We start from the raw sequence: 72,089 nt of genomic DNA, 5'->3' as shown, positions 1-72,089 counted from the left end.
CTTTTTTACTGTTGTGGTTCTGTTTTACCTTCCAGTTGTTGTTTCATATATATTTTTATTTTTATATTTTTTCTAAAATAGCTGTTAGTTTGCTACTCTAATTTTATCTTTTACTTTGTTATTGTCCTCCATTTTTTTTTTTTTTTTTTTTTGCCACCCTGCATGGCTTGCGAGATCTTGGTTCGCAAGCCAGGTGTTGGGCCGAAGCTCCTGCAGTGGAAGCTCTGAGTCTAAACCACTGGACTAACAGAGAACCTCAAACCCCAGGGAATATTCATCGGAGTGAGGTCTACCAGAGGTCCTCATCTTGGCACCAAGAACCAGCTCTACCCAACAGCCTATAACCTCCTGTGTTGGAAGCCTCAGGCCAAACAACCAGTAAGACAGGAACACAATACCACTCATTAAAAAAAAAAAAGAAGAGACAGCAAAAAATTATGTCACAGATGAAGGAGCAAGGTAAAATCCTACAAGACCAAATAAATGAAGAGGAAATAGGCAATCTACCTGAAAAAGAGTTCAGAGTAATGTTAGTAAAGATGATCCAGAATCTCAGAAATAAAATGGAGGCAGGGATTGAGAAAATACAAGAAATGTTTAACAAAGATCTAGAAGAACTAAAGAACAAACAAACAGAGATGAACAACACAATAACTGAAATAAAAAAAAAAGAAAAATACACTAGAAGGAATCAATAAAAGAATAATTGAGGCAGAAGAACGAATAAGTGAGCTAGAAGACGAAATGGTGGAAATAACTGCCAAGGAGCAGAATAAGGAAAAAAGAATGAAAAGAACTGAAGAAAATCTCAGAGACTGCTGGGAAAACACTAAACACACGATCATTCGAATTATAGGGGTCCCAGAAGAAGAGAAAAAGAAAGGGTCCGAGAAAATATTTGAAGAGATTATAGTGGAAAACTTCCCTAACATGGGAAAGGAAATAGTCACCCAAGCCCAGGAAACACAGAGAGTCCCATACAGGATAAACCCTAGGAGAAACATCCACGACACATATTAATCAAACTAACAAAAATTAAATTCAAAGAAAAAATATTAAAATCAGCAAGGGAAAAACAAAAAATAACATACAAAGGAATTCCCATAAGGTTATCAGCTGATTTTTCAGCAGAAACTCTGCAGGCCAGAAGGGAGTGGCAGTATATACCTAACGTGATGAAAGAGAAAAACCTACAACCAAGATTACTCTACCCAGCAAGGATCTCATTCAGATTTGACAGAGAAATCAAAACTTTTCAGACAAGCAAAAGCTAAGAGAATTCAGCACCACCAAAGCAGCTTTACAACAAATGCTAAAGAAACTTCTCTAGGCGGGAAACACAAGAGAAGAAAAAGACCCACAAAAACAACCCCAAATCAATTAAGAAAATGGTAATAGGAACATACATATGGATAATAACCTTAAATGTAAATGGATTAAATGCCCCAAGCAAAAGACACAGGCTCGCTGAATGGATACAAAAACAAGACCCATATATATGCTGTCTACAGAGACCCACTTCAGACCTAGGGACACATACAGACTGAAAGTGAGGGGATGGAAAAAGATATTCCATGCAAATGGAAATCAAAAGAAAGCTGGAGTAGCAATACTCGTATCAGATAAAATAGACTTTAAAATAAAGACTGTTACAAGAGATAAGGAAGGACACTACATAATGATCAAGGGATCAATCCAAGAAGAAGATATAACAATTGTCAATATTTACCCACCCAACACAGGAGCACCTCAATACATAAGGCAAATGTTAACAACCGTGAAAGGGGAAATCGACAGTAACACAATAATAGTAAGGGACTTGAACACCCCAATGGACAGATCATCCAAACAGAAAATAAATAAGGAAACACAAGCTTTAAATGACACCATAGGCCTGATAGATTTAATTGATATTTATAGAACATTCCACCAGAAAGTGGCAGAATACACTTTCTTCTCAAGTGTACACGGAACATTATCCAGCATAGATCACATCTTGTGTCACAAATCAAGCCTCAGAAAATTTAAGAAAATTGAAATCATATCAAGCACCTTTTCTGACCACAATGCTATGAGACTGGAAATCAATTAGAGGAAAAAAAAAAACTATAAAAAACACAAATACATGGATGCTAAACAGTGCACTACTAAATAACGAAGAGATCACCGAAAAAAACCTGCAGACACTTCAAAAAGCAAAACCTGAATGAGTCATATTCTCAGAGAAGTGTACAATAAATCCAGAAATAATTTTTAACTCAAAAATTCAAAATACTTAGAAATATTAAAATACCATCAGATAGCAAAGATAGTTCAATCATTAGAAATTTACTCAAATATTTTCCATACCAGTAAGTCAAAGAAGAAAAACCATATAGTTGAGGATGACTCCGACACTTTCTTCCTGTAGCCAACATGCAACTCTCTGGCCCAGAAGAGGTCAGCCATGAGGTCTTGTGAAGTTACTTCACACAGTGGGAGTCAACTTCCCTATCCCAGACCTGCTTCTTGATTTTCTATCCTTGAAATTATTAGTAAAGCTTAACATTGGGCAAGATCTCTGATTCATTTGAGTCTGATTTGATGATCTGATCCTTTGTGGTATATCAGATTGTAGATTAGGGTTTGATGCAAGGATGGATGTCTATTTGTGTTAAGTGGTGAAAGCTTTGAAGCAAATTACAGATGACAAATCTTATCAATGAAATTGGAGGAATTCAGAATTTGTAGGAAATAGACTTAGGCCTAGGGGAAATGGCAAGTAGATTGTCAGGAAGTGGCAGGCAGAAAGTAACAATTAGCCACCAGAAACAGTTTAAACTTTTTCAATGGATCAGTGGCAATAAGCCTCAGTGAAAATGTTTTTGCAAATCAACCAATCAGTAGGAGCTGCTCCCCTCTGAAAGTCACCTAGTCAGGAACAAGCTCCAATAAATCTCCTCTGAATGCCAAGCAATTGTTACTGAACCAGGCTCGTTTGCCCAACACACAGCAAACCAAATGCTGAGACACGGAGGTTTGGAGCTGAGAAAAAGTTCATTCACAAGGCAGCCAAGCAAGGAGATGGGAAAACAAGTCTCAGATCCACCTCCCCAAAGGCGAGGTGTTTGAGATATTTATGGGATAAAGAAGCAGAGTAGTGTTGGGCATGGGGAAAGGGGTTTAGAGGTAGGAAAAAGGTGAGGTAATCAGTGTTCTGTGCAGACATAACTGGGTTACATGCTTCTTCACTGATAAATGTTCAAAAATGGAGGCACTTAGCATGATCTGAGGGTGGAGTTTTGGGCCGTCTGACATCAAAAGGTCTCTCACAGGACACCAGTACATGCTCAGTTTTGGGGTGGTCCCAACCAGTCTAGGCTGGATTGAACTGGGCAGGAGCCAACTCCAGCTTCCTGGAAAACAACTTAACTCCCCCCGCCATTACTATAGTGACCCATAAGTTAGAGGTGTTATCTACAGAAGTGGTTAAGAAGTCTGGTGATCTATTACCTAGGCTATGTGAAGCTTAGAGGGTATGCAGTTAAAAAAAGAAAAAAACAACTAAAGTAGGCTTAATTAGTAAAGGCTGGTTACAAGCAGAGGGGTCTTTAACAAGCCATTCCTTTACCTGCTGTTCTGTAAGACACACTCAAGGACTTCTGTTAAGGCACCAGCTTCTGTTAACCCTATGGGGTACAGTTTCACAACAAACAATCTCACTCAAGTAATCATGCTTTTACAGATTATGTCAGATCATTTACACTTCTGAAAGTCCATCAATCCCTGAACTCCAAGCTTCCTAAAAATCCCTATATTAAATCAGCAGTCTGCTCTACTCAGAGTGACTGAGTCTAGCCAGCATAGCTCTCACATAATAAGCAAGAAATTCAGCTTTCTCTTTTATTCAGATTTTATTCATGGCCTACTTATCATTTAACATTACTTGAGGTTCCCTCAAGATCATTTTGAAGACCCCTGCTTGTGGCAGCACACCAGGGGACCCTTGGACCAACAGGAATACTCACCGGGGCCCTTGGGCCCAAACTGTTTTGCCATCTGCTGCCACATATGTCAACAATGATCTGAGCTCTAATTTCATTAAACTCTTGTTACTGAATTTTCTCATTTAAGGATCTGTACTCAGATGTGAATAAGCGAATCAGAACTGCATCTTTGTATAAGGTAATGAAACCTTTCACGATAAAGATATATAATTTGATAAATATTTTAGTCATTCACCTGTTCACCTGCCACCTGCTTATTTTTCCACTTCTTTTTTTTTTTTTTTGCATTTGTTTCTCTATATATACAGGGGTCTTATTTCATGTTTTTTGTTTTGTCCCAGTTGTCTTGCTTCTGTTATACTCTGCTTGTATAACCGAGTGTGTGATAGGGAACTGAATGGAGATATAGGCTTGATAGGCCTCCAGTACAATCCAAGCTGACCATGACTTCTAGTGAATGGAGGTCCAGAACCAACTAAATAATTTGTGAGCCCATAGAAAAAATTTTAATTATTAAAAATTTCAAGATAGCAACAGAAGAAAACAGAAGAAAAAGCAAGTGTGGTGTCCTTCTAAGCATGGGGACTTGTTGGACTGCCCAGGTCATACACCTATGAAGCTTGTCCTATTTTTTTTTTTTAACATCTTTATTGGAGTATAATTGCTTTACAAAGGTATGTTAATTTCTGTTTTATAACAAAGTGAATCAGCTATACGTATACATATATCCCCTCCCTCTTAAGTCTCCCTCCCACCCTCCCTATCCCACTCCTCTAGGTGGTCACAAAGCACCGAGCTGATCTCTCTGTGCTATGCGGCTGTGAAGTTGTCTTATGAAGGCCCTTTGGATTGGCAATAAATTTGTGAAAAGATGATTGGTCAATATTTTCATTGGAGTTCCCTCAAAGCTTGTCTTCTTCATTTGTGAAAGAAGATCACTTTGTTTAGTCCATATTCTGGGGTCAATGATAGTCAGGTTGTTGATAGTTTGCCCCTTTCTAGCCTTTGGTTGGTTGAGGAACTTGAGACAATGTTCAAAAGTATACACTTTGGGGACTTCCCTGGTGGTCCAGTGGTTAAGACTCCACGGTTCCACTGCAGGGGGCATGGGTTCGATCCCTGGTCAGGGAACAAAGATCCTGCATGCCACGGGGCACGGCCAAAAGTAAATAAATAAATGGCTAGCACTTAAAAAAAAAGTATACAATTTGGCCAATTACAGTACCTTTCTTGTTTGTAATAGGTTTGTCTGTGTCAGTAGCTCTCAACTGGGGTGATCTTGCCCCACAAGGGACATCTGGCAATGTCTGGAGACTTTTTTTTTAATTTTATTGAAGTATAGTTGATTTACAATGTTGTGTTAATTTCTATTGTACAGCAAAGTTATTAAGTTATACATATATATACATTCTTTTTCATATTCTTTTCCATTATGGTTTATCACAGGATATTGAATAAAGTTCCCTGTGCTATACAGTAGGACCTTGTTGTTTATCCATGCAATATTGGAGACATTTTGATTGTCACAACTGCAGAGAGTGTAGGTCGAGGCCAGAGATGCTTCTAAACATTCTACAATGCACAGGACAGTCCCACACAACAAAGAATTACCTGGAGAATCAACAACAGTGTGTAAAGCTCCAGACAATCCTCATTGGTCTCTCCTGCAGCTTTGATTGAATGAGGACCAAAAAGGGGGACCGGGAATAAAAAAATGTTCCCATGCTCTTAAAAAAGACTTACTGTTCTGTAGCCATGGTGGCATACAGTCAATCAAAGAAAGCCCCTTGCTTCTGGAATTCAGCCAATCAGGAATAGATTTGCTCCAATAAACTCACCTGTGAGTACCAATCAGTCAACAACAATCTTATTGAAGTAACCAAGCTCTATTCAGAGAGACTGTGTCTGACTAGCAAAGCTCTCTCTTATTATAGTAAGCCATCAATTCAGCTTTGTCTTTTTATTCCACATATTGAATAATGCTCCCACCATCCTCTGACAACATCTATGTCCTCATGGTATGTTCCTTATGAGTATTTGGCTGAGGAGGAAAAAAACTCAAGTCTGATTTATGGACAATTCTACATGATATGCTGGCACCAACAAAAGGTGGACTTTTGCAGCAGTACAAGCCCAACTGGGAGTGTTCTGGAACAGTGATGAAGGGAAATCCCCCCAGTGAGCTAAATCTTTGAGTAGTATGTTTATTATCCACTTGATCCAGATTAAGAAATTGCATATGTACAGATCTACACTTATTCATAGACAATGGTTAATTGTTTGGTTTTGTTGTCAGGGACTTGAAATAGAATTGGAAGATTAATCATAAGGAAGTCTGGGAAAGAAGTAAATGAATAGACCTTTAGTAATAGGAACAATGTGAAGGTGTATCCTGCGTGAATGCATACCAAAGGACATACACTATAGAGGAGGTTCCCAATAATCAGGTTGACAAATGACATATTCTGTGTATGCCACTTTTTTCCCCCAGCCAGTTTTGTGCTTGCTCAAAGGACCAATGCGCAAGTGACTATGGTGAAAGAGATGGAGCTTTAAAAATATGTATTTCCTCTCACTGAGGCTGACTTGGTGTGGCAGATTTTATTTTCCTAAAGATGGTCACAACGCTATATCATATCCCACATGCTCTTCTTACAATGTGACCTTGACCCTTTTCCCATCAAATAATGGGTCAATGTCCCCCCTCCTAGAATTTAGGAAGATCTTTATTATGGCTTCGATCAACTAAACACAAAAAAGGTGATACAATTTGATTTCACAAGCTAAATCATAAAACTGACATGCACTTCCAACTTGTCCTTTTAGGACACTCACTTTTGGAGCTCTAGGCCACCATCTAAGAGGGCTGAGGCCATCATGCTGTGAGAAAGCCCAGGCTTTAGGGAGAGACCATGCGTAGGTTTGCCAGCCAACAGCCAGCATCAAGTGCCAGACATGTGAGTGAAGACATTGCCAGATGATTCCATTCCTCAGCCATCAAGACACTCTCAGGCTTTAAGTCTTCCCAGATGAGACCTCAGAAAATGAAGATCAGAGAAAGGTCATATCTGCTATCTGAACAGCAGTGATCTACCTAAATTAGTGGTATATCTATCTAAAGAAGACTATTATCTATCTAAATTCCTGATCCATAGGATCCATGAGTATAATAAAATGGTTGTTTTATACCATCAAGGTTTATTTATTTATTTATTTTGAGGTGGGGGAGATTATGCAGTAATAGATAACTAGAACAAAATTTAAAACCTGGAAGTGGAGATGTCCATACCAAAAACATAAAATATATGGTGCTCACTTTGGGACCAGGCAAAAGCTGGATGGCTCTGAGGAGAGTGTTTGTGGAAGTCTAAAGGGCTTCGAAGAGGCTTTTAATGAGTGCTCAAAGGATAGTAAGGAAAATGTTACTGGAATCTGGAGGAAAGGCAAATCTTTTTATGTAGTTTTGGAAAGTTTGGTAGCATAGGAAATAGGAAATGATGTAAAGAATTTAACTATGGAGATTTCTAGGCAGAATATTAAAAGTACCAGCTGGCTTCTTCTCACTGTCTATGATAAAACATGAAAGGAAAGAAATTAGTTAAATAATAAGCTGTTAAATATAAAGGATATAGGACTCACTGAGTTTGAAAATAAAACTGTCTCTAACCCTAGTAGCTTCCAGGCTAAGGTCAAAGCCAGAGTAGGGTTGTAAGACTTTTGTTAAGACCTCAGAAAAATCCAAGGCCATATCTCATAGAATCTTTCAGATGGAGAAAACGCTTTTAAGAATCTTAAGGGCTTCCAGAGATAAACCCATGCACATATGGTCACCTTGTCTTTGACAAAGGAGGAAAGAATATACAATGGAGAAAAGAAAGTCTCTTCAATAAGTGGTGCTGGGAAAACTGGACAGCTACATGTAAAAGAATGAAATTAGAACACTCCCTAACACCATACACAAAAATAAACTCAAAATGGATTAAAGACCTAAATGTAAGGCCAAACACTATCAAACTCTTAGAGGAAAACATAGGCAGAACACTCTATGACATAAATCACAGCAAGATCGTTTTTGACCCACCTCCTAGAGAAATGAAAATAAAAACAAAAATAAACAAATGGGACCTAATGAAACTTAAAAGCTTTTGCACACAAAAGGAAACCATAAACAAGACGAAAAGACAACCCTCAGAAAGGGAGAAAATATTTTCAAATGAAGCAACTGACAAAGGATTCATCTCCAAAATATACAAGCAGCTCATGCAGCTCAATATCAAATAAACAAACAACCCAATCCAAAAATGGGCAGAAGACCTAAATAGACATTTCTCCAAAGAAGATATACAGATTGTCAACAAACACATGAAAGGATGCTCAACATCACTAATCATTAGAGAAATGCAAATCAAAACTACAATGAGGTATCACCTCACACCAGTCAGAATGGCCATCATCTCAGCATATACCCTGAGAAAACCATAACTCAAAAAGAGTCATGTATCACAATGTTCACTGCAGCTCTATTTACAATAGCCAGGACATGGAAGCAACCTAAATGTCCCTCAACAGATGAATGGATAAAGAAGATGTGGCACATATATACAATGGAATATTACTCAGCCATAAAACAAAACGAAATTGAGTTATTTGTAGTGAGGTGGATGGACCTAGAGTCTGTCATACAGAGTGAAGTAAGTCAGAAAGAGAAAAACAAATACAGTATGCTAACATATATATATGGAATCTAAAAAAAAAAAGGTTCTGAAGAACCTAGGGACAGGACAGGAATAAAGACACAGACATAGAGAATGGACTTGAGGACACAGGGAGTGGGAAGGGTAAGCTGGGACGAAGTGAGAGAGTGGCATGGACATATATACACTACCAAATGTAAAATATATAGCTAGTGGGAAGCAGCCGCATAGCACAGGGAGATCAGCTCGGTACTTTGTGACCACCTAGAGAGGTGGGATAGGGAGGGTGGGAGGGAGACGCAGGAGGGAGGAGATATGGGAATATATGTATATGTATATCTGATTCACTTTGTTATAAAGCAGAAACTAACACACCATTGTAAAGCAGTTATACTCTAATAAAGATGTTAAAATAAATAAATAAATAAATAAATAAGTCAACTACTAAAAAAAAAGAATCTTAAGCGCTTCCAAAAATCTTAAGGGCTTTCCCCATAACAATCTCACAAGAGGCCAAAGTAGAGAAAGTATTATCTCTTAATAATTTGTGTTTATGGCTTTTATTTTAAAAAGTGTATTATAAATCGACACATAAAAAGCCCACAATGTTTTTAAAAGAATTTACCCACTTTGGTTGAAAGGGAAAGAGACGGTGAGAAATAAAAAGAGGTGTTTGGACTCCTATAACCTACTTCTACAGATGATGTCACGGTTGTCCAGTTACACCTGTGAAAGTCCACCAATCCCTGAACTCCTTGCTTCAAAAAAGCCTATATAAGATCAGCAGGTGCAGTCTAAGTTTACTCAGCTATAAACACAGACAACTTCTTGTAGAGAAGGAAGGATGATTCAAAAGGCAGAGGGAATGAAGCCATGACTCCAGGGGCAGAGCCAAGAGTCATGGAAAACAACTTCTATGAAGTAGGACTGAGACTTATTCAAGGAATTCGCAACATGTGCCTGCTGGGTTTCAGAATTGCTATGGTGCAGTGACTGCTGTGTGCTTTCTATTATATTTTCCACCTTTACCTATAAGGGGTTCCCCTATGTCTATTCCACCACTGCATGTTGAACATGTGGGGGATATAAATAATCTCATTTACAGGTCTTCAGAGGGAACCACACCCAAGGAGCCTTATCTACACCTGGACCTGATTAGGTGGCAAGATCCTTTCAAGCTGATGTTGTAGTGAAATTAAACCTGAGGGGATCCTAAGAGAGGGGATGAATAAGTGTTGCACATGGGAGGGATGTGAACTGTGACCAGAAGATGACCAGGGTGTGGACCTAGTGTTTCTCATGGATAAAATCACACACAAGTAAATTTGAAATTCATAATACACATTAAGTTCAATTTGTTCCTTAGTATATCAATTGTATAAGAATAAGCTCACGTTTTCAAACCAGGTATTGCATCAGAATTGACTACTTGAAAGGAGAATTTGTAGTTTGAAAATAAATTGCTTAGCATGGAATTAGGGCAAAGAAAGGATTTATGCAAGGAACATAGTCTGATGAAATGTGATGAAGAGTTCCTGCCCCGTAGCAGAGAAAGACTCTAGAGACCTTGATGCTCATGTAATTCAGATTTTAGAACACTCTAGAAAATGCTGGATGCTTATTGCTACGTGCTTCTGTAAAGTCTGCTTTTTAATATGCTGGCTATACCCTTTTGGTAAGAGTTTTAAAATACATATTAATATCACTGATTAAGCAACAATCAAGTAAAGTAATTTTTCTCCATGGACCTAAGAGACATTTTGTAGTACTCATAATGTGTTAGTTTGATTAGTTTAAATTTTGAAATAGTAAGCCTTATTTTCCTTAAGGCTTTGTACCAAGTATAATCTATATTGACACTTTATATTTTACAAGTTGATATGTAAATAAAACAAATAAGTAAAATGAGGTATATATATAACATATCAATCATCTAAAACTTAAGCCACTCCACTACAAAGCTTTTTAGCACTCCTCATTGCTATCATCTGTAGACTTGCCACCACCCCCTTATTAATGAAGATTATGAAATTTTAGTCACATTTTTTACCTGCCCTAACTTTTAGAATCTTCCTACAACATCAACAGGAACAATTCATATAATGACCTTGTCATAAAATTGCTGGACTCTTAAATTGCAATAAGCTTAACTCTACTCCCAGGCTCTAAAGTGGATCTTGTCTTCAGTAGAACTTCCCCACCTCAGATACATTAAACTTTGACACTGCAGTCTCTGACCACAACATCCATCCTGCCAGATCTCTTCTTCACTTCTGCTTCACCTAGTCTTTGGCCATGGAGAAATGTTGTTCCATTTTCTACCAGCCCAATCCTTTCCTGACCTCTCTTCATTCCTAACCTCACCTAGACACTGCTGTTGATCATTTTGACCTCAGCTCTATTTGTTTATATACCACAATATGACCAAAAAGTTACAACACTGATTTCAAAAACAAAATTAATTTGGTTTTGCTTGCCTGATTACAAAAGAAACACATGTGCATTGGGCAAATATTTAGGAAACAAAGAAAATGATAAAATTAAAATCACCATTAACCACATTAAAAAGAAATATCCAGTATTAACATTTTGATGTATATATCTTACCAGTTATTTCTATTCATATATATATGAATACAGATTTTTTAAAAAATATAGACTGGACTGTATATATTCATTTCTTAAAGCCATGTGGGTTTTTTTTTTTATTCCAATACTACTCTATAAATAATCAAGATTAAAAATTTTTACAAGATAATAGCACTTTTGAAAATATATTACAAAAGCCTTTAATATAGAGATTTAAGTTATAACTATGACATAATTTATGTAGCAGAGATCTTTTACGAATGTTATGACCAAAACTATTACAATCTCACATTAGTTCCTGTGACATAATTTATGTAGCAGAGATCTTTTACGAATGTTATGACCAAAACTATTACAATCTCACATTAGTTCCTGTCACCCTTTAAAATTCTAATTGTGATTATATTTCTCTCTCTATTAAATATTTCTATATGTAGAGGTCATCTCTTATTTTAAACACTATTTGGCAGTAAGAATTTGACATAATTTTAAAACATAAAGGTCTGTTTTCTTTTCAGTATTGCCATTTTCTTCAAATAGAATATATCACCATAAGTCTCTGTATACTAATTTTCAAGGGTACATATTTTCTTTTCATTATCACTACATTCCTATTTTTAAATACATATTATTATTTTAAAAAGAAAAGTCTCCACCCTAATAAAGCCATTTCAAAGCCCTCTCCCTGCACTTCATTTAAGTAGGTACAAAAAACAATAAAACTAATTCAGAAAAAGGAGAGGAAGGAAGAATCCAAAAAACCAGCCTACTTTACAAGAGTTGAAAATATAAATGGTAGATATATTTTTAGACACTGTTCTTTTTGCTTTAAAGTACAGTACAAGAGAACACTAGGCCAGTAGTTTTCAAATATTTTTAGCAGCATTTATTTTGCAAAAGGAAATATTTATGCAAGAACAATACATAAAACACATGAAGTGGGCTGCTTCAGTTCAAGCCCGAGGGAGCAGGTCCAGACACACACCGGTTGGATGCGCCTCACCCTATGGTGGTCCTTGAAGCACAACTACAACCCTCAGGGTTCTGGGGATAAGCTGTGAACAAAAATTTATAATTAAACACCTAGCAGCAACATGGTATCAGCAACAGAGAAGTCTCAGAAACTATTAAAGAATGTGAATATATATCAAGTATAAATGTTCTGCTTTTACTTTGTAATGTTCAAAGATCACTATATGGTAGTTCTAGTTTTAATTTTTTGAGGCACCTCCATACTATTTTCTGTAGTAGCAGCACCATTCTACATTACCACCAACAGTGTACAGGGTTCTAATTTCTGCACATCCTAGCCAACACTTAAAAAAAATTTTCACAATAGCCATCCTAAAAGGTATGAGGTTATAAATTACTGTGGTCTTAATCTAGCAATCCCATTTTGGGTATATATCCAAAAGACTTGAAATCAGGATCTTTCAGAAAAGAAATATGGTCTGAAGACATACATTCTGGGAGATCAGTATCATATAGTTGATGTGGAAGACATGCAAGGAGATAAGACTAACCACAAAAAGACTATAGAGTAAGAAGAGAAAGATAAATTAATCCTAGGAGGACATCACAATTTATAAAGTAAGTAGAGGAAGAAAAGCCTTCCAAGAAGGCTAAGCACTCAGAGGAAACATCTGGAAAGTGAAATACCATGGAAATCAAGGGATTTGATTTGAAGGGTCTGGCTTGAAGACGAGAGTGGCCAAAAAAATCCAGTGAGGCACTGAGTTTTACAGTAGAAGAATTAAGATGTGTCCATTGATTTAACAACAAAGGGGGCACTGAAACTCTTGACAAGAGCAAGCAGTCTCAGTGGTGGGGCAGAAGCCAGACTTCAGTTGATTGAAGAGTGATTTGAAGAGAAGACATAGTAAATATGAATATAAGACACATGTTCAGGGATATAGGAAGGAGAAGGGGTAGGAGATAAAAAGAAATATAGGGTTGAGATAGGTAGGATTCATTGTTGCTTTTAAGATGAACATGACTTGAATATGTTTATATGATGAGAAACAGCCAGAAAAGAGATAAAGTTTGAAGATACACGAGAGGAAAATGATACCTGAAACAAGGTCACTAAGAAGAAAGAAGAGGACAAATCTGAGAGGAATATACTTAAACAGGAAGGTTATTGGGAGGTTGAAAAAATTAAAGGCAAGGATGGGTGCTATTGTGGGCTGAGTTGTATCCCTAAAAAAATATAGGGATACAAGTTCAAGTCCTAAACCCTGATACCTGCGAAAATGACCTTATTTGGAAATAGGGTCTTTACGGATGTAATCAAGTTAAAATGAGTCATATTGGACTAAGGGGGGCCCTAATCCAATGACTGATATCCTTATAAGATAAAAATTTGGACACTAACACACAGGTACAGAAGGGAGAAGGCTGTGTGAATATGGAGATTATTTTAACAAAATATAATATTTTGGTTTGGAACTCAGTTTAGCTAAAGAAATTTTACATTTGTTTGAGGTGGGGTAATATGCAATATTTGGTTTCGAGTCTCAGGTACTGATAGTGATTGGAAAGTTTGTTCTAGTGAATAGTTTAATCTTTCCTGTAAAATCTTATTGATTTCCATTGTAAATTATTTTATCTACTGTCTTTCATTCCCTATGCCTAGATGATCAGATATTCAAAAATAAGCGAGTTCAAATTAATAATGTTTTACTCTAGTCTTTCTTCAATATTTTTTGGTCAATTGCTTCATTCCCTTCAAACGATTTGTAATGCAAATGAAAGAATCTAAGAAGTCACAAGTTAGATTCTGACCTCTTAAATTAACTTCATTTAATAGCTCCAACTACAGGAAAGAGCAGACCTTCTTGCTATTTGGGTGAAAAGAAGCACAATTTGAAATGTCAGTTGCCTCAGGCAGGCACATCACATTGAGTTGTATTTAAACATAGCTTAAAGCTAGCTTCACACTGAATTATAATAGAAAAGTCACTGAAGTCATCTCTTTTAATCTATAGCAGAAAAAGGAAAAGAATTTTAGTATTCCTTAACTTAGGAAAAATGGTTCATATATATATACAATAGTCCACTATATTTACCTTATATAATAATTTTTCTCTGAAAAAATCTAAAAATGTGTACAGTTATCCAATAACTGATACAATTTGGTATAATATCAGCATATACATGAATTAATGTGATAAAAATATAGAGATAAAAAATTAGTTCCATAATTATTTTAGTTGGCAACAGTGAAGATTTCCAGTTAATGGTTATCTAAGGGAGATAAGACAAAAGCATTTTGAAGTCTAGAAGTATAAATTTGTGAAGAAAATAAAGCCATCCCAGACAGAACAGATTTTAAAAGAGGCTCTCTCCTATTTTAGGTAGATCCAGCTAAAGATCCATAAAACATTCCCAGGTTAGGCCAGCAATATCTTCTCACAATAAATTCTTTATAATACATACATTAACTTAAATTACTTGCTAAATATTTCTTAGTCCAAAAAAGGAAATCAAGACTACAAATAGAAACAATTGAGAAAATAACAAAAATACATCAAATTAAAAATTATTACAGCCTAAGTGATACTCAATAAAAAATGTATAACTTTAAATATTTTTAGTAAAATGAACTAAGAGATAATAGAGGACAGAAAAACTAGCAGCTCTTTAAAAATGAAGAAAAACGAGTAATATTAATAAAAGCAGAAGTTATTAGTGAAGGAAAACAATAGGACTTTGTTTATGCTTCAGCCATACTGGTGGTTTTTAGTCTCCTTTTTCTGCCTCAGGGCATTTTCATAAGCTGTTGCCTCAAACTGCAATGATATCTGCCTCTTCTTCTTCACCTAAATAACACTTATTAAATCTTTAGAGATCTCAGTTTAAACATTATTTCTTCAGAGGTTTCCTTGACACCCATATGGGTTAACTCCTTCTTGTATATGCATCCACACACCCTAGCTCTTATCACAATTACATTACTTATTCACTGCTAGATTATAAGCATCACAAAGGCAAGGACCATATCAGATCATTTCACCACTTAATCTCTAGTGCCCAACATAGTGCTCTCCATATAAAGTGGGCTTGAAACATTTGTGTTAAATGAATGCATAAGTAAATAAATGAATGAAAGAAGTCTTGGGAGAAAATACAAACACACAATTTTCCAGAAATCTGAATCCACAAATAAAAAAGAACCACAAATACACAAAATTAAGCATGGGAAAAGGAAAGAACAGATATTAAGGAGACTTTAAAGAGCCATATGGGTGTCAAGGAAACCTCTCTGAAGAAATGTTTAAACTGAGATCTCTATAAAGATTTAGTAAGTGTTATTAAGGTGAAAAGAAGAGGCAGTTTGAGGAAACAGCTTATGAAAATGCCCTGAGGCAGGAAAAGGAAGGTAGGGGTGGGGGGAATCTGTGTGGCTGAAGCAGAAAAAAGTCCTCCTTCGTGCACTAGAAACATTTCCTTTAAAGACAGTCACAAAGGACTTCCCTGTTGGCACAGTGGTTAAGACTCCATGCTTCCAAGGCAGGGGGCTTGGGTTTGATCCCTGGTCAGGGAACTAGATCCCACATGCATGCTGCAACTAAGTAAGCCTGCCTGTTGCAACTAAGACCTGGTGCAACCAAATAAATTTTTAAAAAAGACATTATTTAAATAAATAAGTAAAGTCGGTAACAAGTCAGGAAGCCCACTAGCAACAGTTATTAAACACTGACTAGAAATTTCAGTACAATAAATAAGTCAGGAAACCAAAACATGATGTCCAGCTATTGTACCCGAAGGGTCAAAATTATTTTTATTTTCAGATGATACTGTTATCCAACTAAAAATGTAAGAGAAGAAACGGAAAAAGCTAAAAAATGTAAGAGAAGAAACGGAAAAAGCAAAAAAGATTAAAATTAATAGGAGAGTTTAGTAAGATACCTAGTCACAAAACTACGTACGTTGTTTCATGTTAGTCTCATCCTACTGACAGCAATGCTATTGGCTGGGAATGCTTGGGGCACTGTACTACTTGTGGCAGCTCCCCAACACATTTCCTCCAACAGAGCCAATGCTGTGGCTGGATCTGCCCTTGTGGTTCTTATTATGATTGCAACACATACCTCAGCAACAACTATCAAGGAACTTTGAAAAGACAAGGTTATTACTCACAGCTCTTAGAGAATACATGGCACACACCTGAGGGCCACACAGGGAAGTTGCAGGTTGAGAGAGAGGGAGAAAGCGTGTATCTGGGGTTCTACCTCTATTGGGGTCAAGGATGGGGTCCCTAGGCTTTCGTGGGCTTACTCTTTATTAGATTTAAAACATAAGAGCAGGAATTAGGGTGCAGGAAGGGAAAAGTCGGGTTAGTGTTTTGCTAGCACCTGTGTCATACAGCTGATAATAAGTTGATTCAAGATGGATGCCTTTGAAACAGAGGCCTCAGCAATCGAAAGCTAAATGTCAGGCATTTATATTACAATCAAAAAAGCTTATTGTCAGGCACTTATACTACATATATTTATATAGTATAATACTAATTTTTAAGAAGATATATATCTGATTACATTCAAACATTCATGAGTATCTATCTCTGGGTGGAAGAATTACAGATGATTTTCCTTTCCTTTACACCTTTCTTTTACATTTTGATAGAAACTAATTTTATAATCAAGTTATAAAGGTATAAAATAAACATACCTACTTGCCAAAAAGAGCCTACAAATATAATTATATTCATAAGTATCAGTTATTATACAGTATAAAATAGCCTCAAGTTTTAATATAATTGTGTTTTCCTCCAAAATAAACAACACCAGCCTCTGTAATAACTGGAGACATTTACTTCATCTCTACTTGTATAAGGAGAACCTTCCAGTGGCACTTGCCTGGCTCCACCTTCTACTCCTTAATTTAATTTCCAATTTTGGGAAACATGTCAATCATGAGAGTTACCTGAGAAGAGCAAATAACCAATTTTAAGTCAATAGCCTTAACATTATGTATAAGAATTTATCTGGCCTTCCTCTACTTTAACTTACTTCAGCTTTGTAAATGGCTCTTTTTTCCTTCTTTGATACTCAAAGACCTTTATTTTCACTTCAGATTTGTGTTTTGGATTGGTCAGACTAGCAGCAGTTAAATAAGAAAGAAAGAAAAGAACGAGAGAGGAAGGAAGGAAGGGAGGGAGTGAGGGAGAAAGGGAGGGAGGGAGGGAGGGAAGGAGGGAGGGAGGGAGGGAGGAGAAAGAAATTCATGAACTTAAAATCAAAAGAATAATGATGGATTAAAGAATGAAAATTTAAACTACACACTTCCTCTAACTTACTGGAGTCTAAATCCCTCTCTATATGATGCATGTTCAAACTGAATATTCATATATTAAGACAGAACAGAGAGGTAAAATGATAATTCAAATAGAGTGATAATGCTTTTAAAGGCATTTTAATACTTAAAATCAATTGTGTTACTGACACAGGAGTACAGAGGCTATAAAAAATGTTCTGAGTCCTAAAGTAATTCTTAGCAACTGCCAATATTTCCAAGTTATTCAGTTTTATTGCCAAAAAATATACTTGGATAATGTTGTCTAAGCTTGTTACAGACGTGCCTTTATTACATTATTAATAAATATCATATCCTTTTCTTTTAGGGGATGAAGGGAATAGAATAATAGAAGAAATATCCAATAAAAGGTTTGGGGATTTTTATAAAACTCTAGCCAAAAACATGTTCATTATACTTTAAAAGAGTAAATATTATGGCATATGAATTATATCTCAACTTTTTAAAAAACATTGCTCATTTTGCTATTTAGTGTCCATTATCAAAAGGAGCAACATGACAGTGGCTTAACAAAAGATCTGGAAACTTTAATTCTTAATAATCTAATAATGCAGAAATAACATTAGCATAACCTAAAGAAATATATCATTAATTTGTCCCTTAGATTTTTCTCTCTTTTAAATATCAGCTCTCAACTGACCACTGATTAAGTGCTAGATTCCAATAATTTCATGCTTGAATTCTCTAAAATGCTAATTTATTATTATAAATGCTTGATATAAGACACAGAAGTAGGGGGTGACTTGAGCAAGACAGTAGAATAGGAAGCTCAAGACTATCCTTCTCACACTGAGACACCAAATTAACTACAATACATAGACCAATTCCCTTTGTGAGAAAAACCAGAAGTTAAGAGGCTCCTGTGCCACAGGCAAGCATGAAACCAGCTGCATCAAAGCCAACAAGAAAATTCATGGCACCCACTCTCCAGAGTCTCCCTGCCCCAGGCACAGCATGATCAGGAGGAAACTCCCACCCCCCCCACCCAGCTTCTTCCAGAGGAGGGGAAAAGTTGGAGCATGTGTCTAACATTTTGACTTTTCAGAGGGCTGCTCGAGGGACTGGTTTCTGTCTGGTCTGTCTCAGAGGGCATACTTCCAATCTCATTTTATGAGGCCTACATTACCCTGATACCAAAGCCAAAGACAAGAAATAAGACTACAGGCCAATATCCCTGATGAATGTAGATGCAAAAATCCTCAACAAAATACTAGCAAACTGAATCCAATAGCACACTGAAAGGATTATACACCATGACCAAGTGGGACTCATCCTTGGGATGCAAGGATGTTTCAACATTAAAAAAAAAAAGAGATTCACCACATTAATAGAACGAAGTAGAAAAAAATCGCATGATCACATTTGACAAAATTTAACACCTTTCATGATAAAAACACTCAACAGACTAGAAATAAAAGGAAATTAATTCAACATAATAAAAGCCATGTATGACAAGCGCATAGTTAACATCATACTTAATGGTACAAAACTGAAAGCTTTTTCTCTAAGATCAGGAACAAGGCAAGAATGTCATGTTTGCCATTAATATTAAACATAACACTGTAGTCCTAGCTAGAGCAACTAGGAAAGAAAAAGAAAAGGCATCACAGTTTTAGAAAGGAGGAAGTAAAATTATCTCTGCTTGCAAATAACATAATCTTATATGTAGAAAACCCTAAAAGATTCCACCAAAAAAAAAATGTTAGAAATAATAAACAAGTTGAGTAGAGTTGCAGGATAAAAAATCAGCGTACAAAAATCAGTAGTATTTCCATATATTAACAATGAAAAATCTGAGAAGGAAATTAAAAAAACAATCCCATTTAAATATATCATTAAAAAGAATAAAATACTTAGGAGGATCTCCCTGGTGGCGCAGTGGTTAAGAATCCGCCTGCCAATGCAGGGGACATGGGTTCGAGCCCTGGTCCAGGAAGATCCCACATGCCGTGGAGCAACTAAGCCAGTGTGCCACAACTACTGAGCCTGTGCTCTGGAGCCCACGAGCCACAACTACTGAGCCCACGTGCCACAACTACTGAAGCCCGCGTATCTAGAGCCCAAGTTCCGCAACAAGAGAAGCCACCACCATGAGAAGCCCATGCACCGCAATGAAGTGTAGCCCCTGCTTGCCGCAACTAGAGAAAGCCTGCGTGCAGCAACGAAGACCCAACACAGCCAACAATAAATAAACAAATAATATATTTTAAAAAAAAGATTAAAATACTTAGGAATTAACTTAACCAAGGAAGTGAAAGACTTGTGCATTGAAAACTATAAAACATTGTTGAAAGAAATTTAAAATAACACAAATAAATGGAAAGACATCTTGTGTTCATGGATTGGAAGACATAACATTGTTAAAATATCCATACTACCAGAAGCAATCTACAGCTTCAATGCGATCCCTATCAAAATGCCAATGCCATTTTACATTATTCTGCCATTTTACATTATTACAGAAATATAAAAACCAATCTGAAAATTCATATAGAACCACAGAGGACCTTGATTAGCCAAAACAATCTTGACAAAGAAGAACAAAGCTAGAAGCCTCATACTTCCTGACTTCAAAACATATTACAATGTTACAGTAATCAAAACAGTATGGTACTGGCCTAAAGACAGACATATGGACCAATGGAACAGAATACAGAGCCCAGAAATAAATCCATCCATACATGGTCAAATGATCTTCAACAAGGGTGCCATGACTAAACAATGGGGAAAGGACAGTCTCTTCAACTAACAGTGCTGGGAAACCTGAATATCCACATGCAAAACAAAGAAAAAAAAACTGGATCCTTATCTTATACCATACACAAAAGTCAACTCAAAAGAGATCAAAGACTTAAATGTAAGACCTGAAAGTATAAAACTCCTAGAAAAAAATATAGGGGAAAAGCTACAAAACACTGACCTTGACAATGATTTCTTGGATTTAACACTGAAAATACAGGCAACAAGAGCAAAAATAGACAAGTGGGACCACATCAAAATTGGAAGCTTCTGTGCAGCAAAGGAAACACTCACCAGAGTAAAAAGAAACCCTACAGAATGGAGAAAATATTTGCAAATCATATATCTGATAAGGATTTAATATCCAAAGTATATAATGTACTCCTTACATACAACACAATAACATAAAAACAAATAAACCAATTTTTAAATGGGGCAAAGGACTTGAATAGACATTTCTCTAAAGAAGGCATACAAATGGCCAACAGGTATATGAAAGGATGCTCAACATCACTAATTCTTAGGGAAATGCAAGACCAAACCACAATGAGATATCTCACACCTGTTAGGATTGCCATTATTGAAACAATAGAAAACAACAAATGCTAGCAATGATGTGGAGAAACTGAAACTCTTGTGTGATGCTGGGAATGTAAAATGGTGCAACCACTGTGGAAAATAGTATGGAGGCTCTTCAAAAAATTTCAAAAAGAACTACCATGTAATCTAGCAATTCTACTTCTGGGTATTTATCCAAAAGAATTGAAAATAGGATCTCAAAGAGATATTCACATTCTTATATTTATTGCTGCATCATCCACAATAGCCAAGATGTGGAAACAATCTACTGGTCCATCTGCAGACACATGGATAAAGTGTGGTATGTACATACAATCGAATGTTATTCAGCCCTAAAAAGGAAAGAAATCCTGCCATGTGTGACAATATGGATGAATCTTGAGGACATTACGCTAAGAGAAATAAGCCAGTCACAGAAGAAAAACACTGTATGATTCCACTTCTATGAGATAGGTAAAGTAGTTAAACCCATAGAAGTGGAAAATAAAATGGTAGTTGTCAGGGTCGGTGAGAAGGGGGAAATGGGAGTTGGCTGCTTCAATAGGCATAGAGTTTTAGTCATACAAGATGAAAAAGTTCTAGATATCTGTTGTACAACAATGTGCATATAATTAACAATACTGTACTGTATACTTAAAAGTTTGTTAAGAGGGCAAGTTTCATATTAAGTGTCTTTTTAATCACAATTTTAAAAAACAGAGCCCATAAATGAGACCAATCTTAGATGGGCAGTTACTCCAAGACAAAGGAGGCAAGAATACACAATGGGGAAAAAACAGCCCCTTCAATAAATTGTGTTGAGAAAATTAGACAGCTACATGCAAAAGAATCAAACTGGACTACTTTCTCACACCATGCACAAAAATAAATTCAGAATGGATTAAAGACTTAAATTTAAAACCTGAAACCATAAATTTCTAGAATAAAATATAGGAAGTACACTCTTTGACATCGGTCTTAGTAATGTATTTTTGGATATGTCTCCTCAGGCAAGGGAAATAAAAGCAAAAATAAACAAATGGGACTACATCAAACTAAAAAGCTTTTGAACAGCAAAGGAAACTATCAACAAAATGAAAAGGCTGCCTACTGAATGGGAGAAGATTTTGCAAACAACATATCCAATAAGGGTTAATATCCAAAATGTGCAAAAACTCATATAACTCAACATCAATAAAACAAACAACCCGATTAAAAAATGGGCAGAGGATATGAATAGACATTTTTCCAAAGAAGATATACAGATGGCCAACAGGTACATGAAAAGATGCTCAACATCACAGAAATGCAAATCAAAACCACAATGAGATATCACCTCACACCTGTAAGAATGACTATTGTCAAAAAGACAACAAATAACAAGTGTTGGTAAGGATATGGAGAAAAGGGAAACCTTGTACACTATTGGTAGGAATATAAATTGGTGCAACTACTACAGAAAACAGTATGAAGCTTCCTCAAAAAACTAAAAATAAGACTACCATACAATCTGGCAATTCCACTCCTGGTATTTGTCCAAAGAAAACAAATACACTAATTAGAAAAGATATATGCATCCCTATGTTCATTGCAGCATTATTTACAATAGCCAAGAAATGAAACGAACCTAAGTGCTGATCAAAAGATGAATAAGGAAGAAGTGGTATATGTATATATTTATACACAATGGAATATTACTCAGCCATAAAAAAGAATGAAATCTTGCCATTTGCCACAGTGTGCATGAACCTAGAGGGAATTAAACTAAGTGAAATAAGTCAGACAGAGAAAGACAAATACTGTATGATTTCACTTACATGTGCAATCTAAAAAACAAAACAAATGATCAAACATAACAAAACAGAAAGAGTTATAGATACGGAACAAACAGGTGGTTACCAGAGGGGAGGGAGGTGGGGGAAAGAAAGAAATAGGAAAGGGAGATTAAGAGGTACAAAATTCCAGTTGCAAAATCAATGAGTCATGGGTACAAAATGTACAGCATGGGGAACATAGTCAATAACTATGTAATATCTTTCTTTTTTTTTTTAATTTTATTTATTTATTTTTATTTATTTATGGCTGTGTTGGGTCTTAGTTTCTGTGCGAGGGCTTTCTCTAGTTGCGGCAATTGGGGGCCACTCTTCATCGTGGTGCGCGGGCCTTCTCACTATCGCGGCCTCTCTTGTTGCGGAGCACAGGCTCCAGACGCGCAGGCTCAGCAATTGTGGCTCACGGGCCTAGCTGCTCCACAGCATGTGGGATCCTCCCAGACCAGGGCTCGAACCCGTGTCCCCTGCATTGGCAGGCAGACTCTCAACCACTGCGCCACCAGGGAAGCCCCCTGTAATATCTTTCGATGGTGAGAGATCAAAACTAGACTTATTGTGGTGATCATTTTGAAATGTACTGAAATACTGAATCACTATGCTGTGTAACAGGAACTAGCATAGCGTTGTGGGTCAATTATACTTCAAAAACTAACTGACTCATAGAAAAAAAGATCAGATTTGTGGTTGCCAGAGGCAGCAGGTAAGAGAAGAAGGAATTGGATGAAGGCAGTCAAAAAGTACAAACTTTCAGTTATAAGATAAATATGTACTAGGAAAACAAACAAACAAACAGATAGAAAGACACAGAAGTGGCAGAGGTGACATTCCACTGCAGAAGGGGAAGTTAAGAACCTTACCTGCATTCTTAGGAATGAAAGGCCAGGTGACTGCCACACAGAAGAGTGAAGTCTGGATTTTAGGGTACTTTTGATTTTAATGTACTTCTGTTAGATATGTTCATCTGAAGGAGCCTTGCATAGCTGAACAGAAGAATGACAGATAAGAATCCCCTGGTAGCCCTCAGGTCCTAATAATTCCAGAACATCTATCACGGTGAAACTTTTAAGTATAAATTAGAGAGATTAGACATTAGACTTTGGTTTTTAAATGTCTAAAAATTTCATAGATGTGCTTACTATTCTTCTGTAAATAACTGTATTTCTAATATGCTTAATATAAATGACCTGTATGTTTATTTAAGATTTTTAATTGTAATACTAGATATTCTGTACTGCCTGCCTCGCCTATAGCCACCCCTGACTAGCCTGAGTGGGAGACGTTGTCCCAGGACAACTCACATACAAACTGGCCAGGGATCTACAACTTAAAATAACTTAGTTTAAAACTGAGGTTAAAAATTGAGTTAAGGGACTTCCCTGGTGGCGCAGTGGTTAAGAATCCACCTGCCAATGCAGGGGACACGGGTTGGAGCCCTGGTCCGGGAAGATCCCACATGCCCCGGAGCAACTAGGCCCGTGTGCCACAACTACTTAGACTGCGCTCTAGAGCCCGTGCTCCGCAGCAAGAGAAGCCACCGCAAGGAGAAGCCTGCGAACCACAGCGAAGAGTAGTCCCCGCTCACCACGACTAGCGAAAGCCTGCACGCAGCAACGAAGACCCAACACAGCCAAAAATAAATAAATTAATTAATTTTAAAAAAACTGAGTCAAATTTTTGACTGGATGCCATGAGGTAGAAAGAAGTCTAACCAGCTGTAGCTCTGCGCAAGCCAAAGTTCTGAGGGAACCATAATTATGAGTCTAAGTGTTTCTGGAGGGTTGCCTCAGTCATAAATAGAAGAATAAAAAATTCAGTTTGCCATATCTTTTAGGATATCCCCTAAAACTTACATAGGGCTATTGTATTCACACTTAAGGCATCATAAAATATATACACATATTTTTCATTCTGCTTTTGGAAATACATACAGTTCCTACCCATATTTAAAAGTCAGGAAAGCCCTCTTCTCTCAATTTTGCTTTTACTTTTAATTTTCTCTTAAATGTGTAAATCAGTATTAAAGATCAATGGTACTGAGAATGGTAAAGCCTGGCAAAAGGGCTACTATAAACTTTATAGAGTAGATAGAATTTTAACAAACAGTAATTTAACATAATTATGTAGAAACTGTACTTTTGAAACCATCAAAAAGGCCATTCTAATCTAATGACATCTGTTTGACTGTTTATTGAGATTATACAAACATGTCCCTCACCAGTGACTTACCTGTAGAATTTATCTCTGGTGAAACTGCTTATCAGGCCAAGTCTGTCCTTGGCGCCTCCCCTTAGTCACCTCTCGGCCTGTCCAGTACTGCTGTGTTACATCCTTTGTACTTCCCCAATCCTTAAGCCATTGCTCTAGGATTTTTCTAGATAAGTTTCCTCCTTAACAAAATGTAGCTGCCCTGAGCCCAGCCAGATTACAGGTTTAGGCATCTAATAAAACTGAATTTACTTAAAAGATTTATGACTCATAATATCAGTAGTTTCAAGGGTAAGCCTTCCAGATAACACCTAGGCCTGAAATGCACAAACTTAAAGGAAAAACTGAGTGGGAATTTTAGGCAGCATTTGAGACCTATAAGCTTTTGGCCTACTCACAACACATAGAGGTCAACATGCAATCTATGTCTAGGGTACTATGAAGAGCAGTAAGATATTTATTTGAAACTCATACTTTTTCAATTAGTAGTGTATAATGTATAGAACATTTTTCTTTAAATTGGGACATTTATAAAAGCTGTTGAATATATTTTCAGTGCCATTAGACTTCAAATGATTTTACTGAGGGATTTTCCATGAACATGAGAATGTATAAGCTACACTCTGGCACAGATGTTATACTCAAGTCTGAAGGCAGCCGAGCACACAGACAAAGGATAAGGACTGTGGGCTCATCTTTGGTTCAAATCATTGCTACTCACTGACTATATGACCTCTGGCAAGTGGCTTAACCAATCTAAACCTCAGGTTCCTCAACCATAAAATAGAGATTAAATAATAGAGAATTTTGAGGATTAAATGATAAAATGCATGTAAAGCACTCATCTAGTATAGTCGAAGTACATAAGAACTCAATATATATTAGTTATTATCATTAATCAGCAGATTGTGTACTGAATATGTTTTTGATGTTTACCATTCGTAGTGGCTATAATTTAAAAATATTTTTTTAAACTAATGCAGCACCAATTTTGACTTAATATATTCTGGTTATTATATTCAAAATGAAAATGACTTTACTAGTTTTTTCGATTAAAAAACACCTAATCAGACATTCGAATCACAAAGAAAATTATAAAGGAAAAAATCACTCAAATTTATACATGTAGAGATATACCTCGTTATTACTTTAATAATAACATTTTTTGCCAAAACAGGATTACTCTACCATCTGTTTCTGTTTTTGAGATATAATTGTAGAGCTCTTGTTTCTTGATTTCTATTCATAAACTAGCCATGAAAATGGAAAGGTAGCCTCTCTTTTTGGAGAAGCAGGAGAGAGTAGAAGTGAAGCCTCTGGTACCATCCTGCCTGGGTTCAAATTCCAGCTTTACTACTTACTAGACATAGCATCGTGGGTAAGTCACTTAAGTGCTGCATCTCAGCTTCCTTATCTGTGAAATGGAGTTATTGGAAGGATTAAAGGAGTTAATACAGAAAGTGCTTATAATAGTGCCTGGTACATAGTAAGAAGTATGTAAGAGTTAACTATTATTATTTATGGTCATACAAAGGTACCTATGATGTATTGTTATACAAATAAAAATCAGCTCATAGAACAAGTTATATACAATATTTCCCATTTGTATAAAAAGAACAAAGTATATAATAATACATCTATTTATATACATAAGCATAAAAATATTTTAAAGTCTCTATATACAACTGCTAATGTGATTCTTTTTTTTTTCTTTTAGTTTTGTTTTATTTGACTATATCTTAAACTATTTCATTATATCTATTCAGGCACAATAATTATATAATTCTAAAACAAAAACAAAACAAGTACATTCTGAGAGATATAGTTTCCTCCTTTCTCTTCTATCCTCTTCCTTCTCCCCACCTCACAGTTGCCCACTTGTATAGTTTTAATTTTTCCATTATTAAGATATAAATGCATAAATATATAGAAGTGCATAAACTATATGAATTATATTCACTTTCTTGCCAAAATAAAGCTAACTGCACAAAGTATTCTGATAGTCACTGAAAATTTAGGTCTGCATAGTTAAAAGAAGTTACTCCTTATGTCATAGCTGCCCAGTGCTCTCTTAGGAGGATGCACCTGATTTATTCAATCCATGTCCTATTGACTGATGTTTCAATCTTATCACCAAAAATGCTGCAAAAATAGGTTTCTGTTTATGAAAAAAATCTGCTTTTAATCTTTATATAAAATTGGAATAATTGTTAGGAAAGCAAACAAATTTCCCAGCCCTAATGACAGGTACTCAATATTTTATATTCTCCAGAGTCCTCTGGTTGCAATAATATCAAACTCCAACATTCCCTCTAAATTTAAAAATAATGGTTTTTATTAATCAAAAATTTTTTAATAGATCTTTATTGGACTATAATTTCTTCACCATACTGTGCTAGTTTCCGTTGTACAACAAAGTGAATCAGCCATATGCATACATATATCCCCATATCCCCTCATTCCTGAGCCTCCCTCCCACCCTCCCTACCCCACGTCTCTAGGTCATCGCAAAGCACCAAGCTGACCTCCCTGTGCTATGTTGCTGCTTCCCACTAGTTATTTTATATTTGTTAGTGTATATATGTCCATGCTACTCTCACTTCACCCCAGCTTCCCCCTCCACTCCCCGGATCCTCAAGTCCATTCTCCATGTCTACGTCTTTATTCCTGTCCTGTCCCTAGGTTCTTCAGAACTTTTTTTTTTTAGATTCCATATATATGCGTTAGCATACGGTATTTTTTTTCTCTTTCTGACTTACTTTGCTCTGTATGACAGATTCTAGGTCCAACCACCTCACTACAAATAACTCAATTTCGTTTCTTTTTATGGCTGAGTAATATTCCATTGTATACATGTGCCACATCTTCTTTATCTTTTCATCTGTCGTTTGACATTTAGGTTGCTTCCATGTCTATGTCCTGGCTATTGTAAATAGTGCTGAAATGAACATTGTGGTACATGTCTCTTTTTGAATTATGGTTTTCTCAGGGTATATGCCCAGTAGTGGGATTGCTGGGTCATATGGTAGTTCTAATTTTAGTTTTTTAAGGAACCTCCATACTGTTCTCCATAGTGGTTGTACCAATTTACATTCCCACCAACAGTGCAGGAGGGTTCCCTTTTCACCACACCCTTTCCAGCATTTATTGTTTCCAGATTTTTTGATAATGGCCATTTTGACAAGTGTGAGGTGATATCTCATTGTAATTTTGATTTGCATTTCTCTAATAATTAGTGATGCTGAGCATCTTTTCATGTGCCTCTTGGCCAACTGTATGTCTTCTTTGGTGAAATGTCTGTTTAGGTGTCCTGCCCATTTTTTAATTGGATTGTTTGTTTTTTTGATATTGAGCTCCATGAGCTGTTTGCATATTTTAGATATTAATCCTTTGTCCCTTGTTTCATTTGCAAATATTTTTTCCCATTCTGAGGGTTGTCTTTTCGTCTTGTTTATGGTTTCCTTTTCTGTGCAAAAGCTTTTAAGTTTCATTAGGTCTCATTTGTTTATTTTTGCTTTTATTTTCATTACTCCAGGAGGTGGGTCAAAAAAGATCTTGCTGTGGTTTATGTCAAAGAGTGTTTTCCTATGTTTTCCTCTAAGAGTTTTATAGTGTCTGGTCTTACATTTAGGTCTTTAATCCATTTGGAGCTTATTTTTGTGTATGGTGTTAGGTAGTGTTCTAATTTCATTCTTTTACATGTAGCTGTCCAATTTTCCCAGCACCACTTATTGAAGAGGCTGTCTTTCTCCATTGTATGTTCTCCCTCCTTTGTCATAAATTAGGTGACCATATATGCGTGGGTCTATCTCTGGACTTTCTATCCTGTACCATTGATCTATATTTCTGTTTAGGTGCCAGTACCATACTGTCTTGATTACTGTAGCTTTGTAGTATAGTCTGAAGTCAGGGAGCCTGATTCCCCCAGCTCCATTTTTCGTTCTCAAGATTGCTTTGGCTATTCGGGGTCTTCTGTGTTTCCATATAAATTGTAAATTTCTTGTTCTAATTCTGTGAAGAATGTCATTGGTAGTTTGATAGGAATTGCACTGAAGCTGCAGATTGCTTTGAGTAGTATAGTCATTTTCACAATATTGATTCTTCCAAGAGCATGGTATATTTCCCCATCTGTTTATGCCTTCTTTGATTTCTTTCATCAGTGTTTTATAGTTTTCTGAGTACAAGTCTTTCACCTCCTTAGGTAGGTTTATTCCTCGGTATTTTATTCTTTTTGTTGCGATGGTAAATGGGATTGTTTCCTTAATTTCTCTTTCTGATTTTTTGTTCCTAGTGTATAGGAATGCCAGAGATTTCTGTGCATTAATTTTGTATCCTGCAACCTTACCAAATTCATTGATTAGTTCTAGTAGTTTTCTGGTGGCATCTTTAGGATTTTCTATGTATAGTATCATGTCATCTACAAATAGTGACAGTTTTACTTCTTCTTTTCCAATTTGTATTCCTTTTATTTCTTTTTCTTCTCTGATTGCCATGGCTAGGACTTCCAAAACTATGTTGAATAAGAGTGGCGAGAGTGGACATCCTTGTCTTTTTCCTGATCTTAGTGGAAATGCTTTCAGTTTTTCACCATTGAGTGTGATGTTTGCTGTGGGTTTGTCATACATGGCCTTTATTATGTTGAGGTAGTTTCCCTCTATGCCCATTTTCTGGAGAGTTTTTATCGTAAATGGGTGTTGAATTTTGTCAAAAGCTTTTTCTGCATCTATTGAGGTGATCATATGGGTTTTATTCCTTAATTTGTTGATATGGTGTATCACATTGACTGTGTACATTGAAGAATCCTTGCATCCCTGGAATAAATCCCACTTGATCATGGTGTATGATCCTTTTAGTATGTTGTTGGATTCTGTTTGCTAGTATTTTGTTCAGGATTTTTGCACCTATGTTCATCAGTGATATTGGTCTATAATGTTCTTTTTTTGTGATACCTTTTTCTGGTTTTGGTATTAGGGTGACGGTGACTTCATATAAAGAATTTGGGAGTGTTCCTCCCTCTGCAATTTTTTTGAAGTTTGAGAAGGATCAGTGTTAGCTCTTCTCTAAATGTTTGATAGAATTCACCTGTGAAGCCATCTGTTCCTGGACTTCTGTTTGTTGGAAGATTTTTAATTACAGTCTCAATTTCATTACTTGTGATAGGTCTGTTTATGTTTTCTAATTCTTCCTGGTTCAGTCTTGGAAAATTGTAACCTTCCAAGAATTTGTCCATTTCTTCGTGGTTGTCCATTTTATTAGCATATAGTTGTTTGTAGTAGTCTCTTATAATCCTTTGTATTTCTGTGGTGTTTGTTGTGATTTCTCCTTTTTCATTTCCAATTTTATTGATTTGCCTGCACTCCCTTCTTTTCTTGGTGAGTCTGGCTAAGGGTTTATCAATTTTGTTTATCTTCTCAAAGAACCAGTTTTAGTTTTATTGATCTTTGCTGTTGTTTTGTTTCTATTTCATTTATTTCTGTTCTGATCTTTATGATTACTTTCCTTCTACTGACTTTGGGTTTTCTTTGTTCTTTTTCTCTGGTTGCTTTAGGTGCAGGGTTAGATTGTTTATTTGAGATTTTCCTTGTTTCTTGAGGTGAGATTGAATTGCTATAAATTTCCCTCTTAGAACTGCTTTTGCTGCATCTCATAGGTTTTGGGGCGTCATGTTTTCGTTGTCATTTGTTTCTATGTTTTGTTATTTCTTCTTTGATTTCTTCAGTGATCACTTGGTTACTTAGTAGAGCACCATTTAGCCTCCATGTACTTGTGTTTTTCTCAGTTTTTTTCCTGTAACTGATTTCCAATCTCATAGCGTTGTGGTCAGAAAAGATGCTTGATACGATTTCAATTTTCTTAAATTTCCTAGGCTTGATTTTGACCTAAGATGTGATCTATCCTGGAGAATATTCCGTGTGCACTTGAGAAGAAAGTGTATTCTGCCACTTTCAGGTGGAATGTTCTATAAATATCAATTAAATCTATCTGGCCTATGGTGTCATTTAAAGCTTGTGTTTCCTTATTTATTTTCTGTTTGGATGATCTGTCCATTGGTGTAAGTGGGGTGTTCAAGTACCCTACTATTATTGTGTTACTGCCGATTTCCCCTTTCATGGTTGTTAACATTTGCCTTATGTATTGAGGTGCTCCCATGTTGGGTGGGTAAATATTTACAATTGTTATATCTTCTTCTTGGATTGATCCCTTGATCATTATGTAGTGTCCTTCCCTATCTCTTTTAACAGTCTTTATTTTAAAGTCTATTTTATCTGATATGAGTATTGCTACTCCAGGTTTCTTTTGATTTCCATTTGCATGGAATATCTTTTTCCACCCCTTCACTTTCAGTCTGTATGTGTCCCTAGGTCTGAAGTGGGTCTCTTGTAGACAGCATATATATGGGTCTTGTTTTTGTATCCATTCAGCGAGGCTGTGTCTTTTGCTTGGGGGCATTTAATCCATTTATATTCAAGGTTATTATCGACATGTATGTTCCTATCACCACTTTCTTAATTGTTCTGGGTTTGTTTTTGTGGGTCTTTTTCGTCTCTTGTGTTTCCCACCTAGAATAAGTTTCTTTAGCATTTGTTGTAAAGCTGCTTTGGTGGTGCTGAATTCTCTTAGCTTTTGCTTGTCTGAAAAGCTTTTGATTTCTCAGATCAAATGAGATCCTTGCTGGGTACAGTAACCTTGGTTGTAGGTTTTTCTCTTTCATTACTTTAAGTATATCCTGCCACTCCCTTCTGGACTGCAGAGTTTCTGCTGAAAAATCAGCTGATAACATTATGGAGATTCCTTTGTATGTTATTTTTTGTTTTTCCCTTACTGCTTTTAATATTTTTTCTTTGAATTTAATTTTTGTTACTTTGATTAATATGTGTCGTGGATGTTTCTCCTAGGGTTTATCCTGTATGGGACTCTTTGGGTTCCCTGGACTTGGGTGACTATTTCCTTTCCCATGTTGGGGAAGTTTTATACTATAGTCTCTTCAAATATTTTCTCAGACCGTTTCTTTTTCTCTTCTTCTTCTGGGACCCTATACTTTGAATGTTGGTGTTTAGTGTTGCCCAGAAGTCTCTGAGATTGCCTTCAATTCTTTTCATTCTTTTTTCTTTATTCTGTTTCTCGGCAGTTATTTCCACCATTTCATCTTTTAGCTCACTTATTCATTCTTCTGCCTCAGTTATTCTGTTATTGATTCCTTCTAGTGTATTTTTCATTTCAGTTATTTTGTTCATCTCTGTTTGTTTGCTCTTTAGTTCTTCTAGATCTTTGTTAAACATTTCTTGTATTGTCTCAATCCGTGCCTCCATTCTATTTCTGAGACTTTGGATCATCTTTACTATCATCACTCTGAATTCTTTTTCAGGTAGATTGCCTATTTCTTCTTCATTTATTTGGTCTTGTAGGATTTTACCTTGCTCCTTCATCTGTGACATATTTTTTTGTCACCTCCCCCCCCCCTTTTTTTATGAGTGGGACTGTGTTCCTCTCTTACTGGTTGTTTGGCCTGAGGCTTCCAACAGTGGAGCTTGTAGGCTATTGGGTAGAGCTGGGTCTTGGTGCTGAGATGAAGACCTCCAGGAGACTTCACTCCAATGAATATTCCCTGGGGTCTGAGGTTCTCTGTTAGTCCAGTGGTTTGGACTCGGAGCTCCCACCGCAGGAGCTTCGGCCGGACCCCCGGCTCGTGAATCTAGATTCTGCAAGCTGTGCAGGGCGGCAAAAAAAAAAAAAAAAAAAAAAAGGAGAATAACAAAGTAAAGAAATAAAATTAGACTAGGAAACTAACAGATATGTTAGAAAGAATACAAAAATAAAAATATAGATGAAACAACAACCAGAAGGTAAAACAGAACCACAGTAGTTAAACAGAGGAGGAGAAAAAAAAAAAAAAAAAAGGGGGAAAAGGCCTTGGCTGTGGAGGGCGGGGCCTAAGCAGGGGCGGGGTTTGGGAGGTGGGCACAGCCTATGCTTAGGACTAATGTGATTATCTTAAGGAGGGATTTTCACTGGCTCTATTATGTTTCAATTTTTTACAACCTTTATATTTGGTATTCTTAAGAAATCAACAAAAATAGTTCAATTAAAAATGTGTTTTTTGAATTAGGGAAAAGAAGAAAAAGAAAGTAGAGGAAAACAACAGAATTCTTGGTTTTTAGAAAGATGACAATATTTATTAGGTCTTCATGCTAAAAGAGAGTTTGGATTTTATAAAATACAATATTAGTGGAAGTATATTACAGTAAACCTAAAGTTATAACTTCCCTTTACTAAAGAGACATCATTCATGTTATGTAAAGAAAAAAATGCAAAAGGAAAAAGAAAATACTTAAATACCTTTAAAATTGCTAATAAATACATCCAAGATTGTTAAATTTAACAGAAAGTTGGCTGAAGCATTAACTACAAAATAATGATAAAACAATCTTAACATATTGCTGCTTTATTTTACTGAGACAAGGATGCCATAATAAGCTTGAAGTACTTTTTTAAAAATTAATTAATTAATTAATTTTTGGCTGCATTGGGTCTTCGTTGCTGTGCGCGGGTTTTCTCTAGCTGCAGTGAGCAGGGGCTACTCTTCATTGCGGTGCATGGCCTTCTCATTGCGGTGGCTTCCCGTTGCAGAGCATGGGCTCTAGGCACGTGGGCTTCAGTAGTTGTGGCACACAGGCTCAGTAGTTGTGGCTTGCGGGCTCTAGAGAGCAGGCTCAGTAGTTGTGGTGCATGGGCTTAGTTGCTCCGTGGCATGTGGGATCTTCCCAGACCAGGGCTCAAACCCATGTCCCCTGCATTGGCAGGCAGATTCTTAACCACTGTGCCACCAGGGAAGCCCCAGCTTGAAGTACTTTTAATGTCCCCATTGTATATATTCTGCCTAATATATAGAGGAATAATCTCTACATAACTTACAATTCTAAAACAAAGTTTCCAAATTTCATTTAATATTGTATGACGTCTTTTCTCTCTCAGAATTAATACAGTGCCTATTAGCAGGTTTCTTAACCTATCTAAGCCTTAGTTTCCTCAACTACAACATAGGGAAAATATTCTGTGAAGATTAAGTGAGAACGTGCAGTCCTCATGCAGAACATGAGAACAATAGTACGTGAACTTTTTCACTCTATCATTATCTCTTTGTTATATGATGGCCTAAAAAGAATAATCAGTCTGATTATTAATACTATTTTGTCTAATGTATAGACTGTGCTTTTAGCGCTTGATAAACATACATACTAGCTTGAGTTGAATTCTTAGAAAGTTAAAAATATTATATCTTAGCTCTCCCATGTGCCATTTCTGTCCAATATGTCCTTCTCAAAGGTCACCAGTTACATATAATATCCCAAGTTTCTGACCTATGCTGATGACAGATCTCCATCTATTGTGATGTCATCCAGTACTTGATGGTAATATTTCACATGATATTTTCTTCTGGCTACAGTTTAAAGAGCACTTCCTGTTTGTAGGGTCAAGCCTACCACATTATCAAAATATGTAACTCAAGGATTACAGTATGACTTCCTGTGATTTTATTTCTATATCGTTGCCTTAAGTAGCAATGAGTAAATCTTCTAAATTATGTCAAAAGACTTCTTGTCCACGAAGCAATATATTCTGCAATCTCATTGATAAAATTGTTAAAAGACCATCCTTGCAGTTTTTGGGTCAGTGGGGATATCACTGTTATGAACCCAGGATTTACAGAACACTGGCAACAATTCTGAGGTACAGCGACTTGGATGGGTTTGACATACTACTCACAGATTATATTGCATTTGTCGAAAAATCAGGATACTGTTTTGAACTAAATTTTAATCTTGAATTTAGTGAAATATGTGTGAATACAATTCTGTACTGGGTTTTCGCCAGAAAAGGTAATCCTGACTTTGTGGAATTGCTCCTCAAGAGGACAAAAGACTATATTCAAGACAGAAGTTGTAACCTGGCACTGATATGGAGGTAATAATCTCATATGTTTTCAACATAAAAGGAGAAAATTTCTTTTTAGGAGGTTATACTACTTCTTTTTTTCTAAAATGTATATGCATAGTGACTACATATGGATAAAGAATCCTGACTTGATTGCTCATTCATTTGTTCATTCCTTCATTATTTATTCAATAAAACTTTACCTTTATGTAAAGTATTATGTACCAATAAATTACTAGTGGTTTGCTCTATAAAGCTTATATGTAAGTGTTCAAGGTAATGCAATGTTACACAACCTAGATTTCTGTAACTAGTCAAAGACATTATTTTTTGTAATACTGTGATCTCTTCTTTTTGAGAATACTGAGAATGTTTACCTATAAACTGTCTAAATTGACTTTCAAAGTATAATTCAGGATATACACACATATTCACTTAGTAATACTTGTTAAACATAATAATTCCCTATTTTTATGTTAAACATTATAAATTTGACTCCAAATTCTCCAGAATTGAACACAGTGAAAGCCAAATACCTGATTCAATCTGTTATAGAACCAAATTTTCACATTGTCTGAACATGTCAATCTAGCTAATGAATACTACTGAGGATCTTAGAATAAAATGTCCAATATGACCTCGTTGTAGTCTGTAATACAGATTTTAAAGTTACTTAGTTTGCACTAACTGCAATGTACTTTTTGGTTTTAGGTATTAGTTTGATTAGAACAGATGTGCATTTATTCATTCATTCAACAAAGTACTTATCACCTTACTATGCATGAGGCACTGTACTAGGCATGATGATAGAACCATGTATTCAGTGAAAAACGAGACAGATAAGATCAGTTTAAGATTAAACCAATTTAGATTCTGCCTGAAGCAGAGCTGTTTTCTTGATTGTGTATCACTGTGGTGAAGGAGAACCACTGGATTACTTTCCTTAATGATAACCCAAGTACAAAAACTGAGAGCTGAAGTCTTCAGTATCAAAAAATAAAACCCAAAATAGTACTTTTTGGTTGTTTTACGACCGTTATATTTGTAACTATAGCAGAGATCAGCAGCTTCTATCACTGAGTGTCACTAGCTGGGTTAAGTAGTGCCTATGTGTATCCCTGGCAGGCCCATGGGAAAGAAAAATGAAGTAAAACAAAGGAAGAGAGGATAAGTTAAAAAAAAGATTAATGAGGGGCAAGAAGGGAAAACTGAAAGGAAAGAAAGGAAAATGAAAGAAAAACACACGGTGGGACATGATAGAGTGCCATTAACAACTGTCTTAATAAACTGTTATTAAGATTAACAGATTTTGACTTAGATGCATCCACAAGGTAAAACACATTACAGGCCAATTCTACGTACCACAATATCTTTAGGATCTTTCAGATTCACAGAATTTTAAATTCAGATGGAACCTAAGAATTCATTAGCAAACCTCCCCTAACCCCTCTTCCTGGGTAGCAACTCCCAGAGTGCATCTCTGGTTGGTGCTCATCTGGTCTCTGCTTGAATAACTCTAGTAGTAGTGAGTTAACTATTTCCTGAGGTAAACCATTCCTTTACCAGGGACCCTTCTCTTTCCTAGCCACTCATTTTCCCTCAAAGATTTTACCCAGTCCCATGACTTTAAATATTACGATATGCCAATGACTCCCAAATCTTTATCTCCAGTCATGACCTCTCCTCTGTGCTCCAGACTCCTCCTATATGAGGCTGTCTGCTCAACATCTCCACAGAGCATCTCAAATTTAACAGAATCAAAACAGAATACTGATCTTACTCACACTCTGCCTGCCAACTTGCTCCTTCCCCTGAATTCTGCCCTTGATTAATGGCCTCTGTTGCTCAGGCCAAAAATCTAGGATTTATGCTTGCTTCTTCTCTTTCTTTCACAACACATCAGCAAATCTTTTTGATTTTATCTCTAAAATATGTAACAATTAGTTATACTTTTCATCTCCTCTGTTTCTAACCTAGGTGAAGCCACCATCGCCTCTTGCCTAGACAACTCCAATAGACTCCTAAAAAGTCTTCCAGCTTCCACTCTTCCCTCTTACAATCCATTCTTGACTCAGAAGCCTGAGTGACCTTATAAAAATGTAAAATAGGTCATACCACCCATGCTTAAAATCAACCAAAGTTTTCCTACCACAGGTGAAATAAAATTCAAACTCAATACCCATTTTTTAAAACTCCCATATGATCTGTCCCCAAATCCAATCTCCTGAATTCTAATCTCATGTCATTCTCCCCCTTGAACACTATATTCCAACCACACATTGGTTGTCCACTGTCTACTCTTGCTAAAAGTGAGCTCCATGAAAGGAGGAACTTTGACTACTGCTTCAACATTGAATCCTCATGTCTAGAACTATGCAGATACATAGCAAGTGGTTAATGAAGATTGTGTTGGATGAAAAAGTGAATTTTTTATTGTGAATTTTTATACAGCTTTATTAGATTCTTCTTCCTCATAGTGCACTGAATTGTCTCCATTTCTCCAACTCTGCCCCCAGAGATATAGAGTACAAAGTCTACTCATTCTCTGTCCTGTATGAAAACCTCTCAAATATTTGAACATAGCTATTATGTTCCCATAATGAATACCTTACGTTTCCTATTATCTGTTGTTCTTTATTTCCATAGCAGCATCATTCTTTGGTCACCTCCCCCTGTATACACTCCAGTTTGATAATTTCCCTAATCCAATAATGAAGTGTCTAAATAGGTCCCTGGAGGAGAAGAAACAGAATTAATGAGAGAAAGGAACTTTAGTTTTTTCATTTTTGCAATAAACCTGCAAAAATAAATGCCACAGTATGGCAACTGTAAGTGGATAAAGAGAGATGACATCATTCAGTTAAAATAACAATAATCATTTACTAAGCATTTTCTAAGTACCAGGCACTGTGTTATTTGCTGAGGATACAAAAACAAAGTAGACATATTTCCTGATTTTGGAGAGCTCACAGACTAGTACATAAGCCATAAAAAATTATAATTATACTATAAGTTCAAAAATAGAAGCATATAGAGGTAGAAAGAACAGAGGACATCTTCAACACTATTGGGGAGGAGCAGGTACCTGAGAAGGCACTTTAGAAGAGGTGATGTCTTAAATTTATTTTTAAAATGTAGAAAGGAGTTTTCCCTGTCTTTCCCTTGAAGAAATGTAATCTAGGCAGAGAGAGGTTGACTAAAGCCAAGAGAGATACAAACATGTTGTATCCAGTGACTACAGGCAATTCAGCAATTGCTAGAGAGTGAGATGGAAATTAGGTAATAGTGACAGATAAGGCCTAAAAGAGAACCCTTGAAGGACCTTTGTAGGCCATACTAAGGAATTTGAAATTTATACCACGGGTGATGCCCAATCAGTGAAGGTCTTTTCAGACTTGGAGTATGAAAATATTCATCAGCTCCCATCTGAAGACTGGACTGTGGGAAGGGAGGGTGCAGCTAGAATTAGGGAGACTAGTTAGTAGACTGCTCAAACACTCCAGGTAAAATGGCAGCTCCAGAATTTCTGTAGAGGAAGGGTTGAGGGAAGCAATCTGATTGAAAAGAGGGAGGTGGTTAGAGGAGGTGCTTGAAACTGAATTTGCATAGCATGCCCAGTGTGCTAACTAAGATTACATGTGTACTTATAATAGTTTTGGGGGAAGAACTAATCTGCTCTACCACCATCTCCCCCAATCCCTAGGTAAATTATAATGAGGACTTAAACTAAAAACAATAGCAATAGGGAAAAGAAGAGGTATTACTAAATAGAATAACCAGGCATTACAGTAGGTGATTAGAAGTAGAAAATGAAAGAGAAGAGTTAATCTTCAGATTTCTAAATTTTGAGACTTGTTGATGATTGTATTAGCTTCCTTTTGCTGCTGTAACAAAGCTGCCACAAACTTAGTGGCTTAAAATAATATAAATTTATTATTTTATAGTTCTGAAGGTCAGAAGTCCAAAATGAGGCTACAAGGGCTAAAATCAAGATGTCACAGGGTGGGTTCCTTCTGGAGGCTCTAAGGGAGAGCCTTAGAGGGCTCTAGCTAGATGCTCTAGCTGCCTTTGCCAGCTTCTAGAGCTGCCTACATTCCTTGGTTCATGGTCTCTTCCTCCATCTTCAAAGCCAACACTGTAGTCCTATCTCCTTCACTGGCTCTGCTTCTATCATTCTCTGACACCTCTTATAAGGACTCTTGTGATTATACTGGGCCCACCTGGATAATCTCGCACCTCAAGATCCTTATCCTAATTACATCTTCAAAATCCTTTTTGCCATATTGAGAGGCCATTTCAGTCTACCACAATGGTCATGCCACAAATCTATCAAAATTATTACAAGAGACTACAAAGTCCGTTTTGGACGCATGTGTTTGCATTGCCTAAGGGATATCCAGGTAAAGATGTGCAGTAGGTGGCTATTATGTAGTGTCATCCTTGATGTCTCTCTTTTATATTGCACATCTTAGTCTGTCAGGACATCTGTTGAGTCTACCTTTAAACAATATACAGAATTTGATCATCTCCACTGTTATCACCCAAGCTAAGTGATTTCTCTCCTTCTATCCCATAACAAATTCTCAATAAAAGTGAGATTGTGCTGCTTTTTTTACTCAAAATCTCCAATGGCTCTTCCATTCCATTTAGGGTAAAAGATGAAGTTCTTAGAGTGATCTGCAAGGCTTCACACGATGTGACATCCCATTACCTCTGTCCTCATTTCCTACTACCCCTCACCCTTTTCACACTTTTAGCCACACAGGCTCCCTTACTCTTCCTTCACCACCCCAGGCACACTCTCCTGCCTTAGGGTTCTTAAATGTCCAAATGGCTAACTTCTTCATCTCCTTCTTCTTTATCCAATGTCACATTTCAGTAGAGCCCTCTCCTATCATCCTATTTAAAATTGGAAAATGCCAAAAGTTCAGGACCAGACACTTTCATGAATATCAAACATTCAAAGAAGACTTAATCCTTCTCAAACCATCCAAAAAATTGAAAAGGAAGGAATGCTCCCAAACTCATTCTATGAGGCCAGCATTAGCCTGATACCAAAAGCAGATAAAGGCACTTTGAAAAAAATAATTAAATAAAATAAAATTACAGGCCAATATCCCTGATGAACATAGATGCAAACATCCTCAACAAAAGAATAACAAACCGAATTCAACAATACATTAAAAGGATATACACCATGATCAAGTAGAATTTATTCCAGGGATGTAAGAATGGTTCGATATGTGTAAATCAATCAACCTGATACACCACATTAACAAAACAAAGAATAACACCATATAATCATCTCAATAGAGGCAGAAAAAACATTTGACAAAATTCAACATCCATTTATGATATAAACTCTCAACAAAGTGGGTATAGAGGGAACATACCTCAACATAATGAAGGCTATATATGATAAACTCATTGTTAACATATTATTCAATGGTGAAAACCTGAAAGCTTTTCCTCTAAGATCAGGAACAAGAAAAGGATGCCCACTATCACCACTTTTATTCAACATAGTATTGGAAGTCCTAGCTACAGCAAATCAAACAAGAAAAAGAGACAAAATTGGAAAAACTGGAAAGAAAAAAGTAAAACCGTCACTATTTGCAGGTGACATGATACTATATAGAGAAAACCCTAAAGGGTCCACCAAAAATTTATTAGAACTAATAAACGAATTCAGTAAAGTTGCAGGATACAAAATCAATAAAGAAATCTATTGCATTTCTAAATGTTAGTAACTATCAGAAAGAGAAATTAAGAAAACAATCCCATTTATAATTGTATCAAAAGAATAAAACATCTCGCAATAAATTTAACCAAGGAGGTGAAAGACCTGTACTCTGAAAACTATAGGATATTGGGATTTCCCTGGTGGTGCAGTGGTTAAGAATCTGCCTGCCAATGCAGGGGACACGGGTTCGAGCCCTGGTCCGGGAAGATCCCACGTGCTGCAGAGCAACTAAGCCTGTGCGCCACAACTACTGAGCCTGCGTTCTAGAGCCTGCGAGTCACAACTACTGAGCCCACGAGCCACAACTACTGAAGCCCGAGCACCTAGAGCCCATGCTCTGCAACAAGAGAAGCCACTGCAATGAGAAGTCTGCACACTGCAACGAAGAGTAGCCCCCTCTCGCTGCAACTAGAGAAAGCCTGTGTGCAGCAACAAAGACCCAATGCAGCCAAAATAAATAAATAAATAAATAAATAAATAAACTTACCAAAAAAACCCCTATAAGATATTGATGATAGAAATTGAAGATATTGATGAAAGAAATGGAAAGATATACCATGCTCATGGATTCAAAGAATTAACAGTTAAAATGTCCAAACTACCCAAAGCAATCTACAGATTCAATGCAATCCCTATCAGAATAACAATGGTATTTTTCATGAAACTGAAACCAATAATCCTAAAATTTGTATGGAATCTTGAAAGACCATGAACAGCCAAAGCAATCTTGATAAAGAAGAACAAAGCTGGAGGTATCATGCTCCCTGATTTCAAACTATACTAAAAAGCTATAGTCATCAAAAATGTATAGTACTGGCACAAAAACAGGCACATAGATCAATGGAACAGAATAGAGAGTCCAAAAATAAACCCATGCTTATATGGTTAATCAATCTATAACAAAGGAGGCAAGAATATACAACGGGGAAAAGACAACGTCTTGAAGAAATGGTGTTGGGAAAACTGGACAGCTACACACAAGAGAACCAATCTGGACCACTTTCTTACACCATATACAAAAATACACTCAAAATGGTTACAGACCTAAATATAAGACCTGAAACCATAAAACTTCTAGATGAAAACATAGGCAGTATGCAATTTTACATCAGTCTTAGTAATATTTTTTTGGATATGTATCCTCAGGCAAGGGCAACAAAAGCAAAAATAAACGAATGGGACTACATCAAACTAAAAAGCTTTTGGATAGCAAAGGAAACCATCAACAAAATGAAAAGGCAACCTACTGAGTGGGGAGAGTTACATGCAAACAATATATCCAACCAGTGGTTAATATCTAAAACATATAAAGAACTCATACAACTCAATATTACAAAAATCAAATTTAAAGAGGTTCAGGGGACCTGAATAGGTATTTTTTCCCAAGGAAGACATACAGATGGCCTATAGATATGTGAAAAGATGCTCGACATCACTAATCATCAGAGAATTGCAAATTAAAACCATAATGAGGGCTTCCCTGGTGGCGCAGAGGTTGAGAATCTGCCTGCCAATGCAAGGGACATGGGTTTAAGCCCTGGTCCAGGAAGATCCCACATGCCATGGAGCAACTAAGCCCCTGAGCCACAACTACTGAGCCTACGCTCTAGAGTCCACAAGTCACAACTACTGAGCATGTGTGCCACAACTACTGAAGCCCTCATGCCTAGAGCCTGCACTCCACAACAAGAGAATCCACCACAATGAGAAGCCTGCGCACCACAACCAAGAGTAGCCCCCACTCACCACAACTAGAGAAAGCCCGTGTGCAGCAACAAAGACCCAACTCAGCCATAAATAAATAGATAAATAAATAAATAGATAAATAACTATATTTATAAAACCACAATGAGATATCACCTCCCCCCGTCAGAACGCCTATTACCAAAAAGACAACCAATAACTGTTAGTGAAGATGTAGAGAAAAGGGAACCCTTGCGCACTGTTGGTGGGAATGTAAATTGGTGCAGCCATTATGGAAAACAGTATGTAGTTTCCTCAAAAAAATTAAAAATAGAGTTACCATATGATCCAGCAATTCCACTTCTGGGTATTTATGTGAAGAAAATGAAAATACTAATTAAAAAGGATACATGCATCCCTATGTTCCTTGCAGCATTATTTACAATAGCCAAGATATGGAAGCAACCTAAGTGTCCATCAATAGATGAATGGATAAAGAAGTAGTGTCTGTGCATATATACATATACACATATATACAATGTATTATTACTCAGCCATACCAAAGAATAAAATCTTGCTATTTGTGACAACATGGACAGATTTAGAGGGCATTATGCTAAGTGAAATAAGTCAGATAGAGAAAAACAAATACTGTATGATTTCACTTACATGTGGAATCTAAAAAACAAAACAAATGAACAAACAAAACAAAAAGGAAACCGACTCATAGATACAAACTGTTGGTTTCACGGCATGGGTGGTATGGAATTGGGAAAAATAGGTGAAGGAGATTAAGAGGTACAAACTTCTAGTTATAAAATAAATAGGTCATGGGGATGTAATTTACAGCATAGGGAATATAGTCAATAATATTGTAATAACTTTGTACGGTGATAGATGATTAATTGTGGTGATCAATTCATATTGTGTATAAATATCAAACCACTATGTTATACACCTGAAACCAATATAATATTGCATGTCAACTGCATTTAAATTAAATAAATAAATAAAATAAAATTGAGAAATGCCCTCTCTGCACCTTCCCAGAACTTCCATACTTCTTATCCTGCACTACTTTTTCTTTTTCCCACAATACTTATCAAACCTTCTAACATATTATAAAATTGCCTTGTTTGCTATGTTCATTCTGTTATGTATTGTCTGTTATCCCTCACTACTATATTAGCAAGAAAGTGGCATCTCTGTTTTGTTCACTCATATATCCCAAGTACCCAAAAGGGTGCCTGACATACAGTATGCATTCAGTAAGTATTTGTTGAATAAATTAATAGACAGTAGTTATCATGTTATGGTCATAGACGAAATTGCCTGAGAACAATTAATCAGATGAAAATTAGTCAAAAGGCCACATCTACTTTACTTAGATGTTGAGGGCAGAGGAAGAGGAATCAGTGAAAGAGGGTTGAGAATGAATAGTCAAAGAGGTAGATGCATAACTTGAAGAGAATGGTCCCATAGAGTCATGGGAAAACATCTCAAGAAAGTCAACTGTGTCAAATATCAAAGATAAAATTATTATGAAGAAAGGTCTATTAAATTGGCAGCTGGAAACCACAAGAGAAATGCTAGGAAAATTTTTAGAAATAATTATTATAGCTACAAAACGGAATCATTCCCTGCATGTCTATATGGAAATATTATGTCCCATTTCATAAGTGTATATATGACAGGTTTTCAGATACAGAGGGTTCAGTTCATTAACCTCACATTTAAAAATTGATTCTTGCTTTGCTTGCCTCATTCCATCCATATAAGTACTGTAATAATTAACTGTCAGGACAGATTAAGCAAATTTTGGTTTATAATAACATGGTCTTTAAACATGAGGATTAATTATATGTCATTTGGGTACGGACTAGACTTTTGAATCTCATTGTAAACCTATTTGAGTTTTAGTTATGTTTTCAACATTTTTGGTTCAAAATATCTTCTACAGTAATGTCAATCTTAATATCTTAAAATCAACTAATATCTCTACATCTTAACAAGGGCCACTTACAGTATTTTTTGTCCCCTAAGTCCCTTGAATTCCCATACTTATAAGTCTCTTAAGGCAAATATCTTCTTAAGAGTTAGCAAGATGAATAAATTAGATTGCTTTTGAAAATGTTAAATGATTGTGCTTCACTAAAATTCTGATTAGGCCCGAAAGCTACAGAATAACTTCAAAATTAATAATATTTTTCAGGATAATGGTAAAAAAGAAAATCAATTAACATATATTTGAGTATGTACTATGGGCCAAGCATTGTTCTAGGCATTTAGGGATATAAAAGTGTATTAAACAGACAAAGAGTATTGCCCTGTAGAACTTAAAATTTTATAGTTTATCTTGCCCACCCATTGATTTTGAAGATAAGAAAATGAAAGATTAGAGACATTAAGCAAGTTGTCCAAAATTATAAGAGCTTAATGGAGCTATGTACAAAGTGCCATAGAGTTTATTAGACAGGGTCTTATACGATGAGCAAGACTTGTCCCAGAATTGAAAATGGAAGGGAAGAACATACACAAATCAAAGAAATGTAAAAGAGTTGAATGCAGTGGTGGTTTGGGAAAGTGAATACCAACAATCAGGAGAGGGAATATAGAAGTAGTTTAGAAGTTCAATTTTGGATATGTGTTGGAAGTATTTGTGAAAAAGATGAGATGTTCAGGACAATATTGATCTGGAGATGACTCTAGGAGAGAGTGTATATATATTTTATACAGAATTAGAAGGATATATATAGTGCCACTGGTAGAGTGATGACAAAAATCCCACTTCTTAATTTCTAAAACACTATTCTGCACTGCACCACACTATTTTTTTTTTTTAATCACAAAATCTTGGCATTTCAGAGCTCAGTGAAGCTTTGGAGATAAACTAGTTGGTCTAGTAATTTTCAAACTGTACTTTTTGGAGCTCCTGACAAGAGAATCACCATATGGGAGGTCTCTAGGACCCCAAATACACTTCAACCAGAGAACTTATCTAATACAAAAGATGTATTTTATATAGCTAGTTCTTGCATAACAATATTCCAGTGTTGGTTTATGTTTGTAAATGAAACATTCTTTCCAATCTTTTTATTGCCAAACACCTACTATGACCTTCAAGTCTTAGATCCAGAATAACCTACAGGCAATGACTAACCCAGGTAGAGTTAGGTGCCCCTCCTTGGTGCTTCTACAGTTCCCCAAGCATGTTTCTATTGTAGCAATTATCACCTTGTATTGTATTTACTGAATTACTTGTTTGTTTCCCTTACTAGACTATAATAAGCATCTTGAGATCAAGGACTACATCTTTCATCTTTGCATATCTAGTACTCAGTACACTCTGGACAAGCCAGTGTTAAATAAATTAGTTAATGAATGGGTGAGCAAATGAATACATAAATGCATGAGGAAATGGAGACTCAAAGAAGCTGACTTATTAGTTAGGAGAACTAAAACCTAGAACCTAGAACCTTTAAATCTCTGTTGTTTTTAGCACTATACCATGTTGCCTCCCATCTTAATTATTTGAAATCTTAAAGTTCTTTTTGAATAATGCTTTTCTTGCTAGGCATAATTGTCCAAAACTAATATTTATAGTTTGTATGCTGTTCTGCAGAATATATTAGTATTTTATTAGACCAATCAAGAGAATTCCAGAGGCAAGGACCATAAATAAAATTTCCCTTTCTTTAGTCCTAAAAGCCATGTCTATTTGGCCAAATCAAAGCTTGATAATTAATACAAAATTCCCTGTGGCTGATTCTACCATGTCTTATCTACATATAGTGATCAATTCAATAGCAAACTTAAATGTCTATTAAATGAAACAATTGCAAGAACTATACACAATTAGAAAAAAATAACATTTTCATTTCTGTCATAAGGGAGGAGAAATTTTCAAGTCCAGCCATCATATAGCACTCCAGGAAAAACAAGATTTCAGAGAACTCTCAAAACTCTACTGAAGAAGGCAAATTAAATTCTGTCCTTGAGGGACCTGATATGACCCTCATCATAATTTACATTTCTTCAACCTGAAAATATCAACTTTGATTTTATTAAAGTGAAAAAATAGAATTAAGGTAGTTGCACTTATTCCTTTTCAGTCTAATTTTCAAACTCAATTCAATCTCAAGCCTGATACATGATCAAGAACAACAAAAACAAAAGGGTCACAGAATTCTGTTCTATTAATAAAGCGAAATAAAAAAGTCTGTCCCTCTTTTCCATTTTAGATTTTCCAGAGCTATATCAGTTTTATAATATTAGTTCTAATCACTATGGATTTCTCAAATGAGAAACAGAATTGCTATTACTAAAACTAAACACTTTCCACACATTGTAAATCTTTTTGTTTGTTTGTTTTTATAAGTGTAAAGGGGATTTAAGTGTGTAGTACAGTTTTCTTATTTTTTGACCTTCAGGTTGGCCTAGATTCTGAGTGGAAAACTCTTTTTAAGACATACTATATATAAAGGAGAAGTTACATTAATGTTATTTAAGATATTTACTATTTAAGATAATACTATTATTTTCCCTTTACTGTTAAGACAAAGTTTTTACCACATTCCTTAATTCTATATTCAGTGAGGTTTTTCTTGTTTGTCTGATTCACAGAACTTTCACACCAGTATACTGTCCAAGCCCATTAAGTGGCATCACACCTCTACTTTATGTAGCTCAGATGAGACAATCCAATATCTTAAAAATACTCCTGCAATATGGGATCGTAGAAAGAGAAAAAAACCCTATCAACATTGTGTTAACAATATTGCTCTACCCCTCAAGAGTGAGAATAATGGTTGATCAAGAACTGGTAGACATCCAGGAAGATGCCAAAACATGTTTAGTGCTTTGTTCCAGAGTGCTTTCTGTCATTTCAACCAGGGAAATAGAGGTAAGCAAAATATTGTACTTTGGGTGTGGGTTCAAATATTGATCAATTTTAAGATAAAATTGTGAGGCAAGAATAAAGTTAATTTTTAACCTATCAATCCAGTGAATCACTGAGTATATGCTTATAAATTAAAAATAGGCAAAATTCTAATTATCTTGAACATTAGCTCTTTTATTTCATAATTTTATGTCCTCTAAATATGAAATAATTTTTTAAAAGTTAGTATAGTTTATTTTAGTAGTTATTAAGTAGATGTATATTATTATTACATTCTAATTACATAATAACCTGTTTATTAGGATTTCTATCTCTCTTAAAAACAGAACAGGGCTTCCCTGGTGGCTCAGTGGTTAAGAATCTGCCTGCCAATGCAGGGGACACAGGTTTGAGCCTGGGTCGGGGAAGATCCCACATGCCGCAGAGCAACTAAGCCTGTGCGCCACAACTACCGAGCCCGCGAGCCGCAACTACTGAGCCCACAAGCCTAGAGCCTGTGCTCCACAACGAGAGAAGCCACCGCGATAAGAAGCCCATGCACTGCAATGAAGAGTAGCCCCCACTCACCACAACTAGAGAAAGCCCGCGCACAGCAACAAAGACCCAACGCAGCCAAAAATAAATAAATTAAATAAATTTAAAAACAAAAAAAAACCCAGAACAAATTAAACTTTTAACAGACTTCTTTTCCAATAGAATATTGTAAAATGAAAGTTACATTTCTCCCCACTATAATCACATACCAAGAAACACATTTTCCTTTTCAAAATTCCTGAACAATTTTAAGCATGAAAATATAAAGGCTTTAAATATTTGCTCAATTGAAAATATCTATCCCTCAGAAATGTGAAGAGTTTCTCCTTGATAAGGTTTAAAAAAAAAAATCAACCACATGAAGGGCATGTTTATCCTGTCAAAATGAACTGTAAGTTTCAGCATCAAATTGTATTGTGTCTATTAGTATCAAGAAATAAGTCTAAAATAGACAACTGATGGGAACATACTGTACAGCACAGGGAACTCTACTTAATACACTGTAGTGTCCTAAATGGAGGGGATATATGTATATGTATATGTATGACTGTTTCATTTTGCTGTGCAGTAGAAGCTAACACAACATTGTAAAGCAACTATACTCCAATAAAAATTAATTAAAAAAAAAAGAAATAAGTCTGCATAATGTAAAGAAAGCTACCCCTATAAATTTAAACCAGTCAAAGTGCCAAGGAATCTAGCAGTTCCCCTTATCTTTAAAGGTGTGACTTCAGAAATAAACTCCTAAGAAATATAGTTCTGCTGGGTCTTCAATTTTTTTAAGCCTTAACAATGCACATCAATCAACCATGCCTGGGCCAACTGTAAGGAGAGCAAATTCGTCAAATTATTTTGGCAACCAGTTTTTTTATTTTTAAAGCATTTTTTTAAAAATTTATTTTATTTATCTATTTTTGTCTGCATTGGGTCTTCGTTGCTGCGCATGGGCTTTCTCTAGTTGTGGCGAGAGGGGGTTACTCTTGGTTGTGGTCCGTGGACTTCCCATTGCGGTGGCTTCTCTTGTTGCGGAGCATGGGCTCTAGGCGTGTGGGCTTCAGTAGTTGCGGCTCACGGGCTCAGTAGTTGTGACTCACAGGTTCTAGAGCGCGGGCTCAGTAGTTGTGGCACACGGGCTTAGTTGCTCTGCGGCATGTGGGATCTTCCCGGACCAGGGCTTGAAACTGTGTCCCCTGCATTGGCAGGCAGATTCTTTTTTTTTTTTTAAACAAAGGATGCCGATTCTTTTTTTTTTTTTTTTAAATGATTATTCTATGTTTATTTTATTTATGGCTGTGTTGGGTCTTCGTTTCTGTGAGAGGGCTTTCCCTGGTTGTGGCAAGCGGGGGCCACTCATCACGGTGCGTGGGCCTCTCACTATCGCGGCCTCTCTTGTTGCGGAGCACAGGCTCCAGGCGCGCAGGCTCAGTAATTGTGGCTCACGGGCCCAGCCGCCCCACGGCATGTGGGATCTTCCCAGACCAGGGCTCGAACCCGTGTCCCCTGCATTGGCAGGCAGATTCTCAACCACTGCGCCACCAGGGAAGCCCGGCAGGCAGATTCTTAACCACTGTGTCACGAGGGAAGCCCTGGCAACCAATTTTTGTTGCTGTTTTTTGTTGTTTTTGTTTTTGTTTTTATGGCTGCACCACACGGCATGTGGAATCTTAGTTTAGTTCGCTGACCAGGGATTGAACCCGTGCCACCTGTACTGGAAGCGTGGAGTCTTAACAACTGGACCGCCAGAGAAGTCCTTGGCAACTAATTTTTAAAACAAAAAAATAAAAAAAATTTTTTTGCTTCTCTATATATACAATGGAATATTACTCAGCCATAAAAAGAAAAGAAATTGAGTTATTTGTAGTGAGGTGGATGGACTTAGAGACTGTCATATAGAGTGAAGTAAGTCAGAAAGAGAAAAACAAATACCATATGTTAACACATATATATGGTTCTGAAGAACCTAAGGACAGGACAGGAATAAAGATGCAGACATAGAGAATGGACTTGAGGACACAAGGAGGGGGAAGGGTAAGCTGGGATGAAGTGAGAGAGTGGCATGGACATATATACACTACCAAATGTAAAATAGCTAGCTAGTGGGAAGCAGCCGCATAGCACAGGGAGATCAGCTTGGTGCTTTGTGTCCACCTAGAGGGGTGGGGATAGGGAGGGTGGGAGGGAGACACGAGAGGGAGGAGATAGGGGTATGTACGTATATGTATAGCTGATTCACTTTGTTATACAGCAGAAACTGACACACCATTGTAAAGCAATTATACTCCAATAAAAATGTTAAAATTTTTTTTGCTTCTTTAGTAATTTGCTTGTCCTTGTCCAGTGTTAGTCCTGCACAATTTTTATAGGACATATTGATTCTCAACCAGCTCCATGAATGCTATTGCTGAGGTACACTCATAATAGAAGAGTACTAGGATAGAATGAGTTGATCAAAATCAACTGAGTGGCAAAATAGTTAAAGCTGGATTCCAATCAATTTCAGCTTAATAGGTGAAGTAGCATTGAGCAATAAGGTGAAAAATGGCATAAAAACCAGCTTAAAGAACTTTAAATAACCCTGCTTTTCATTTCCACATTTGCCAGTTTTATTGTAAATATACATTTAGATATCTTTACTTCTAGACCACAGTTCTGTGATTGCAGAGGCTATGTCTATTTTGCGTAGCCTAGCAATTATCCCAAGCACCGAGGTCAATGCTGAGTATATATGAGATATTCTTTAAATAATTGTTTACTGAACAATGAAAAATTATATATCATTTAAGTTAAAGTGTCATGTAGTCTGTAGAGGGTGGGTTCTTCTGGAGAAGTACCTCTATAACACAGCAATGTCTTTTACTTCTAAATCAGCCTAATAACATTTGGCTTCTAGAACCAAATCTTTAAAAGGGTAGCTTAACTAAAACATAAAAAGTTATCTTCATGTGTATGGGCCTCTTGTTAGGTCTTCTCATGATTCAGCAGTATATAGTTTTACTCTACAATGGTTGGAATCACCTGGTGGAACTTTTAGGATTTATGTTGTCTGTGCCCAACCCCCCACCAACTAAATCAGAAATTCTGGAGTAGAACCTCAGCATTAATATTTTCTAAAGTCTCCTAGATAATTCCAGTCAAACTGGTCAAATCGGCAACACTACTCTAGAAGAAGTTAATAAACCATAAGTGTATGATCTGTCTAAAATTAAAAACATATAGATTCACTGTTGTAAGAAATAATGTTTTGTGTCCTTAGACACATTAAACCTTATATATGATTGTGAGAATAAAATGGGAGTAAAAATTCTTGCCTCAGGTGAAAATGTTTTAGAAAAAACATTATAAAGTTTAAATAAATTTAAGATACATTTTGTGAATTCAAATAAAAAAATTAAAATGTTTATAATTTGAACTAATCCAATGATTAATATTACAAAATTAACTATTTCTCTTTTCTTTAGACGCAGCTAAGTTTAGGAAGACGTCCAATTATTTCAAATTGGCTGGACTACATTCCTTCAACAAGATACAAAGATCCATGTGAACTATTACATCTTTGCAGAATAACCATCAGGGCTCAACTATTGACCAACAATATGCTCCCAAATGGAATATTTTCACTTCTAATTCCTGTTCGTCTACAGAACTACCTGAATTTAGAAAGCTAATGCACGTCTTTCTGCATTCTTTAAGGACGCTCACTGTTGTATGGTTTAGAAGTTAATAAACTATTAACTTCACACAAATTTTTACTGCATTGAACATTACATTAGAAAATATATTTTCACATGACACCCTAAATGAATCACTTTTAAATTAACATATGGCTCTACCCATTAACTTTCTATACAGTGTAACAAATTATATGCATTTAAAAAATATTTTAGATTTATGCTTTTATTCTGTTTTTAAAAGTTGTTTTTGGCCTTAGAGCATTCTTACTTGTGGAAAATCTGGTCATATTAATGTTCTGAACTCTGAAGCTCTTATTTTTAGTATGTCCTAAGTTAGGTAAATATTATTTTATATTTTATATCCATAATAACAAACGTTTACTGAGTTATTTTGAAAATAAAACACTGTGTTTGGTAGTAGGGAATAATTAATGAAATTAAGAGGTGATCCCTTCCTTGAGAGAAGAATTTATAATTCTGTAGCATCCATGGTCACAAATAATACAAGGTAAAGAATTAGTCAACTAAAGTGTTGGGAATAGGATGACAGAAATAGATTATATTTGGATGTAATTAGCCTTAAGTTACAACTTGGAGCTTGGGTGTTTTGGTATGTGATACCCCTAAATACTAGCCCAGCAGTATTTTTTTAATGAGATATAATTGTGTAAAACAAAATAGTTTCAGGTATATAACAGAATGATTCAATAAATTTATATACTGTGAAATAATCACCACAATAAGTCTAGTTAACACCCATCATCACACATAGTTACAAGTTTTTTTTCTTGTGATGAGAACTCCAGATCTACTCTCTTACCGACTTTCAAATACCTAATACAATATTATTAACTATAGTCACCATGCTGTACATTACATGCTCAGGATTTATTTATAACTGAAAGTTTGTACCTTTTGATCACCTTCACCCATTTCATCTACCCCCAAATTATATGCATTTTAATACAAAAAAAGAAACAATTTTGACCCAACATCACATCAAAATGAAACTATTATCAGTTAAATCTGCATATCCTTTGGTTACAAAGAAACTTGTTTTCTTAAAAAAATTAGAATGTATTCTACAACAATTTTTTAGCTCTTTGCTTTTTGAATATCTAGGGTATTAGACTGTTCTCTATATAACTATGTGGTCAAACTGTTGCAACACAAAGATGAGAACTGGAAGATAATTCTCCATGGGTCTCTCATGTTTCCACCTGTCTTATGGGCAGAGGAACTGTCTTACCCTTGACTATCTTTTTAAGGATGTTTGTATAGTGAGCAGCCTTAGAAGACAGAGATAGTGACTCCCTCTGAGCAGAGGGCAGTTTTGCTCAATATCTAATATAATAAAGGCAATGTCTTCCTCTGGGGAAGTGTTCAAGGAGGTTTGCTTGAAGCTCATTTTAAAAGCCTGGAGTTTCCCAAGCTTGGGATTCTTCAGCTATAACACCAATCCACTGTGTGCACATCTACCTGGACAACTACACATCTTAGAGGATGGGGGTACGTGGAACCAACACAAACAAGAAGTTCATGCTGCATGCTGTGTCACTAGTAATAAAGATCTTTGTTTCTGACCCAGTCTTTCGTCTTCTGACAGAAAACAGTATAGTAAGCTAAACTGCTAGTTTGCAAGTAAGGTAAAAATCTTAGACACTTCACAGTCCTTGACAATGAGAATCTGTTCCCCACCTCATCACTGCATTTAGATCCATTTCAGTAGATTATGGTAGACAGTATCCATCCTCACTATCTGCAATCTGGGGACTATCAAAATTTTGACAATTCATAAGAAAAGGGTATCTATAGTAAGACAAAACAATTGTGTGATTTAAGTTTCTAAAGAACAGAATGGAAATAGCCAAGTAACAATATAACTAGATCACTTGCTTTTCCTCTCCTTCCACGTTCGTTCCCTTAACTGCATTACAGGGTTGGATTATAGAAATGTTTACTTATTACACTTAAACTACATTTAATTATGATTGAGCATATTTTAAGCCCATAAATAAGTATATAGGAAGTTCAAACAACACACAATGTATTAATATTTGAATATTTTACCAGTAGCATATGATAATTATTTTAGTTGGAAATATGTGTTAACATGAAGAAAGTTAAAAAAAAAACAAAAATCTTAATCTAGCTTATAAAGAAAAACTAGACTGCTGATCCAGATGAAGTGATTCTTCTGGGCAAATATTTTAGCAAATCTTTTTACATTTATTCCCTAATTTCCATCCACTCGAACAGAGCTTAATGAATTTTATCTAGTCATCACTTCTACTGAACATAGCTCATACCTATGCTAGAGAGTGGGCAACAAGCAGCACCTAAATTTCTGGAACTTCTTTCTTCTTTTTTTTTTGGGGGGGGGGGGCGCCATGTCACATGGTTTGCGGGATTTTAGTTCCCGGACCAGGGATCAAACCCAGGAACCTGGCAGTGAGAATGCCGAGTCCTAACCACTGGACTGTCAGGGAATTCTTTGAAACTTCCTTCTACTGGAATTCTTATTATTTCCATATTTCTCAACATGGTTGATGGCATCACCACCTAGAGTCATATTTAACTCTTCCCTTCTGTATTAATTTGCTAGGGCTGCCATAACAAAGTACAAAAATTAGGTGGCTAAAACAACAGTAATTTATCGTCTCACAGTTCTGGAGCCCAGAAGTCTAAAATTGAGGTGTTAGCAGAACCACACACCCTCTGAAAACTGTAGGGGAATCCTTCCTAATTTCTGGTGGTTTTCCAGCAATCTTTGGCATTCTTTGGCTTGTAGATGTATCACTCCAATCCTCTATCTTCACATGGCATTCTCCCTGAGTCTCTGTGTCTTCACATGGCAATCTTCTTATAAGGACACCAGTCATATTGGATCAGGGGCCCACCCTCCTCCAGTATGACCTCATCTTAACTAATTATCAATACATTTGAAATGATCCTATTTCCAAATAAGGTCACATACTGAAGTACAGGGGGTTAGGACTTAACGAATCTTTTTCAAGGTGACACAATTCAATCCATAACACCTTCCCCTCACTAAAAAATCGGATAAGTCATGAATCGCTAAATCTGGTTAATCAACACTAAATCTCCTTAATATCTTTCAAATCAATGTCTTCTCTCCTCCACCAGCCACTCCACCCTCTCCATTCTCCTCCTTTACACACACACACACAAGCCTGTTCCATTCTCACTGTTTCTACCCTTAATCATCAATTCTCTTCTGCACTACCGAGTTCCTTAAACTATCTCATCTCCTTGGTTTCAACCACACATCCCCAAACCATTTATGCTACCACCCAGATGATCTTTCTAAAATGGAAATCTTATCATGCTATTCCTCTACTACCACCACCACCATCCTCTTCCACTCTCTAGCAACAGACCTTAAAACTCTTCAGTCATCTAAAGGAGAAACTGATATAAAGCACTTCATCTTTTTGCCACTCTCTCATATGCACTCTATCCCCCAGCTAAACCAAACTGCTTACTGTTTCACATCTCTTTGCTTTTACATATGCTGATCCTTATCTAAAATGCTCTTCCCTTCCTGAACACTTGACATATTTTACTACCTTTTAAACTCCCTTGACGCACAAAGAACTGTAAACATTTTTTGTGCTACTACCCTTCTTATGTTCCTATATTATCGTACTTATCACATGGTGTTCCAACGCTACTACATGCGTTTTTTTCTTAAGTACACCTGAAAAGTCTACCTCAAGGTCAGACATCTTTTGTGCGCCTAGCACCTAGTACGTTGTCTGTTCCATAATAAATATTATTGAATTATATTTTTGGTAGTTTTTTTTACCAAACTCTGAAACTTTTGCTTGAAGGGAAAGATTTAAAAATGTGTTACCAGAGAGGTTAAACTAAAAAGCAGCTAAAAAATAATTTAGGAAAAAGAAAGATTTTTAAAAATCGCTGCTTGCTAAAGAATGATCAGAATAGCTTTAAAATATTTTAAATGAATTACTCACCACATATCTATTAGAATGGCTAAAAAAACATTTTAAACTGACAATACACCAAGTACTAAAGAACATGTGGGACAACTGGACCTCTCATACATGGCTGACAGGAATGTAAAATGGTATAAGCCCTCTGGAAAAGAGTCTGCAGGCTTCTCATGAAGTTAAATATACACTTACAATATGACAGGGCCATTCCACTCCTATTTAACCTAGATAAATTAAAACTTAACACTCACACAAAAATCTGTACACAAATGTTTGTAACAGCTTTATTCATAATCGCCAAAAACTAGAAACCTAAATGTCCTTCAGTGAGTGAATGGATAAACTGTGGTACATACAAACAATGGAATACCAGGCAGCAATAAAAAGGCACAACCAAATGGATAAATTCTAAAGTACATTATGCTCAGTAAAAGAAGCCAGTCTCAAAAGGTTACATGCTATATGACTGGTAAAAACAAAACTATAGGGAAGGAATGCTTAGCCATACTCAGTGATTGCTGGGTTAAAGTTAGGAGTCAGGGAAGAATTTGGCTACAAAGGGACAGTACTAAGGGAATCATCTGGTGGTGACAGAACTGTTGTGCATCTTGAGTGTGGTAGTACCATGAATCCATAAATGTGCCAAAATTCATAAAATTGTAGACCAAAAAAGATTTAATTTTACTGTTATGCAAATTTAAAAATAAACAAATGTATTACTTCCTAGGCATGAGGATAAGCTGCTCTTTTCCTCTACTCCCCTATACCTTACCCCTAGACTTGAAGAAGATTACTTTACGTGAGGAGAAAGGTGGAACAGACTAAAAGAATGACTTTGAGGTGGAAATTCAAGGAGTTTCCTAAAACATTATGGACATTTATCTTAAAAGACTGAATTATAAGATAATGATCTATAATTTTAGAGAAAGGCAAAGGCGAAGAGGTACTGAAGAGTAGAGCAAATAGACCTGAAAATTAAAGAATGGATTGTCTTCCTAGCATTCACCTCCATCCTATAGTACCATGACTTTATAATTATATCTGCATTTGATTTGCTTTTTCATATGTTTCGGCAACACACAAAATGATTGAAGAAAAAGTATTTAATTTTAAGAAGATATAAACCCATTTTTATTTCAGTATTCCAAATCTAAAATAAAAGGATTAATCAGTTGGCTGCAGTTTTTGCATCAAAAGCTGCAGAATGATGATGAAGAATTTCTTAAAAGTCTGGTGGAATTTAATATTGGGGTTAAATGTAAAGGGAAATTAATACATTTGAGTAAATGATATTCAGCATATTTAATACTTCACACCTGTCTCTGCTTGCCTGTTTTTCTTCCACAGCCTGCTCCCCTTCTCCCTGTTATTGCTTCCTCCCTTTTCTTCCCTGCCCTCCCAAACAATGTGCCATTCCCTTTTCCTCCTCAGTACCTTCTAGAAATTTGCCACAAACCTAAATTATCTGCTTTTAGGAATGACTGCATAAAATATAATTCATTTCAAAGGCTGTGAATTGAAATGTGACTAATGGTCAAATTCAAATACTGTGGTGCTCTATTTCTAAAACATGAGAATAGGAAATAGAAGTAGTCTAATAAGACATTTAGTATATATCTAACGTAATTAACACTAATTTACAATTATTTTTCAAAAAAATTATGTGTCATTCAAATTATAACTTTTTCAATATATCTGGCTACTAATGTGTACTTAGAATGCTGAATAAAGTCAAAAATATTAGTATTATATTTTATAAAATAAAATATGTATATATTAACAAAAAATAGGGCCCTAATCAGTCTGTGAACAATTTTTTGTAATAGTAATTCACAGTAATACAAGTAACTATGAATCTTGCAGCTTACTGAATGTATACCCTGAGTTCCAGATACTTAAGTTTCCAAGAGTAATTTCCCTATCTTAGGCCTTTGGGCTGAGATTATGTGAATAAGTCTTCTACTGAGCTGGAACTATAGAAATAAGGTGTTTGAGAAGACAACAGCTCTTTGCAGTTACTGAACAACTGATGGTCTTCCATTTTCTTTTGTCCATTTATAAAACCAGAATAACCTTTGGGTTAACTCTAAAAGGTGGTGTGAGCCACATGCCTGTGGAAACACAATTTATAAAATGCTCCCTTGTGAACCAACAATTAAGGCAAACATATCAATATTACCTTTCTGCTGCCTTGTTTACTCACCTAAAAAAGATGGTCAAAAATGAAAATTTGGAAAAGGGAAAAGAGAAGAAGTTGGTGAGTAGAAAATGGAATACCTGGCTATTTGGTAACTACTCCTTGCAGAAACACTCTCTGCGTTACAAAATATCTATTTGCTGAATTTCACCCTTTAGAACTATACTGAATGCCAAAAAGAATACTTTAAAATTCTCAGTATCATTCTAACAAACTTCAGAAGCATCCAGTGTTGGAATTTGGGGGTATTAATTAAGAAATCATTGAGTCATAATAAGAATGTAAAAGAAATATTGCTTCTGAATAACAGTGTAAAAGAAAACCTCGCCTAAGTTTTCAGACCTGCAAAGAAAGATTTCTTTTAGCTAAACTATTTATGATAACATTTTAAACCATAACTTGTAAATATAAATAAACTTAACATGAAGTTTCATAAATGAGAAAAAAGTGTCTCGTTAGACTTTTGTCTAACATAAAAATCAGTTCTTTAAATAGTTCTCATTTTTTAAGTTATATAACAAATATTTTCTTATATAGAACATATAGATGATAATTCTGAGGTTAATATAATGTAATTTTCAATTAAAATACAAAATTTAGCAAATATTACTTTCTTTTGCTCTTGGGAAAAATGAATTCTAGGTTCCTCATATTAAGACATATTATTTCATTAGTATAAGATGTGAGTTGTTATTATTCTTCACTGTTTCCTGAAACTTGTTCAGCCCTGGGAAAATCTGCTTCATACTTCTTTTTGAGATTACTTAAATATGTTCGTAAACTGTCTGGATCCAACTGAGAGTTTCGAGCAGTTTGAATGAGCCTAGTAGCTAGATGGTACACAGCTCTCTGTCTTTCCATCTCAGGGGTACTCCTTTGGCTTTGCTGTTATTGAAAAAATATAGATAAAAATTAAAATATGAATAGTATGATTTTTATTTTGGCAATATTCTATCTCCTTTCATAGAAATAAGAACTCAATGGTTAACCAATCCCTTTGGATAAGTCAGCCCCATCCAACTAGCAAATCATGTACCAGAAGAAATAAATATTATTTTGGAGAATAAAATTTCACATGAGTATTTACTACTTTATGACAGATCCTTAATCCTTGAAAACCACTTCACAATGAAAAAAAAAAAAATCTGCTAAACGGACAAATATCTCAACACAACACCAAAGAGTAATAGAAAATCCACAGAGTTATGTTCTACAAACACTTTCTCATCAAAAAGGTATGGGAAAATAGCACTCTGCTCATTGCTATGCAGTTTTCATAATTTTAAATGTCACTCAGAGTACTACTCTGTATCTCCTACTTTAATTCCCCAACAGATAAACTAGTGGACAGAATGGGTCATCAGTAAACTGCTTGTCCCTCAAAACAGTTCACATACAGGATTGCTAGAGCCTAAAAGAAAATACTGCCTGAGGGGTAAATTCCATTTTTAAAATAAGCAACATAAATTGCTAGTTGAAATTATGTCTTAATTATACTTACAAACTATACTTAAGGATACCCAAGAAATAATGTTTAAAATGGGAATCTTCTAATACTTTGGAAGACCTTTAGATATTCAGTCCTTGAATACTTCCCTTCAGGGTTGGGAGTATAGCTAGAAAATACTTCATTCATTTCTTTGCCTGAGCTAGATAGAGGAAGCAGCATTTTCAATCTTAACTATTTATGTAAAGACTTAGTTTCCATTCACAAAGGGAAATACAATCCCTTCAACTCCTCAATAGCCAAGAATTCCAGATATTTCTCTACTTTCACTATAGGAAAAATGAATACAACTCCGTGAGGTAGAATAAGATTATCATATATTGATCCATCCATCTATTTGATACACTGATTCATCAACTATCAGTTTATTATTTAAATGACAGTTATTGAATATCTATTATTATCTATATTCCAGACCCTATAACTTGCATTCATGACTATGGGGGCATACAAAAATGTCATCCTGACATGATAATGAAAGTCAAAAAGCTCAGTCTTACAGTGAAACAGACATGTTTACAAGCAACTGATTAATCATGAAAAGTCCCATAAGAGGGATATAAAATGTTCAGAGGACAGAAAGTTCACTTCCAGCTTGTGTCAAGAAAAGCTTAAATAGGATGGAGTATTTGAAATGAATCTTGATGGATAGAAGAGCCTAGAAGGGAGGGCATTCCAGATAGAAGAAACAGAGAGAGCAAACACATTAAAAAGTATGGTACACAATTAGGTCAAAATGATGAAATGACAAGTAATTCAATGTGGCAGAAATGTACGTTATAGTTAAATTGAGTAATGTTATATAACACTGAGGTAGTAAACAAAGGGAGATCATAAAGCAGTAGTTAACAAACTTTAGTTTGCTTAAAAATCATCTGAAGACTGTTAAAAACGTAAATCCTTGAGCCACAGGAGACCCTTGAAAATCTGGGATGGTACCCAGTATCCCAGGTGATTCTAACGTAGGTAATCCTCAGATTACATTTTAAGAAATAATCATAGAAGACTTTCAACATTAGGCTAAGGAGTTCAACTTTTATTTGGTAAGAAACAACTGAAAATTTCCGAGCAGGAAACAACATAAGAACTATGCATTAGAAGAAAATCTGGTAGAAGTATGTAGGATGGGTTGGAAAAGAGAGAGAACCTACTGCTTAGTCCTAATGAGAGGTAATTAAGAAGAAGGATTCATAGCTCTGATGGGTCACTGGGAGATCTGAAAGTGAAGAGATGAGAAGATTTTTCAAAAGATGATAAATTTAATTTTGAACCTACTGAAGAGTGAAAGCATAAATTAAGATTTCAAGAAGAAATATGAATAAAAATATATAGATTCAGAGTCAAAAAGAAATGAAAATGGAGGCTGAGGAAAGGTGAGATCACCAAGAGTATAGAATTTTAAACGAAGAAACAATGGTAAAATCTTAGGAATACTTCTATTAGGTAGGTGGAATAATATAAAGCACTGGTGAAGAAAGGAAAGAAGTGATAATCAAAGAGGTAGGAGAATGAGAACATCCAGTAGAGGACAATTCCACAGTAGTCAAGACAGGGAAGAATTATGAAAAGGGAAAGAAGGGTAGTGCCAAACGCCATAGAGGGAACAGGGAAGATGAGAAGTGAAAAAAAGGTCATACGATTTTATGAATAGTTAGTATTTAAGAGGAAACTTTCTGTAGAGTGATGACAAGATCCAGTTTGCAAGTGGAAAATGGAAGAAGCAAGTATAGATTACTCTTGGGAAACTGGCAGTAAAAGGAAGAGAAATATAGTTTGAGAAGGTAAAAGAAAAAAAAGGATTTATTGCGAAAAACCTAACCATATTCATAGGAAAAAAAAAAAGCCACTGAAAAAAACACTAAGGATGCAAAGAGAAGAAAAGAAACTGATGAAGAAACTGATCTTAATCGAGATGGAAAGAAGGTAGAAAAGTTAACCTTAAAAAGGTTGAAAGGTAATCTCTTCCTCTGAGATAGGAAGGAAGAGAAATAGGTGAAAAACGAAATTCCAAAATAGAATTCTGAAGGAGGAAAAGGTTCAAGGACTCATCAGGATGACCTCAAGTCTCTCAAAAAGTATAGGAGGTAAATTTTTTTGTAGAGAGTAAGGTTATTGAGGGCTCAGGAAGAGTAGAAACATTTTGAAAGAGTTACTATAAGAAACCACATAGATTAATGGAAGAGAAGAAAAAACTATTCAGTAAAATAGTCAATCAAAGTTAGTATATACTAATTTGCAGTGGCTAAAATTAGCCTGAATATATTTTGAGCAGCATCAGGAAATCCAAAACCTAGAAGGCTACTGGAGAGGTTGCCCATAATTGGAATTTGGCAAGAGGAATTCTGAAGAACTAGGTAATAAGAGGTTCTTTAGAAGTGAAGCACTGCCAAAATTACTGGCGAAGGAATTCCAATGGAGTAGTTAGGCAAGTAAAGTCATAAAAGCAGTCTAGGAGGTCAAAAGACTGAGGAATGCAAAAGAAAAACTGAAGGCAGGTTAAGAAAGAGTGAAAGACACAGGAAACTGTTAATACTGAAGAAAATTTCATACTGCACATAGCTTAGTTTACTGAACACACTGGATTCTTAAAACAATATAAGGCAACCTGATGTAAAAAAATTAAAAAAGATTTCCAAATTTTCAGTTAACAGATGTGAATTCAGTGTTGGATCTACTGCTTCCTAGCAAATCACTTAAGCTCTATGAACCTCAGCTGTAAAAATGCACATAAAAATAATACCTTTATTATTTATCTTTTATTAGACCTAACTGCTTCATGAAGAGTTATGAGGCTTATATATGATAATGGATAGAAGAGCTCTGAAAACTATTTAAAAAGACATGAAAATGTTGTGCATAGTGATTTTTATTTTTAATGCTTACTTTATAGAGATTTCTTTTCTTATCATAAAGTCAGTGTAGCAACAAGTAGGAACTGAACTGTTTAACTTTTGTCTCCTATCTTATTAGTAGGTATGCTGGGAAAAGTTATAATAGATCAAACCAAAAAAGTTTTGAGAAGTAAAAACGATTTTCTTTATCTAGGAATTAGGTTTTTGTTTTAAATATTTTAATTATTAATTATGTATATGTAGATCCAAGGCCATAATAAAAATGTACACTAAAAGGATTTTCTTGAATTTGAAAAACAATTCTTATTGCTAAAGAGTTTCTTACCAAAATTTGTCTGGTTATTTGACTTGTGATTTCTTTGGCATCCAAGACAATTGATGATGGGAGTGATGACACCTCTGCAGCTTTTAATCCTAAAATTATCAAGAATGGGGCTTCAATATTATTATTGCTGGTTTTGTTAAGTTTGTTTTAATCAGTATTAATCTTTTCTTCACAGATTTAAATTTCTTTTCTTAGGTATTTATGAACTACTTAATTCTCAAAATTAAGTTTCCCTAAGTTCTGGATGACAACTTACCAATTATGAGATTTAATTACTTGCTAAGACATGTAAGACAAATTAGAATATCAATTACCTCTGAAGATACCTCTGAGATAGCAGAAAACATGATAGGGAAAGGAAAAGAGGTAATAAAAAAATCAAATAGTAGTAATAACATTGAAATTCCAACTACAAATTCAGTTGGTTTATAGGTCAAAGGACATACGGGTTTTTCAGTGTAGAAGAAAGTGTAGTCAGAGATAAGCTTACAGCTGAATATTCATCTATCTAGCAGATCAACAAGGGAGGAATTTCTCCGAAGACATAATGGTAGGTGACTACTCTTCATGCAAATTCAAATACCAACTAGTATTCTCATGTTCCCAGATTTTTATTGTGTAAATGCCTTATAGGCTTTCTACTATGTGCTAATAGTTTATTTATTGCTTTAGAGGCAACAGAAGCAACACTAACATTTATTTAGAAGTTACTAATTGCTAGGCACTATGCTAGGCAGTTTGTATTTGACAATTCATTTAATCTTCACAAATCCACATATATCACCATTTAATAGATGAAACTGAGGCTTATAAAGATTAAACATCTGATACAAATTAAGTTATCCATTTGATTTTCCCATTTCAAATAGCAAAACAAAGATGCTATTTTTACCCTCACAAAGGTCACATTCATAGCTAAAATAATTTTTGGAACTTTATATGTAAAATTCAACTGAAAATTCCCTCAATCTGTGCAACTTTACATGTCACAAAATGATTTAGATAGAAAATATCTAACCAAGTTTATGAACACACATAATTTAGTAATACATTCCATTTTAAGACTTAAGATTTAGTTATCAAGTTCCCTGAATCTGAAGAAAACAGAAGGATGATGCTACTGAAAGAGTGTCTAATAAATACATAATTTTCAATTCATTATATAACTTGCAAATATAAACTAATTACATTTTTCTAAGGATAGAAACTACTTCTGGGACTTTCATGTATTGTAATTCTACATAGTTACTGTTAATATGTTTTAAAATAAGCTTAATATATATAAAATGTGAGTTTGACATAGAAAATACAGTCTTAGATCATATAAGCACTCAAAAGAATGAGAAGGAAAGTTGCTTAGACTGACAGTCAAGTAAAGAGAAGAAAGTTTGTCTTATGAGAATATGTAGTGTTTCAGTGTATATATATAATTTCTATATGCAATACCATAATTTTTTTCTTCTGTAAATCCCTTAGAAAGTTTGTAGGTATATAAGATTGCTTCTTTATTTCTTGAGGTGTTCTTTACATGTTGAACTTCAAAATGCACGTTTTCTACATTAGGATATAGAACATCTATATGGCATAGTTCCAGGAAATGTGTAGCAAACAGTGTAAATGCCTAGAATAAACAACAATGAATATCAGTATTTTTAAATGAACTAGAAAATTTTATTTTAACTATTTAAACATAAATTTTTAGTTTAACCTTCTAAGTAGCTTAGCAGAAATGCAGAAATGAAACTGATGAACTTTGAGGCTAACATGGTCAATTCATCTTAAAATATTTTGAAATTTTATATTCAATGAAGAAAAAATATTTATTATGATTACACACACACGTATGTTACGTTATGGGAAAGAGAACAAATGCCAAAATCCTAAAAAAAAAAAAACCCTGAAGATAGTGAAAGGATGAAGTTTACCAGAAATAAAGCTATTAACTGAGGTAATCACTTATTAGAGAAGTAATCCACAAATGATATCATAACATTTCCCTCAACTTTTAAAAACCTTTACTTTAAAACTAGCTTCCTTCCATATAAGTAGTTTTGGGAAAGTGAAATCAATGGATTGTCTTAGGTATTTGAAATTGCAAAGGTTTTTGCTTTTATATTTGCATTGTGTTTGGGATAGGTACTTAAGGGGAAAAAAGGTTGAGGACACCGCTTAGTACAATGATTCTTAAACTTTAGTAATCCCCTGGGGAGCTTGTTAAAGATGCAAATTCTTGGTGCTTATCCCCCTCACATTCTCACAATCAGCAGTGTAATTTAGGGCCCCAGGAAACTGCATTTTCCCTAAGTACTTTAGGTGATTTTGATGAAGGTGGTTCAAGTGACTTGACCAGCACAGTGGCTTCCTGCCCAGAGTTACTGAAGCAGAAGGAGATATGACTCTAACTCGTTATGTTTTAAGATACAAGTGAGAAACTAAATAGGTGATTAGTGGAAATTTTAAATATTAAGACATTAAAAAGAAAATATCTGACTGGCAAATGGCTATCAACTATGGAAAGGGGGTCAGAGGAAGGAATGGTTTTGTATATGACAGAAAAGTAATAAATCTCAAAAACTACTAAACAAATCAAAATGTGGTATAAAACAAACCAAATTTATAAAGCAACAGGAAAATAATTAGAAACCCAGTAAACTATCAGTATTTAGAAGCTAGAGACCATCCATGTTCATAATAACAATAACGTCCTCAAATTTTATATATCAAATCAATCTATTCTAGTAACTCTGTAAACTCTATTTCGGGTTAATTCGATTTAACAAATAATTATTCAGGACCTTTATATTGCAAGGATTGTGCTAGGCACTAATGATACTAGGTTAGAAATTAGGCTCCTTAAAAGTAAGTAGCAATAATTATATTTTTACTATCAAGCCAGCTGCTTCAGGATGGTGGGGAACATGATAAGACAAGTGAATTCCATGAACAGGGGCCCACTGCTGCATTGCATTTGTTATGAAGTGAGTTCCTTAATCAGAAGCAATTCTGCAATTCTGTGTGGAATACTGTGATGGTGGATAAAGCATTCTGTTAAGTTCATGGGTGGTAGTTTTTGCAGAAGCCACATATGCAGGGAAGGCAACTCTGTATCCACAGTAAGTATCTAGTCCAGTAAGAACAAGTTGCTGCCCTTTTCGTGATGGAAGTGGTCCAACATAATCAACCTGCCACCAGGCAGCTGGCTAATCATCTTGGGGAACGGTGCTGTATCAGAGGCTCAGTGTTGGTCACTGCTGCTGGCAGACTGGGCACTCAGGGATGGCTGTGGCCAGGTTGGCCATGGTGAGTGGAAATCTATGTTGCTGAGCCCATATATAACCTCCATCCATGCTACCATGGCCACTTTGTTCATGAGCCCCTTGGGTGATGGCAGGGGTGGCTGAGGAAAGAGGCCGACTGATATCCACAGAACAGGTCATCCTATCCACTTATTAAAATCCTCCTCTCCTGAGGCCACTCTTTGGTAAGTATTCACATGGGACACAAATATATTTACATTTTTTTTGCTTATTCAGAGAGATTTATCCACATCCCTCTTCCCCAAACATCCTTGTTACCAATTTTCCAAAAATGTTCCAAGTCTCAGCCAGACCACTGGCCACAGCCTATGAATTGATATATAATCACACAACCAGCCATTTCTCCTCACAAGCAAAATAACAACCAGGTACAGTGCTTCAAGTTCTGCCCAATCAGACAATTTTCCTTCACCAGTGTCCTTCAGGGACTAGAAAGGGACTACAGTGCTAGAGCTGTCCACTTTTGGGTGGCACCTGAATATCATACAAAACGATCTCTAAACAAGGTAAGTCTTCTCTTCCCCTGTCAACTCTCTATGAGGCCACAGGTACAAGGTGAAAGAAAGTAGTGTAGTAGGAGTGGGGACCATGAGTACTTGGGCCATGTCTTCATGTAACTTACTTGTGCCTTCAGGGACTTCTCAAGCCCAATCATGTATATACCCCTTCCATTTGATGATGGAGTGCTGCTGTGCGTGCCCAACGCTATGGCTGGTGGATCAGATAACACCCAGCTCATGATGGGCAGCTCAGGTCACATGATAACTTGGTGGCCCATGGTTAATCACTGTGTCTCTACTAAGGCACAGTAGCAGGGTATGAGCTGTTTCTCAAAAGGACAGTAGTTATCTACAGAGGATGGCAGGGCTTTGGGCTTTGCTCCAAAATCCTAATGCCCTGTGCTACAATTCACCTACAGAGGGCCTGCCAAAGGGGCCAAACAGCATCTCTTATCTGTCACTGATACTTCAAACTCTATTGGATCTGCTTGATCATATGGCTTAAGTAGCAGAGCAGCTTGCAAGGCTGAACCTGTTGCAGAGCCTTCTCCTGCTCTGAGCCCCATGCAAAACTAGCAGTATTCAGGTCACTTGGTAAATGGGCTGGAGTAACACATTCAAATGAGAAATAGGTTGCTTCTAAAATCCAAAGAGGCCAACAATGTATTTTGCCTCTTTTTAGCTGTAGGAGGGGCCAGGTGTAACAACTTATATTTCACCTTAGAAGGGATAACTCAACATGCCCCATGTCACTGGACTCCTAGAAATTTCACTGAGGTAGAAGGCCCCTATACTTTTTCCCTTTTTTACATTTTTAAAAAATTGAAGTTAGTTAGTTAATTTACAATAGTAAATAGTTAATTTACTATATTGTGTTAGTTTTAATTGTACAGCAAAGTGACTGAGTTATACACGTATGTATATTCTTTTCCAGATTGTTTTCTATTATAGGTTATTATAAGATATTGAGTATACTTCCCTGTGCTATGCAGGAGGTCCTTGTTGTTTACCTATTTTATATACAGTAGCATATATATGTTAATCCCAAACTCCTGATTTATGTCTCTCCCAACCCCTGCTATCCCTTTGGTAACCCTAAGTTTGTTTTCTATGTCTGTGAGTCTATTTCTGTTTTATAAATAAGTTCATTTGTATCATTTTTTTTAGATTCCACATATAAGTGATATCATATGATACTTGTCTTTCTCTGACTTACTTCACTTAATATGATAATCTCTAGGTCCATCCATGTTGCTGCAAATGGCATTATTTCATTCTTTTTTATGGTTGAGTAGTCCACTGTGTGTGTATATATATATATATACCACATCTTCTCTATCCATTCACCTGTCTATGGACATTTAGGTTACTGCCATGCCTTGGCTATTGTATATAGTGCTGCTATGAATACTGGGGTGCATGTATCTTTTCAAATTATAGTTTTCTCTGGATATATGCCCAGGAGTGGGATTTGGTGGATCCTACAGTAGCTCTATTTTTAGTTTTTTAAGGAACCTCCATACTGTTCTCCAGAGTGGCCGCACCAATTTATATTCCCACCAACAGTGTAGGAGAGTTCCTTTTTCTCCACACCCTCTCTAGCATTTATTATTTGTAGACTTTTTAATGATGGCCATTCTGACTGGTGAGAGGTAATATCTCATTGTAGTTTTGATTTGCATTTCTCTAATAATTGGCGATACTGAGCATCTTTTCATGTGCCTGTTGGCCATCTATATGTCTTCTTTGGGGAAGTGTCTATTTAGATCTTCTGCCCGTTTTTTGATTGCGTTGTTTGTTTTTTTGATATTAAGCTGTATGAGCTATTTGTATATTTTGGAAATTAAGCCCTTGTATGTACCGTCATTTGCAAATATTTTCTCCCATTCTGCAGATTGTCTTTTTGTTTTGTTTATAGTTTCCTTTGCTGTGCAAAAGCTTTTAAATTTACTTAGGTCCCATTTGTTTATTTTTGGTTTTATTTCTATTACTCTAGGAGACAGATCCAAAAAGATATTGCTGCAATTTATGTCAGAGAGTATTCTGCCTATATTTTCCTCTAGGAGTTTTATAGCCTTACATTTATGTCTTTAACCCATTTTGAGTTTATTTTTGTGTATGGTGTTAGAGAATGGTCCAATTTCATTCTTTTACATGTAGCTGTCCAATTTTCCCAGTACCACTTATTGAAGAGACTGTCTTTTCTCCATTATATATTCTTGTCTCCTTTGTCATAGATTACTTGACCATAGGTGCGTGGGTTTATTTCTGGGCTTTCTATCCTGTTCCACTGATTGGTTTTTGTGCCAGTACCATACTGTTTTAATTACTGTAGCTTTGTAGTATAGTCCAAAGTCAGGGAGGTTGATTCCTCCAGCTTCGTTCTCCTTTCTCAAGATTGCTTTGGCTATTTGGGGTCTTTTGTGTTTCCATACAAATTAAAAAATTCTTTGTTCTAGTTATGTAAAAAATGCTATTGGTAATTTGATAGGGATTGCACTGAATCTGTAGATTGCCTTGGAGTACAGTCATTTTAACAATATTGATTCATCCAATCCAAGAACAGGGTATATCTTTCCATCTGTTTGTGTTGTCTTCAATTTCTTTCATCATCTTCTAACAGTTTTCAGAGTACAGGTATTTAGGCCCCTGTACTCTTGTTGGATTTATCTCCCCTTTCTGACACACAGATGTCTTACCAATAAGTCTAGAGTAGTTGCTACTTTGTTCTCACTAGGTCCAATCAGCATAATGTTATCAATGTAATGGACCAGTGTGATATCCTGTCAAAAGGAAAGTAATCAAGATCCTTACAAACTAGATTATGACGGAGTTGGAGAGCTGATATACCCCTGAAGTTGGACAGTGAAGGGGTACTGCTGACCTTGCCAGCTGAAAGCAAACTGCTTCTGGTGATCTTTATTGACAGGTATGGAGAAAAATGCATTGGCTAGATCAATTAGCCACATACCAGGTACCACGGGATATGTTAATATGCTCAAGCAATGAAACCTCATCTGGTACAAATAGCTGCAATTGCAGTCACCACCTGGTTAAGGTTACAATTATTCATTGTCATTCTCCAAGGTCCATCTGTCCTCTGCACAGGCGAAATAGATGAGTTAAATGGGAATGTGATGGGAATCACCACCCCTGCAACTTTCAAGTCCTTGATGGTGGCACTAATGTCTCCAATCTCTCTAGGAATGGGGTACTGCTTTGGGTTACTATTTTCCTACATAGAAACAGTTCTAGTGGCTTCCATTTGCTCTCTCCTACCATAATAGTCCTCACTCCACAGGTCAGGGAACCAATGTGGGGATTTTACCAGCTGCTGAATACACATATCCCAATTATACATTCCAGAACTGGGAAAATAATCACAAGATGGGTTGCATACCCATCGGGCTCACTGTAAGATAGACCTGAGCTTTAACTCCATTAATCATCTGACTTCCATAAGCCCTACCCTGACTGGTAAACCACAGTGATGTTTTGGGTCTCTGTAATTAGAGTCAGTTCAGAGCCAGTGTCTAGTAGCCCTCAAAAAGCCTGATTATTTCCTCTTTCCCCAATGCACAGTTACACTGGTAAAAGGCTGTAGGTCCCTTTGGAGAAGGCTGGGAGAAAAATTAACAGAATACATTTTTGGAGTGTACCAGAGTCCCTCCTCCAGGGGACCTGGCTTCCCCTTCATTTAAGAACTTCTAGATCTGTAAACTGGCTCAGATCTAGAAATTGGCTGAGGGGCCCTGACTCTCTTTTTTATGGTTCAGGCTAGACTTTTGTTCACCTGACCTAAAACTTTTCTGCTTATACAGATCACGTAAGAATTTAATAAGCTTCCTTTCTATTTCACTTCTAGGGACACCACAATCAACTAGCCAATGCCATATGACTGCCCAAGTCAAGACTATTCTGATTGCTGCTTGGACTCTGCTGTCTGTTTTGGTAACCAGGCCTGTCTTGCCTTTGGTAGTAGAGTACCATCCGTTGGTACATCCTGCCACGGCAAGATCCAATTACTCCCACTGTATTTAGGTTTCCCAATTCAGTGACTGCAGTTTCCACTGTAAGATCTGGCCTACAGAGAAGAGTGATCACAGAGCTCTTTAAGGATGTTGGGGCTCTCCTCACAAATTTACTTCTCACAACCACAGTGAAAGGTATGTCTTCTGGACCCTTGCAGGGTAGGTGAGTAGGTCTTAAATGACAAATCCATAAAATTCCAATCTCCCTAAGCCTCTGAATCTTTTCCTTTACATTAAACCAAGGCAGATACAGCATTTGCAAGTCGCTCACTATGGGCTACCTTTTGGTTCATGCTTCAACTAATGAACCAAACATCCTGAGCTGCAACATGAAACTGAAGACCTCTGCTTAGTGAGTACATATCAATAAATTTGGCCTTATCCAACTTTATGTTCCTTCCATCATTATCCCACATCCTTAATATTCAGTTCCATACATGTTCCCCAGATTTCTATCTGTATTTATTAGAAAACTCAAGTAGTTCTTTTGAACTGTAGTGTACCTCATCATGGGCCACACTTCATACCTCACCTTTACGGGCCTGCTGGGATCTGAATCTATTTATAGCTTAGAAGCAAAGAAGGATGGTAAGGGTGGATCCTGAGGAGAATCAGCATTGTCTTACATGGCAACTGCCTTAGGGGAAGTCATTACAGTTTCTTCAGACAAAGCAGACTTAACCCCCTCATATGGGCTGGGGATGCTACTCACACTGAGGGTAGAGAAGCCTCTTCCACTGGCAAAGAAGACGCATTAGAACTTAGAGGTTCAATGTCCCCAGCTTTATTAGAGTCTTCCCACATGTCTCCATTCCAACCTTCAGGATCCCATTCCTTCCCAATCAATGTTTTGACTTTAAAAATAGAGTCGCTAGTAAGTGGCTGGGAGTTCAACTTGCATTGTAATTCAGCCAGTCAAAGAATGAGATTCTGGGTTTGATTCTCAGTAACCTCAGGCTATAGAAGATAAGAGTCTCCTTCAGGACACACATAGAAGCTTTCAGGTCATTTAGGCACGGATTTACTCAGGAATTTGAATTCCTGAACTCATCTTTTCTTTCCCCACTTTGTTCAGCAAATTAGAAGCAACCAGCCAATCTCATTATATTTGTTAGTTTGCCAAAAACGTTTGAAAGTATCATATACACGGTTACCCAGCTCCTTGTTTCTTATAAGTGGTTGATTAAAAATATCCAATGGTGTGCCTTTCCTGGTGACGCAGTAGTTAAGAATCCACCTGCCAATGCAGAGGACACGGGTTCGAGCCCTGGTCCAGGAAGATCCCACATGCCATGGAGCAACTAAGCCCGTGCACCACAACTACTGAGCCTGTGCTCTAGAGCCCGTGAGCCACAACTACCAAGCCTGTGTGCCACAACTACTGAAGCCCACGCGCCTAGAGCCTGTGCTCCGCAACAAGAGAAGCCACCGCAATAAGAAGCCCGCACACCACAGTGAAGAGTAGCCCCCACTTGCCGCAACTAGAGAAAGCCTGTGTGCAGCAACAAAGACCCAACGCAGCCAAAAATAAATAAATTAATAACTAAAAAAATTTAAAAAGAAGAATATCCAATGGTGATATTTTGCATATTTCTATTGCTAGATCACACTATGGACTACCAGTGCTTTCTTTACGACTGGAAATAGAGTCATTAGTATCTTTAAATCTAATTAGCTTAGAAAATCGATTCCAGAACTAACTCAAAACATTCATCCTTAAAATTTTGTTCCCCTAGAACCACTCTTGATATTAAAATCTGTATTAGTCAGGGTTCTCCAGAGAAACCAAATTAACAGGATATATTTGTGTGTGTGTGTACGTGGGTGTGTGTCTGTGTCTCTGTCTGTCTGTAGAGAGAAAGAGAAAGATTTATTATAAGGAATTGGCTCACATGATTATGGAGACTGACAAGTCCCCAAATCTGCAATCATCAAGCTGCAGACCCAGGAAAGCTAATGTAGTTTCCACTCCAAGTCTAAAGGCCTGAGAACCAGGAG

At 36.1% G+C, this 72,089-nt stretch overlaps 2 protein-coding genes across 2 annotated transcripts in view; one reads left to right on the top strand and one right to left on the bottom strand.

Moving 5' to 3' along the window:
• Nucleotides 1–34,357: 34,357 nt before the first annotated feature.
• ASB17 (ankyrin repeat and SOCS box containing 17) lies at nucleotides 34,358–51,457 on the top strand. Its single transcript, XM_036826715.1, has 3 exons — nucleotides 34,358–34,884; nucleotides 46,904–47,183; nucleotides 51,173–51,457. Exons 1-3 carry the CDS (start codon nucleotides 34,484–34,486, stop codon nucleotides 51,377–51,379), a joined length of 888 nt encoding a protein of 295 aa, XP_036682610.1. The 5' UTR covers nucleotides 34,358–34,483; the 3' UTR covers nucleotides 51,380–51,457.
• A 6,437-nt stretch (nucleotides 51,458–57,894) lies between these two features.
• The window catches only part of MSH4 (mutS homolog 4), a 92,213-nt gene continuing 78,018 nt past the window's right edge, over nucleotides 57,895–72,089 (bottom strand). The window contains exons 18-20 of the mRNA XM_036867644.1: nucleotides 63,690–63,864; nucleotides 62,244–62,332; nucleotides 57,895–58,444 (exon numbers count right to left, since the gene is read on the bottom strand). Of these exons, the coding sequence (XP_036723539.1) occupies nucleotides 58,253–58,444; nucleotides 62,244–62,332; nucleotides 63,690–63,864 (456 nt within the window). The 3' untranslated portion in view covers nucleotides 57,895–58,252. The remainder of the gene's footprint in view (nucleotides 58,445–62,243; nucleotides 62,333–63,689; nucleotides 63,865–72,089) is intronic.

This window comes from Balaenoptera musculus, chromosome 1 (assembly GCF_009873245.2).
Source record: "Balaenoptera musculus isolate JJ_BM4_2016_0621 chromosome 1, mBalMus1.pri.v3, whole genome shotgun sequence".
Taxonomy (NCBI): Eukaryota; Metazoa; Chordata; class Mammalia; order Artiodactyla; family Balaenopteridae; genus Balaenoptera; species Balaenoptera musculus.
The sequence above is the reverse complement of the archived record's forward strand: the minus strand, read 5'-3'. Positions and strand labels throughout refer to the sequence as shown.

Excerpts from the sequence above, each read along its gene's own strand:
- ASB17 (XM_036826715.1), top strand. The coding sequence starts at position 34,484 with ATGAGTAAATCTTCTAAATTATGTCAAAAGACTTCTTGTCCACGAAGC. Across the intron at positions 34,885-46,903 it reads AACCTGGCACTGATATGGAG|AACTTTCACACCAGTATACT; the intron begins GTAATAATCTCA and ends TCTGATTCACAG. Across the intron at positions 47,184-51,172 it reads TTTCAACCAGGGAAATAGAG|ACGCAGCTAAGTTTAGGAAG; the intron begins GTAAGCAAAATA and ends TCTTTTCTTTAG.